The 70924-nt window shown below is 50.4% G+C and overlaps 3 protein-coding genes across 3 annotated transcripts; 2 read left to right on the forward strand and 1 right to left on the reverse strand.

Annotated features, from left to right (window-relative positions):
• Positions 1-4146: 4146 nt before the first annotated feature.
• Positions 4147-6698, forward strand: LOC311168930 (transmembrane protein 53-like; the record flags this gene model as incomplete). The annotated part of the gene is made up of 2 exons (XM_084230637.1): positions 4147-4603; positions 6334-6698. 2 exons carry the CDS (start codon positions 4147-4149, stop codon positions 6696-6698), a joined length of 822 nt encoding a protein of 273 aa, XP_084086763.1.
• Positions 6699-7325: 627 nt separating this feature from the next.
• On the reverse strand, positions 7326-23433 carry IMPDH1 (inosine monophosphate dehydrogenase 1; the record flags this gene model as incomplete). The annotated part of the gene is given in 17 exon segments (XM_084229335.1): positions 7326-7465; positions 8633-8716; positions 8834-8977; positions 9301-9445; positions 9558-9701; positions 11006-11101; positions 11324-11414; positions 12001-12200; positions 13034-13121; positions 13271-13477; positions 13692-13766; positions 13944-14045; positions 17149-17197; positions 19243-19341; positions 22864-22913; positions 22919-22940; positions 23276-23433. Coding segments are annotated over 17 exon segments (1776 nt in total). The 3' UTR covers positions 7326-7443.
• Positions 23434-60987: 37554 nt separating this feature from the next.
• On the forward strand, positions 60988-61182 carry HILPDA (hypoxia inducible lipid droplet associated; the record flags this gene model as incomplete). The annotated part of the gene is made up of 1 exon (XM_084230375.1): positions 60988-61182. One exon carries the CDS (start codon positions 60988-60990, stop codon positions 61180-61182), a length of 195 nt encoding a protein of 64 aa, XP_084086501.1.
• Positions 61183-70924: the final 9742 nt, after the last annotated feature.

Below are 70924 nucleotides of genomic sequence, written 5' to 3' on the forward strand. Positions count from 1 at the left end.
TACGCTCTACCATGGATGGGGAATACACCCAGCTTCTCTCCCCTGATAGATGCTGGGTTCCTCCGGGAATACGCCTTCCGTCTGCTTCACATTCTCAAGATCACCACACTGGTGTACAAGGCGATGAACCTGTTTCACGAATTCATTCATTCAAGTATTCATGAGTGACACGGTTTGATGATGAAGGCATACAAGGAAAACAGGGCTATCTGGGGCAAGTGGAAGGGACTGGTTTGGTGGGAGCCCTGGAGGACAGCAAGTTCTGTATGTTGGGGACAGAATAGATGTGGGGACAGGATGAAAAACAAGTTCTGACCTAGTGGGGCCTACTCATGAAGGGCCTTGTAGGCCACATAAACACTGTGGATTTTACCTTGACTGCAGGGAAGCCATGCCATGCTCTGCCTTATGTTTTAAAAGAATTGCCCTGGTGCAGTGTTGAGATGATTCTGTAGGGAGGTGACAGTGGGGGGGGGGGAAATGGCACTCATTGCTGTAACCTGGTCAAGAGAAGCCTGTAGAAGAGCCAGGGGAAAGGGGTTGGGAGCATCTATTCTGAAGGCAGTGCCAATAGGGTCAGCTGATGGATTAAAAATGAGTGTGAGGGCCTCCCTGGTGGCGCAAGGGGTTAAATCTCAGCACTATGAAGCTATCGTAGCCACTGCAGCACAAGTTCTATCCCTGGCCAGGGAGCCGACACACATGACACAGCAGAAGTCTCCTGTCTTGCCCGCTGCTCCCCTCAGCAATGTATTTCAGTAGATCCGCCTGTTCTGCTCCCTGCTGTCTCTGGTGCATCCTCTCACACCCTTCACCTCTGGCCTGCACCCTAGCTCTTCTATGCAAAATAAATAAAATGAGTGTAAGAGAAAGGAATGAAGAATGCTCCAAGGATTTTGGTTTTGTCAGCTTTATCTGAGCAACCAGAATGAGACCGCAGTCTTTTGAGAAGAGGTAGATTTAAAGAGGACCAGGCCCAGGGTCTGGTGGGACAATAACATGGTTAATTGTATATGTCAATTTGACAGGCTCACGGGGTACCCAGTTATTGGTCAAGCATTATTCTGGGCATTTCTGTGATGGTGTTTCTAGATGAGACACTGCACTGGTAGACTGAGTAAAGCAGATTGCCCTCCCCAGCGTGGGTGAGCCTCACCCAATCTGTAGAAGGTCTAAATAGAACAAAAAGACAGTGAGACAAAACTTGCTCTCTCTGCCTGCCTGTCTGAGATGGACATTGGTCTTCTCCTGCTTTTGAACTTAGACTTGGATTCTCTTGGTTCTCAGGTGTAAATAAATATTCTATCTTAATACTTGTTACATGTTGCCTATAGTGTTTTATATATATTCCATGTAATATGCAATATTTATTTCCTATTGGTTCTTTTTCACTAGAGAACCCAGGCTGATACAGGGAGAGTGTTAAGAAGCTCCACATTGGTTGTGTCCAGCATGGTCTCCTGCTGGATCCTCTGGAGGGATGTGGAGCAGGCGAGATGAAATCAGGAGTGAGAGCAGATTAGATCACTGAACTGAATTTGAATCCTCCAAATCTGTCTCTTGACCCAGTTGAAGCTGGCTTTCTCTGCACTGAAACGGGATCCCTTCCTGCTGCTTCTCCCCAAAATTGTCCTGGGCTCCAGCTTGTGCCCTGCTTGGAGCACCCTCCTGTCCTTGGATCCATAAATCCCGTGATTCTGGGGAGCCCCCTGGCAAGGCCAAAAAAGAGTTGAGCAGAAGGGGCCCTCCCAGGCTGGAAGGGGCTCTGAAGGGGGAGTTCAGGCAGGGAGGCCTCCTAACCAGAGGCACCTCTTATCAGCTGGTGCCTTAGGCAAGTCAGTTTTCCTGAGCCTCCCCCTCCCATCCATAATAAAGCTGTGTCTGCTACTGTCTTAGAACCTTCTAAGGGTTCTGAGGCTGAGATGCATCTCCCACAATGACCGGGACTTAACAGTAATGGCAGCAGAAAGCAAGTCTTTTAGACTCCTCTTCCCACAGCAGCCAGCTTCTCTCCTTTCTGAGAGATTGGGTTTTTCTCCCATGTGCCCCTCCTGTCCTTCTGAAGTCACTTTTTACTATGGACCAGGGCAACCAGGAAATGGTTGCCTAGGGCAAGCTTTCAGAAAGGCTGCTGTTGCCTAGGAAACTGCCCCACTCCAGGTTCCCTGGGGTGCCACGGGAGATGGCGTCTGGTGTCACCTGCTGGATGAGTGTCACACTGCAACTAAAGCACTCAGTCCTGGGCCTCCCTGGTGGCACATGGTGTTAAGCACCTCACTATGAAGCAAACCACAGCCTCTGCAGAACAAGTTCCATCCCTGGCAGGCCAGAGAGCAACCCACATGGCGCAGCAGACCTCTCCTGACTCGCCCGCTGCTCCCCTCAGCAGTGTATTTCAGGAGATCTGCCTGTTCTGCTCCCCACTCTGTCTCTGGTGAATCCTCTCACCTCCCGTACCGCTGGCCTATACCCCAGCTCTTGCATACATAAGTAAATCTTTAAAAAAAAATAAAGTACTCAGTCCTACATGCCCCAGCAGGAACACCCTCTGCCCCAGCTCCCCTCCTGTCCCCAACTTCTCTGCTATGAAAGGTCCACCCTCCTTTTATGTTCCTAGATTCTCCCAGTGACCAGAAGCAGTTGGAGTCACTGTGGACCATGGGGGTAGGGATGAGAGCACCATCCTTCCCGTGTGAGGTCCGAAGGAAGCCCCTTCATTTCCTGAAGCTTGGAGACCACAGCGCAGACACACATTTTGTTTCCAGCTAGTCCCTTTCCACAGGCAGGGAGCAGTGAGGAGGAAGAGGTTAAAGTTGAGGGTGGGAGAGTGATGTGTGGGGTCACAGGGAGGTCCTCACATAAGCCCCCTCCTGCTCCCTCCTCCTTCCCAGTTGCTCAGCCCCCAGTGAGCCTCTAGTCCCCACTTTCCTCTTCTCTGGGGAGAACATTTCCACCCACCTTGACAGCTTGAGAGTCCCTGGGAGCCTCAGATCATTCTGCTTCAAAGGGAGCCCTGGGGAGCAGGCAGAAGAGGGAGAAGCAGAAAGCCCTCTATGCAGAGTTGGGCTTCCGTCTGAGGCAGCCCCTGTGCACTGAAATCAGGCGAAGGGTGAAGTGGACTTGCTGATGCGTGCGTGCGTGCCGTCAAAAGACAGGAAGCTGTTGGGGTGCCTTGGAGGTATGACCTTTTCTTGGGTTAAGATCACAAGTAGAGAAACTGAGGCACATGGCAAGGGATCTCTACCTGTCTCACAAGTCTCTACCTGCCCCTTGTTATCCACAGGCCTCCTCCCCAACTCTAGCTGGGTTGGGGGTGTAGCTGACTTGGAAACCAGACACCTTGGCTCTCAGCCCAGAAACTGATGTTGTCAACAGGCTTAAAGGGGGTGGAGCGGGAGGTTGGGGACCAAGGTCCCCTGGGTCCCTGACCCCGCCCATCTTCCCTCCTGAGTTGAGGTGGAAAGAAGATAAAGGAGGAAGCTGGTGCAGGTGGCTCGCACACGCACACCCGCATTCCCGGCAGGTGAGGGCTCCTACCTGAGGATCTGTCTGAGAAGTGGAGTTTGGGGCTAGGGGTGGACATAGCAGGGGTGACATACTTTGGCCCTGCTCTCCTCTCACCAGATTCCCTGCCTCCAAACTCTGCTCAGCTGCAGGCTTCAGGCCTGTGAGAGGGGGGGTATGGTGGATAGAATTACTCCCCCAACCCCCTAAGAAGTGGGGGGCTGAGTGTGTAAAGTCCCAGGGCTGGGGGGAGGGGGAAGGGAATGGAGAGGAAATGGAGGGGGATCCCAGAGAGGCTGGGGCTGGGGTCTGACCCTCTCAAGCCTGGAGGGATCCTGGAAGAACAAAAAGCCCACGGATGGTTGGTAGAAGGAGCTGCCTCTGCACCGCCCCCTCATCGGCCAAAGTTGGTCATGCACAGCTGCTGACCCTCCTTTCCGGGCTGGCTGCCCACTTCCTGATTTGCAGAACTGCAGAAGCTGAAAGGGCCATCAGAGGGATAGTCCAGCCCTCCCAAACTACCCCGTCATGCCTTCTGAGAGCCCCTGTTCTGGGCATGCGGATGTGGAGGGAAAGGTGGGGCCAGAGTCGAGTGGAGGACCACCCACCACTCTCCACTCTGCGCCCCAGAATTCACCAGCAATGGCCCAGCTGCTGCCCTCTGACGTGAAGGTGACCCGACTCTCACACTCCATTCATCTGTACTGCCAGTCAGGCCTCCCAGGGTCCCCTGGGCCGCGCCCGCTGCTCCTGCTTCTGCCCTGGCTAGGGGCTCGTCCGGCTGCCCAAGCCAAGTACCTGCAACTCTACCTGGCCTGTGGCTTCGATGTGCTGGCTGTGGAGAGCGCCCTGAGGCACTTCCTGTGCCCGAGCCTGGGCCTGAGGCGCGCAGCCCAAGTGCTGGCCTTGCTACGGGGACCTGGGGTGCTGGCCAGCCGGCCACTGGTGGTGCATGCCCTCTCTCTGGGGGGCTATACTTTTGCACAGATGCTGCTGCTTATGAGCCGGGACCCTGGGCGCTACAGCACCGTGACCCGGCGCCTGTGGGGCCACATCTTCGACAGTCTGGTCGTGGGGAGCCTAGAACGCATGGCATTGGGTGAGTGTGAGTGGGGGGACACCTGGGTCCACAAACCAGGCTGGACTCCAGGTGGACATGGTTCTGCTGACCAAGGGGTCTGGGCTCTGCATCCCAAATGTGGCTCTTCACTGCCTCTGAACATCCACCTGGGCCTCCCCCACTGTGACTGCATTTACAGCCCAGCAGGAGCTGTTGTCTGGGTCCAGCCTGGCCTGTGTTTATCCCCTAGTCCCCATCTGTTGCTCTGGGGAAAGGGAGGAGATAAGACCTCATTTACTGAACACCTAAAAACCTAACTTACAGTCTCCAGCACAGTCCCTGCAATGAGGCCACAAGTGGGTGCTGGATCATCAGAAATGCTTTTCTCGGGGCACATGCTATGGAAAGTCTCTGAAATCGTGAGACGGGAGGCATGGATTTCCTCTGCAACAGTGATTCTCAAACTGCAGAATGTGTCAGTCTCCATGGGCTGAGTGCCCAACCAGAGGCCCAGGCCCTTGCTGCCTGGGTGCCCTGGGCCTCTGCGCTCACTTTCAGCTCTCCAGGGGATTCTGATACACACCAAAATTTGGGGAGTGCTGAGCTTTCTTATTTTTTAAAAAAGATTTATTTTTCTTTATGCACACAAGAACTGGGGTGTAGGCCATACATGTGGTGGGGGGAGTGTGTGTGAGAGGATTCACCAGAGACAGAGTGGGGAGCAGAACAGGCGGATCCACTGAAATACACTACTGAGGGGGCAGTGAGCAAGACAGGAGAGTCTGCTGCACCATGTGGGTAGCTCCCTGGCCGGGATCAAGCTCACGCTGCAGTAGCTGGCTCTAGCTTGATAGTGCTAAGATTTAACCCCTTATACCACCAGGGAGGCCCTGAACTCTTAACTTTCCTCAGAAGGGCCAGACTAATCCCAATGTACTGCACTTAATGGGAAGTTCTCTGTGACAAGGTCAGCCCTAATCAGATCTAGTTCAAAAGGAAAATCCCTCTTTGAACCACTCCCACCTTGATGCATTTGTCTAAAAACCCTTAGATTTCTCTATCTCCACGGCTGGTCAAGCTGCTTCCTTGATGGTTTTTTAAACCCACGCGCAAGACAAACCATAAAATATGGCCTCGTTGTGGTTCATCCTCATCTCTTCCCACCCTCGGAATCCGAGCATGCTCCTCCCACCCAGCTGGTGACTTTACACTCCTAAGTGCTCACCAAGGCGACAGACTCCAGGGTACAATGCCTTGGGGACTCTCAAGGACACCTTGCAACAGCTGTGGGTATACTGTTGGACCAGCCATGAGCCCACTCAACAGGCCGCTCTTCCCTCCTCATCCCTGAAGATACCACAGGGCTGGAAAATGCCCCAATGAAGGCTGGCCCCAGACCAAGTGGCTCCCATCAAGAGAGGCCTGAGAGAGGGCAGGCACCAGCAGGCTGTGCCAACAGTGAGCTATGGCAGCCCCTCCCTGGAGGTCACGGGAATGTGCCCAGTTCTTCATTGCCCACAAACTAGGCATTCTCCCTCTGCTCATTGCTGGCCCTGAGCATTCCCAGCACCTTCTTGTGCCCGCAACGGTATCTATACCTCAGTGGGACAGCTGTCTGCCCTGCCCAACTACATGAGAAGTGCAGGAGTGTCCCAAGACCCTCAGCTCAGGACGCGCAGCAGCCAGTGTCAGGAGGGACTGGAGGCTGGGAGGTGGGTCATGAGTTGCACCAGAAGGCTTGGCGCTAACCCGCTGCCTGGTACCCACAGGTGTGTCTCAACTGATGAGACCGCAGGCCCTGGGCCCTGTGATCAGGGCCACGGCCATGCTCTACTTCCACCTGTGCCCACGATGCACCGTTCAGCATTACGAGGCTGCCCTGGACACTTTCTGGCGGCCACCCGTGAAGCCCCCAACGCTTGTCTTCTACAGCTACGATGACCCCCTCTGTGACACTGCCCACCTGCAGGAGCTGTTAGCCAGCTGGCAGCAGGCGGGCATGCCCGTGTGGGCACAGGCCTGGGAGACCTCCCGCCATGCAGCCCACCTGCGCCAGCACCCCCTCGAATACCGCCATGCCCTCATCACCTTCCTGGGGAGGCTGGGCCTGGTGGCCCCCACTGCCCGTCTCTGATGAGGCTGTAGGCTCCAGCTGCCCAGAGGACAAGCAACATCAACTGGATGGCAGAGGCCTTGAGATCTCTTGATTTATTCTGATTATTTAATATACAACGACGCAACTGTGACCCCCCCAAGTGTGTAATTAAAGCCTTCAACTGTAGCTGAGAGAAGAGGGCAGGAATGGTACACCTGGGGGCAGCGGTGTCAGGAATGAATGGCAGCCTCCTCTGCAGGGACGGTGACAGGGGAGTGGCCTGAGGAACAGGGCCAGGTGCCCAGGGCCAGGGGAAGGGGGCAGAGGCCTCCCTCCGACCTAGGTCAGGAGCCCAGAGGTGCCACATGGCTGAGGGGGCAGCAGCCCGGGAAGGGGCCGGAGGCGGGGCCAGGACAGCACCATTTCCGGGGTGGGGGGTAGGGAGGTGCCCTACAGGAGAAGCCAGAAGGGGCCCCAGGGTGGGAGCCGGCCCGAGCAGGCTGCAGCAAGAAAGACCTGAGGCAGGCACAGGGCCTGAGAGCCCAGGCTGGCTGGGCTCGGGGGAACTGAAGGAGCCACCCAGGGGCTCCCGGGGCAGCTGGGCCCAGGGAGCAGTCCTGACTCGCGGGGGATGCCCCGGGAGGGCCTCCTTTCCTCTCTCCCTGGAAGGGAACTGGGGAACCCGTAGTGCAAATCTTGGACTGCTTAGCTATGGAGGGGAGCTGTGCCCAAAGGGGGAGCCTGGGAGGTGCCCCCTCCGCTGCCTCGGCCTCCACCAGTGTCCTCAGTACAGCCGCTTCTCGTAACTGTGGGGACAAGGCAAGAGGGGAACTGAGAGTGGGTGTGTGCACCCTGATTCCTTCCCAGAGCCCCTTGCCCAGGCCCCTGGGCTGCAGCAGCTCCAGAAGCAGGAGAGACAACGAGCTGCTGGAGCCCTCGGCCCTGTGGGCAGGAGGGCGTGGAAGCAAGTCCGTGCCCCTGCCCTCCTTAGGCCAAGACTCCTGGAAGACCCATGCCAGGTCCAGGGACAGCCAGGCCCCTTGTGGCCACTGCGGCAGCTGGAAGAGTGTCATCAGCACCCAGGGTGAAGAAACTCAGGAAGGCATGGCCCAGCCTCACAGAGCAAGCTCAGGTCAAGAAGCTGAACCTGCACAGCCGTGTCTCCACTCCACCCCTGCACACACAGTGGCCTAGGCCCCCGGTGGCCATCAGTCCAGTCCCAGACAGGGCAGTCTCTGCACCCCGGAAGAGGATCTTTGTTTTTGCTGGAAGGGCCATGGCTGGCTGTCCCCGCCATGGTGCTGATGCCAGGGTCCAAGTCCCATGATTATAACCCCAGCCCTGTAGCCCCCCCACCCCAGCCCAGATCCCACCCAGACTGCCCCTGCTCTACTCTACGCTTGGCCCGGGCAGCGCAGTTACTTACACGGCAGAAAGGTATAGCTATGGGAGATGGGGCGGAAAGAGACACAGGTTAGATGCCCACCTAGGCCTGGGGAGATGGGCCTCTCGACCAGGGGGGGCCGCATGCCTGCAACTACTGCTGCCAACGAGCACTGCCCCCACCCACGGTCACCCAGCGCGGGCCCTGGCATCTCTCTCTGCCCTTCTCCCGCCAGAGGGCCCGCGCCCTCAGCCTCTACCTGCCTGCCTGGTGTTGCCACCAGCAAGATCCCAGCACCGCCAGCCCCTGCCACCAGTCACCAAGCTTCTGAGCAAGCCAGTGGCCACATCTCCCGTGCCCTGCTCGGGGGAGAGGCCCGAGGGGAGGGGAGGGGCCTGCCTGCACGGGGCGGCTAATTGCCAGGGTTGAAGGGCAGGCTGGGCACTGCAGGGCAGGGTGACGGGGTCTCCCTGCAGCAGCACCCATCCTTGTGCGGTGGTCCCTGCAACCTCAGCCTGGCCTCTGAATCATGGCCACCTCTGCCTGACCCAGTGCCAGCCAGCCAGGGCAAGGAGGCCACCACACTTACGAGTGTAGGCCGTGGACACCACCCTCAATCTGAGCTGACATGGTCCGCTTCTCAAACTTGAGCTCCCCTGAGTACATCATGGACCTGCGGGCAGGTAGGCAGAGCAGTCAGGGGCACCAAAGGCAGAGAAGGGGGAGAGAAAGGAAGCAGGGGGAAGCCAGGAGCCTCCCAGGTGTCCCCACCTGACGTCATGGCACTCACCGCAGGACAGACAGGCTACGGGCACCGATATCCTGGCAGCCATGCTGGATGCCCGCTATGAGGTAGGGCACGAACTTCTGAATGGAGCCTTTGTCCTGGATGGAGCCTGAGACACCCTGTGCAATCTTCACTTTATCCCCCTCACTGTGTGGAAAGCCGGGACAGTGAGCCAAGCCAAGCCACCCTCAGTTCAGGGGGCCCCCCACCCTGCTTCTCAAGGACACTGGCAGAGAGGATACCACCCAGATGGACTCTCAAAGCAGCCACCCCCCAGGCTACAGCATAAAAAAAGCAGATTCTAAGTACGGTGGCCCAGGAACTGGCCCAGGCCTGCCACTGTGGCCTGTGCCTCAGTTTCCAGAACTCTAATATGGAGACTGGGCACCAACTGGATAAGTCAGTGATGTGAGTGGATCCTGTAGGGTTGAGGACAGAGGTGCCTGGGGCTGGGGTTCCCAGGAAGGCACCTGAAGTATCGCTTCTGGCTGCTGCTGCTCTTCTCCATAGCATCCAACGAGCCCATGCCCCGGTACTTCTTGAGCCTCACCCCATCCGAGAAGAAATACTCGCCAGGGGCCTCTGTGGTGGCAGCCAGCAGGGAGCCCATCATCACTGTGGGGGTTGAGGGGGTCAATGCCTCTGGTCCCGAGCCCCCCTACTGCCTGAGCCCAGCTCCCAGCCCCACCAGCCAGTCCAGTGACCCCTTCCAGCCACCCCCCCTCACCTGTGGAGGCTCCAAGAGCCAGAGCCTTGACCACGTGCCCCACGGTCTGGATGCCACCATCTGCTATGACCGGCACCCCAAAGCGCCGGGCATACTCAGCCACCTTGTATACAGCAGTACCCTGGGGCCGACCACAGGCCATCACTGGGGGAGCGTGCACAGAGAGATGTGTCAGCAGCAATATGGGGGGACAGGCCCCTCTCTCTTCATGCCCTGCCTCCCCTCAGGAAAATGGACAGGACTGGATGATATTTCTGGAGCACAAGATAGGTGGCTCCCCAGACTTGGACCCTCCCACCCGTCACACTGCTATGAGGGATTTTGATAGGGGGCCCACAAAGCACCCCCCAGGCTGTTGTGCTCAGCTGGTGCTCTCCAGCCTTATTTCTCCCCTGTACAAGTTCCTCCTTGAGGATTTCAGTTGCAAAGCGTGTTTCTAGGTGTGCATGGCCTCCTTTGCATATCGCTTTGCCTTTCTTTAAGTTTAATCACCCAAAGTCCTTATGTGTGAGGTTTTCACTGGGAGCCCAAGGAACCTGCACTTATCCACGGAAGGATGCAAGGCTGGATAAAGCAGAGAAGAGGCCTTTTCCAGAGGGACCTTGCATTTCTTTTGTTCCTACTGACTCCCAAGGTTTAGAACAGCACCTAGCACACAGTTGGCACTCAATTACTATTTAACTGACCAAAAAGGACTTTAAAATTTTTTAATGAAATATAAAATTTTAAAAATAACAACGAAAATATTTAAGCGACTAAGAGCCACACTTCACCACAGTAGTCAGTTAAGTGTAAAAAGCTCTGAAGGGGGATGTTTTGGAAGAGAAAACCAAAGGCGCCTTGGCATTCTGGAGAAACCACCCTCACTAGACAAGGCCAGACACATCCCCTCGGGCCAAGCCAGGCACTAGCCACAAGTCGGGCACTAGCCTCAGCAGCACCCCCTCAACCACATGGGGACAGATGTCAGGGTCTTACCCCTGCTTCATGTTAGGAACCCACCTCGAAAGATATAGGGTTTCCTGACCAAGTGGAGCCCCCACTCCTACTATCGCCGGGTGGTGATATGGGTGTATAGCCATATCCAGGGATGTGCTATCCCCACGTCTTAAGTGTCTGCCTTGTCACAAAGCTAATCCAAATCCTCAGCTGGTTCCGCAAGCATCTCAGAGAGAAGTATTCACACCAGCCTGGGGCCTCCTCGACCAGATCTGAGAAGCACACCAGCACACCCCAAAACTCACAGCATCTTCACCTTATCCCCACCTCCCCCAAATCAGGGGCCAGAGTTGAGTCTGGGTCACTCCTGAACCTATCAACCTGGGATGCGGAAGGGGCCTGGCAGGGCAAGCACTCAGTGAGCATTTGAGGAAACAGAGTGAGTCCTAGGGGATGTAGAGGGCCAGTGGGGTTCTGAGAGGGAACACTTATCTTCCTCCTGAACCCACCTTCCTGTGTGATGCAGATAGAACCACAGCCCATGCCCACACGCAGCCCATCCACACCAGCATCAATCAGGTTCTTGGCCTGAGCTGCCGTCACCACTGTGGGGAGAATAGTGTGAGGAAGGGTTGCCCCACCTGGCCCATGGCTTTCTGGGGCCCAATCTAGCCTCCACCCCCCACAGCATCCAAAGCCCACTCATTCAGCCCTCTGCCCTCCCATGCCAGGAGCGATGCCACCGCTTGGGATGCTGAAGGACAACATCCCAAGGTTGCACAGTCAGGGGGCAAGGACTGGGGGATGAGAGGAAACCCCACACTCACCATTCCCCCCAATCACCTGGAGGTGGGGGTACTTCTGCTTGATGTAGTGCACCATGGCGATCTGATACACAGAGTTCCCCTGGGATGAGTCCTGTTGTGGGGGGGAGGGAAGCTTAGCCTCGACCTCCGAAGGTCCTCACTGGGAGAAGCAGTTTTCGAGTGGACAAACTCTTGAAACCATATGAAAAATGGCATGAGAATGTTTGGAGGTTTTTTTTTTTTCCTGGGAAGACACGTGATCCTTGAAAGCTGGCACTGATGGTTCTCAGGTGAACCTCTAAGGGGCCTGCTTTCCCCAAAAGGTTAAGCCCCGGGACTGTGTGGTCTCAGAGGACAGACAAAGCCCTCTTACAACTGCTGCGAGCAGTCCTCACACCTCACTAACCAAATGCAGTGACTTAACCTCTTCGGCCTCCATTTCTTCATTGGACAACTGGGTGTGGTAATGGTACCTCGGGGGCAGCTGGGTGGGTTAATGCACCAAGACCTTATCAAGGTCTTGGGGCAGGGCCTGGCCAATGGGTGTCACAGTGAACGTGGGCTCTAAGCCTTAGGGTCAACCTATCAGAGGGACCTAGTCTGAGCTGTCCTGATTCCGGCTCCAGGCTTGTAGCTGAAACTGGGTCTTCAAATGCCTCTATTCTACCAAGTCACCCGGCTCCGGGCCAGAGCCGTACCAGCACTATGACATCGGCGCCCGCCTGGGTGAGCAGATCCAGGCGATATTTGTCATCCTCGCGGGTGCCCACAGCCGCCCCACACAGCAGCTGCTTGTGGGAATCCTTGGAGGCCAGAGGGTAGTCCCGGTTCTTCTTCAGGTCGGTGCGGGCAATGATGGCCACTAGCTCGTCACGATCATTGACAATGGGCAGCTTCCCTGCCAAGGAATGCAGAGGTGAAATGAAGGCTCTGGCCTCAGGAAGGGGAGGGAGGCACCAGAATCAGGGGGATGAAAATGGACCACAAAGGTGATTTCACTGAAGTACCCAAACAAGCCACTAGGTGACAGCACCCACCAGGAAGTGCTCCTAGGGACCTGGACCTCTTCCCAAGAAACAGGAAGCAAAGAAACCTCGAAGCCACGCAGATTCCTGGAGCTCTTCCTGCCCTGTGGCCTGGCCAGATCGGGGTGGGCAGCCCCTGAACGCTGGCAGCCTTTCACCTGCTGGGCCACAGGCCACAGTGGTAGAAAACTCCTAGCCAGGACACAAATGTGAGGCTGTCCTGCAGGGAGAAACATGTGCCATGCCCAGCGCGCCACAGAGAACAATCCTGTGTGGCCCAGGGAAGTATTTCCCAGTGTCTCCCACAGGGACTGAATGAACATTGTCAACAGGCCCAATGTCAAGGAAATTTAGCTACAGGACTTCTCAGAATCTTTAAATAAGTCAAAGTACAATTTCCTTACACAACACGGGGGACAAAGAAAGGGGTGTTTTTCAGATGGATGAGACCACACAGCTCCTTCTTTGTGATGAATATTTCACAGGACTAGTTTTTTGGGGGGTGGCAAAGATGTTCTCTTAGGGACAGGTTTTCCTAAGCCAAGAGAAGGACCTCAGGAATTTTGTTCCAGCCTGGGGTGATTCAAAACATCCCCAGGCTCTGTCTGGTTGCTAAGACAACATGCAAAGCTGTGAAGGAACAGGGGGGCTAGGGGTTAGGAAGGTAGGTTGCAAGGCCTTGAGCTTCCCGCCTACTCCCTGCTACCTTTCTTGCTGCGCTGCAGGATCTCATTTGCCTCTTTCAATGTCACACCCGCTGGAGCCACCACCAGCTCATTCCGTGGCGTCATCACCTGTGGGGCCGGGAACATTTGCCTGCAGGTTGGCAGGTGAGAGAGAAGGGAGCCAGGCCTCCCTCTGGTCCCTGGTCACAGGTACCGGCCTGGCCCCAGGGTGCAGGGTCCTCTGTCTGGCCCAGGCACCTTCCCTGCTCAGCAGGTACCTCACTGAGGAGGGTTGTGTGATCCTTCTCGGCAAGGAAGTCGATGTCCCGGGAGGTGACGATGCCCACCAGCTTGCTGCCCATGGTGCCCATCTCGGTGATGGGGATGCCAGAGAAGCCGTGCCGAATCTTGGCCTCCAGCACGTCCCCCACCGTGTGCGAGGGGCTCAGCACCACAGGGTCTGTGATGAAGCCCTGTTCAAACTTCTGTGGGCACAGACCAGGGAAGGAAAAGGCTGGAAGAAAGCCCAGTCTTGAGGCAGGTGGGGGGTGATCTGGGTAGACAGCAGACAAGACCCTACAGCAATCAGCCAGGGAAGGGAGAAGCTTGCACTGAGGGCCAGGGAAGTTGGGAGGGTCTGTCAGGTGAGGTGGAGGCCACAAAGTAGCCTCTCCTTTGCAGGGACAGGGCTGTACTTGCCTTAACTTTCCGCACCTCATTAGCCTGGAACTCTGGGGTGCAGTTGTGGTGAATGAAACCAATACCGCCCATCAGCTGGGGTGAAAGGGAAGCATGGTCAGAGGCAGGGGTAAACCTACCTTACCCCTCACCCTCCTTCACTCAGGAGACCCTGTTTCTAATTCTGATTCCTCCTGACACCCAGACCCTCAGCCCAGCCCACCTGATTTAGTTTCATCTGCCCTGGGGTCCCCATCCAGGTGCCCGACTCACAGCCATGGCAATGGCCATGTCAGCCTCTGTCACAGTGTCCATGGGGGAGGAGATAAGCGGCGTCTTCAGCGTGATTTTCCGAGTCAGGGCTGAAGTCAGGTCCTGAGGATGGAGGCACAGTCTATGAGAAGAGTTTTATCGTTCACTCAACAAACATTTACCCAGCTTCTCCATGTACACCCTGGCACCAGAACAGGATACAGCAGTGAATAAGGCAAGTGAGGTCTCTGCTATCTCTCCCAGGGTTTACATTCTACTTGGAAAGAAAGATGACCGAGCGTTCTTCCTTTGTTCAGCTTCCTTTTTCAGCTCAGTGAAAGAATAGTCAGTACACATGGCAGGGGTTTTATACTTGGTCATTCAGGGGGCTCAAGGCCTACTACACGCTGTAACAAAAGGTCTAGAGTCTCTCATTTGGACAGACTGGATTCCTCACAAACTTGCTAAGAGTTTCAGATAAAATGCTTCAGGCTTCCCCTGCAGATCATGAGAAATATGGTGGGGAGCCACAGCACCCTCACAAACTGCATATGGTTACCAGAATAAAGAGTACAAAAAGAAGTGCATGTTGGGGAAGAAGGCACAATAAAACTACTTGGATTAGAAAAAAGCACACATCCTGTGTTCAGGAGAACATCCTCTCAAATGCAAAATTGGAAGCAGGTAAACATCTGATAAGAATCAAAACCCTGGTCCTGTCAGGACAAGGCCACCCAAGCTGCAGGGGTCCCAGAAATTAGAGGCTTCTAAACCCTCTGGACCGCAAGGCAATTAAGATCTTTTTTTTTTTTTTTAAGATTTATTTTTTATGCAAACAAGAGCTGGGGTTCAGGCCGGAGGTGTGGGAGGTGAGAGGATTCACCAGAGACAGAGCGGGGAGCAGAACAGGCAGACTGACTGAAACACACTGCTGAGGGGAGCAGTGGGTGAGACAGGAAAGGTCTGCTGCACCATGTGGGTTTCTCCCTGGCCGGCTGGGGATCGAACTCGTGCTGCAGAGGCTGTGGATTGCTTCATGGTACAGTGCTTAACCCCTTGCGCCACCAGGGAGGCCCAGGGCAATTAAGTTCTAACATAAGAGCAGTTATAGATGAAAAAGCACAAATTGTTTTTTTAAATTTATTTTTATTTATTTATGTATAGAAGAACTGGGGTGTAGGCCAGAGGTGCAGAGGGTGAGAGGAATCACGAGAGACAGTGTGGGGAGCAGAACAGGCGGATCTACTGAAATACACTGCTGAGGGGAGCAGGAGAGGTCTGCTATGGACAGGAGAAGTCTGCTGTGCCATGTGTGGGTTAGCTCCCTGGCCGGGGGTCGAACTTAGGCTGCAGCCAAGATAGCATGATAGTGCTAAGACTTAACCCCTTATACCACCAGGGAGGCCTGCACAAATTATTTTTTATTTAAAAATAAAAGAAGATAACAGACGTGAAGCACACGCACATGAGATTATTTCTATGGGATGGAGATACCAAAGAAAACTATGGCGCAGTATGCATCACAAGAGGGTGAGGGGGTCAGGAGGCTGCTTTGTGGGGTGGCCTGTGGGAACTTGCTCCAGGCCAAAGGAGGCATGTGCAAACCTGCCTCTGATTCCAGTCCTGCCTGAGGTTTATTTAAGGAAAAAAAGGGTGGGTAAAGTAGGGGAAAGGGAGCGAAGCAGGGCTGCGGGAGAGAAAGGCAGGCAGGGGCCCGGCTGGGGAACCTTGAGGGCCATGAAGAAGAGTTTAAATTCAATTCTGAGCTGAGAAGCTACTGGAGGGTCTTAGGCAGAGGAGACACACCATCTGACTTCAGTTTTAAAGAGGTGGCTCAGGCTCCAAGGTGAATGATGGACACTAGGGGACAATACCTGAGAAAGGGAGACCACCAAGGAGGCCGCTGACAGGTCCAGGAGGGTGAAGGTGGTGAGTGGGAACAGGGAAGAGTAGAAAGGAGTCCACTGCATCCGAGAACGTAGGTAACTAAAGGTTTGGAGCTCAAGGGACGGGTCAGGACAGCAGAATGTGCATGTGGAAGGCATCTGACTGGGAAAGGTAGGCCCGGGCACATTATAGACCCCTCCAAGATTCAGGCCTACAGCTGTGGATCCCGAAACACTCAGGCACAGACTTGGGTTTATAATTTTTGGAGCTTTAAAGGTCCCTGAAGTCCATGCACAGAACTTTGGTCCCACAGTCTAGAAAAGTCCCCTTTTCTCTCCGTTTATGTCACAGCAGAAGAGCCATGGCCTTCCCAACAGAGGCCCAGGATTTTGACACCCATTGGCAGGGTCCTTCCATCCCTCTCTTCCTAGCATTGTGTGCACAATGCCAGGGTGCTGGGCAAACTTTGTTAAATTGAACAGCAGAACCAAGAGAGCTTCCTAGTTGCTGTCATAAGGGAGCATCCAGAATAGCACAGATTTCCCCCCCAAAATCTGTTTGGGTCAGCATTGCTACACACAGACTAGACATGAGGCCCCAAGGTATGAATGGGCAGGCATCTCCGGTCCTCTGGCCTTTCCTGAGAATCGAGCCAGAATAAAGGTCAATGACAACAGCGATAGAAAAGAAATGATTTTTTTCAATGGGTTTGGGTTCATCATAGAATAATCTAAATTTCCCCTGCAATGACTTACACTCATCCACCTTGGCTTCTCCACCTTGGCTTCTATGAGTCTATCGCATGCTAATTGTCTGAAGGCCATCATTCACTCATTTGGTTCATCGCTCAGACCCTGAGGAAAGTGAGGCCTGGTGTTTCCTGGTATTTGTCCAAAATCTACTCCTTCAAATCCTTCTACCAATTCCTGTGCATTATGGACCCACAGACATGTCTGTTCATCTCATTCAAAGTTTCCATAATTCTACCGGCTTCTATCATGTCCTTGCTCAGCATCTCAGATAAAATCCAATCTTTCCAGTCTGTGGTAATAAGGCAGCCACACCCAAACCCTTCTTGGGCCTCTCTGAACCTCATTGTAGGCTCTGTCAGTGACAGCACCCTCTGGCCCTATGCTGAGCCCACCATTAGGGAAACTCCTACATCCCCAGAGGCGTCAGGCATGACCTGTTGCCCTGTGCCAGTTTTCCTGGCAGCAATACAGGCTATATCCATTCACCACCTTCCCAAGAAAAGTCTCTTCCACACCCTGCCCTTCAGTAAGATGGGTCTTCTACACATACAGCCCCTCTCCCCCAGGACAGCAGAAAAGATACTCACCACCTCATCAGCTATGAAGTCTATGAAGCCTGGGAGAATCAGAAAATCGCTGTGAAGAGAGAAAGAAAAGTGTTACTGGATGGGGGGGTACCCCAAAGGGCCAGACCAGCCATGCCAGGGCTAGGCCACATGAGGCTGAGAGGAGAAGCAGAGCCTGAGGCCTCTCATCCCTGCTGACCCTCAGGGCTGAACCACCCTCTGCCCCCACCAGTGTCTTGCCATCTCCGGTCTGGTGAACTGGAGCCAAAGGCAACAGAAAGTCAGTTGAACCAAGGCAGTGGCCCAAAATGCCTACTGTCTTCAGGGCTGCAAGTTAGTTTATCAAGGGATCTGGGAAGTTCCCAAACACCACATACAGCAAATACAGTACCTGCCCTTGAAAACTTCTCAGCCCTGACAGGGAAGCCAGTAAGTAAACACGGAGTGATCTGAGGAATTTGGCGGAGCTCTCTGTGCATAAGCCCCACACTGCACACTACGATGAGCAGCACAGCCCAGGGCCGGGGCTGCTGAGTCACAGGACTCAGAACAGCAGAGGGACCCCAGGGGGCTGAGAATGGGCAAGTTCTGACAGAGCAGGCACTCAATAAACTTCATCTGGTTGGACTGGAGCAACCAACAGACAAGCTCTGGGATGAGATAGGAGAGGCATGGCCTTACAGGGAGGACCTAGACAAGGGGCCCAGTCAAAGAGCAGCAGCTGCCATCACTAGGATGGGTCACCGTCAAGGCAAACCCAAAGCGTTGAGTGCAGCCTGCCTGGTGATGGAAAGGTGCAGGCACTACCAATTGCCAGACTCCATCTGCCTGAAATCACAGGACCTTGATAGACACCGCCAAAAGCGAATGTCCCACACTTGAGGAATACTCCCCACTGGGTTAAGCCAAGCAGCAGGCACCCCAGCACAGAAAGGAAAAGCTACAGAGTGGACATACGGGGTAGGGTCTTGAAGCTGCCGAGGCCTAGAGAAAATTCCTAAGAATTTCCCTGAGGAGTTCCCCTAGGTGACTCCAGTGAAAAATATATCAAAGAGATACATACGCTCTCCCCACTCAGCAAAAACCATCAAAGAAATAGATTCTTAACTGCTTTCTGTACAGTGAAGAGGCCTCTGAGGGCAAAGAAATGCTAGCGTCTGGGCCCACGGGCATTCCTAAGTATCACATACACCCCTCAACCAGTCCACACCCCACTTATAGACAGGCATAGGAGACATGCTCAGACTGGGTATCCAGGAGTCCAGGAAAACTGCCTGCCAAGCAGAAGAGCTTACAGGTGAGGGCAGGGATTGTCAGGAGCCAGAGCAGGGGTGCTCTTGGCTGGCCAGTGTCCCCCACTCTGCCCCAGTCCCAGATCCTGATGCTCCTTCCTGGCATGGACACCATCCTGCAGCCAGGAGGCAGGGCTAGTGCCAGGCCTGCAACCGGCAGGACAACTGGCACGGGGCCCATGGAAAAGCAAACTAAGCCAGAGGCAACTGGGTAGGTCTGTCGTCCTCCAAAATCCCAAGTGGGGTGGGCTTATGGGGGGAAGTCACAGAATACTCACGCCCAGGGAGGCACTAGTGCTAACCTGTGGGCAGGCAGGGGCGCAAGTGGAAGGAGGCTGAACATGATGGTGGGAAAAGCAGCCATCCCAACTGCCCAGCTGGGTTCCTCCTGGGGCAGGTGCCTAAACTAACCTGCAGGGTCCCCACGTCCTCCTGGTGAGACTGGGAAAGAGGGGGTGTCCTAGATGAAGGTCTGGGGAAAGTCTCCCCATAGTCCCACCTCTCGCCTTCCCACATGCGCCAAGGCCTCTCCATGCAGCCAAGATGCCCACAAGAGGAGGAAGGCGGCGGGCGTACCCGGATCTGGCCAGAAACCGGGCATGGCACCGAGGGCCGCTGTGTCGCTGTGCCACGTCCGTCTGCTCGCGGCGCGGCCGCCCTCCTTCCGTGCCCAGCCCTCCCCACCCCCACGCCCGGGTCGCTGGAACCGGGTCGGGGACCGCGGGCGGCCCCGAGGGGGCAGCGGTGCACGTGCCGGGCCGGGGCCGCCGACCGCCGCGCGGAGGTGCGCGCGCCCAGGTGGGGCCGGGCGCCCCGCGCTTACTTGTAGGTGAGGCCGTCCGCGCTGGCGAAGAGCTGCTGCGCGGTGAGCCCGTCCTCTGGCACGTAGCCGGTGCCGCCGCTGATCAGGTAGTCCGCCATGCTGCTGGGAGACACCGAGCCCCGACATACACACCCGCGCGGGCTGCCCCGCCGCCGCCGCCGCTGCTGCTGCTGCTGCTGCTGCTGCTCCGGCTCCAGCCGCGGCTGCTGACGCCGCGGACACGCCGCCGCCGCGGGCCGGGCGGGCCGGGGGCGGGGGCTGCGGCAGCGGCGGGCGGGCCCGGGGCGCCGCCCTCTCCTCCCCCCGCCCCCCCGGGGAGGCCGCCCGCGCCGCCTCCACCCCGCGCCGCACAAAGGGCCCGCGAAGGGGGGTCCGGCCGCCGCCACGGCCGCCGTGCGCTCGCCCTGGGCTGCGCGCAGAGGCCCCGCGGCCCGGGCGGGGGAGGGCGCGGATCCAGCCGAGGGAGGGACTGAGCCTGGCCCGGACACGCCCCCTCCGCTGCTCCCCCACCTCGCCTCCTTGGCCCCCTCCAGCATCCCCAGCGCGCTAGCCCCCAAACTGGGCCACCCTGAGTCTCCCCTCGCCCAATCCCCCACCCCCGGGGTACCTCCAGTCTGGTTTGCCTTTCCCCAGACTTTGCCCAGGGCCTGCACCCCGCGCTTGCAGTTCCCCAGCCCACAGGAGTTTGAAGTTGTGCTCTCTGGCAGTGCAGCCCCTGCTCCCCAGCACCCCTCCAGCCCCAGTTCCTAGCAGGCAGGTGTTCTCAATGGCATCCCTGACCTTTGGCTGGCCTTGGAGCCCTCTCCAGTTTACACGACATTTTTCACGTTTATTCCTTAATCGAGTTTATTCCTTAGCCTATTAATTGGCCATTATTAGGTGCCCCTGCTTTACAGATGCAAAAGCTACAGTTCAGAGGGGCGTCAGTCTGAAAGCCGGATCCAAAAGCCGGGTGGATGCCAGGGGTGAGAGCCCCAGAGCAAAGTTTGCTTTTTTATTCGGGAGGGGAATGTGGTAGGAAGATGAGCAGATCCCAGACCTGGCTTAAGCAAGTAAGGATGCATACCCATTAGGACAGAGGCTAAGGAAGTTTTGGAAATTTCCCAAAGCAGAAGTTTGGTGGCCCTGGGCTTCACAGGAAGGAGGTGGGAGGGGACTTTGAGTGGGAAGGCAGGGGGCAGACTCTTATGGGATCAAAACTGTTAATGCTACGCCATCACTGAAAGCTAGAAAGAGATCCCCCACCCAGGCTTCACGGGCTTCTCCTTCTGTCTTCCTGAGGGTCCCCAAGCTCACTTCTCGGTGAGGCGAGAGGAGAAGCAGGGACACAGCCCGCTCCTGGCAAGGTGGTTGTGTGTGACACTCTCTCCTGCCCTCCCCAAGCCTGCAGGCTGGGTTTGTTTACCTCTCAGCAGAGTAGTGGCAGCCAGGCCCAGGGGAGGCTTGGCCTCCAAGTCCCAAGACTCCCTGGGCTGCCCAGCCTCCCCCAATGACGCCCCCGGGACCCTGCTAGGAAAACACAGACTGTTCCATCTGTGTGCAGAGGGGAGGGGAGGCTTCCCATGGAGCTAAGGCAATGGGGCCCATGAGGCTGAGTGCTGGAGGAGGCTCACACATGGCCACACTGTCCTCTAACTGGGGGGATGGGAACATCACAAACTGGGGAAACCCAAAGGAGGGCTTCCCATGGTGGCTTCTGGAGGCAAGGGTTCTTGCCTAGGGAAGAAGGGAGCGGCCTGCTAGGGTTCTCTGCTGAGCAGGGGCAGGGTCTGGGAAGCACTTGATTCTTCAACCACTCAGGCTCCTCAAGATAGGGCCTGGGCCCTGTCCTGAGGGGCCCAGCATTAGGACCTCCCACTGACACAGCCGGAGCAAGCACCTTGGCCAGAGCTGCCCTGGGGGACCTTTCCAGTCCCAGAAGGATGGGGCAGACACAGAGCACAGACTGCCTGCCATCTCTCTGGGTCTTTAAGAGACCTGCTCTGGGTCACTATCCCCTACAGGATGGGTCAGGAATGGCTAGGGTACTGCTCAGCGTTCCACCAGGACTGGGGCACAGGACAGCAGCTAGATCCTGCCATCTCAGGTGACCTTAATGTGACAGTTGCCCCAGCCAAGAAGTTGAACCCAGGGGAGGAGGCTGCCAGCCTGAGTTATGGGGAGGGTCACCTTCCCAGTGATGACAGGCCTCACTGCCCCTGACCCCTTCTCCTGCTGCCCACACTCCCCCCTGCTCTGACCTGTGTCAGGGCTCCTCGTTATTCTAATCCGCTGGACTCAGGCCTGGGTTAGGCTGTCCTTTTCCAGAGACTGTTAATCCACACCCCCCCTGTTCTCCTCCCTCTTCCTGATCTTCCCCAGCTGCTTCCTCCATGGGGAGGAGACACCGGGGCAACCAGTAGGCCTCCTTAGCCCAAGAAAGGGCTCTTGGTCCCCTGAGGCTCCCCACCTAGCAGCTGTAAGGACGGCAGAGCCAGAGTGGCAGCCTGGCCCCTTTCAGCCCCTACCTCAAGGCTAGTGGGTAAGAGTACCCAGTTGGGCACCAAGATCTAGTCAGGGAGCCCAGAAGTCTCTATCTGGTCTAGAATGTTTGAAGGGACAAAATTTCAAAAACATTTTTGAGGGGAGGATTTGGGCGACTGGGGGTGAGGAGGAAAGGTAGTAGCAACAAGAGCTGAACTGGGACATACCTGCCCAAGTTTAAGTCAGAGAACGGTAACACTGACCTCAAACCCAGGACTCCTCATCAAACCCAGCCCTCTTCCCACAGCTCTAAGCTTGTGATGGCAGATGGAGGTCTAGCCAGCAGGTTTTGATTCTCACCACCTGGCTGGGGCTCAGGTTTTATACAGGCGCTTGGGAGCCTGGTGGCGGAGGGGTGGCCCCTTCCTGCAGGAGCACAGCCTGGACCAGGGGATACTCATGCACCCCCAAGGTCTGAGCTCTGAATTGATACTTTGACTTTACCTGTTCTATCCAAAGCACACCCCCCACACCCACACACACTCCTCAAGCTCCCAAGTGCCCCAGCCCACTACTGCTACTTCATCTCTTGTGGACACCCCCTACCACCCTGGACCCTGAGCCCCAGTAGCTGGAGGAGAAAAGATAGGATTGCCTGGACCTGAGCAAATTCTAGAGAAGCAGCCTGCAGGGGAGAAGGGGTGTGGGCTGGGAAGGAGACCAAGTTTCACCAGGTAGCCCCTTAAACTGTTAAAGGTTCTTATATAAGCAAGAAGCTCCTCGGCAAAGCTGTAGGGATAATCCCCGCCCCCCCCCCCCAGACCAGCCTACCCCCTCAAAAAACCCAGCTTCCAGGTCACTTCCCCAAGCTGAGCACCAACAGATGGGGAAGGGAAAGAAGTCCAAATCCTCTGGACCGGAAGGATAGCGGGATTGCATTTCAAGCTGCGATACAATCCGGAGATTAGCTACTGTCTCCTTTTCAGCCAGCGCCCCTGCGGCCAAGCTCAAACCCCTACTCCCCCTCCAGCGACCCTTACAGACTCCAGCAAAGTACAAGAGCAGGAGCGGATCCAGACTCTTGGGAAACAGCCGGAGTGCGCAGCACTGGCAGCCTCATCCGACCCCCGTGAATGAAGAGGAGGGCAGTGTCCTCACCCTGCTCTGAAGACGCAATCCACTTGGACACCTACACCTGCCAGTAAAATTCTGAAGCCCGTGCAAGGAAGAAACAGCTAAGGAGGAGTAAGCGAAGTTGGACAGAGACTCCAACAAGCACTGTTTGAGCCCCAGGAGTCGGAGTCACTTGGACTGGCTGTCGTCGGATGTACAGTCGAGGTCCACCTGCTCCCCAATGCAACGCAACATCAAACCCTTTGCACAGTGCCCACCTGCAGCCCCCAGCCAGAGCCAGGTGCGTGCATCGGAGCCCGGTCTCAGAAGTTAGAGGCTGAGGCGGTAGGAAGGCAAGGGTGGTGGGGCCTGCCCTCCCCTCCCCCATAGCGCTGCCGGGTGGCCGGAGCGCCGCGCCCGCCCCGATGCGCCCCGCGCGCGCTGCCCTGGGCGTCACCTCTCGGACTCGTAGCCGGCTTGCAGCAGGCGGGCGCTGCACCGCTGCGCCGCCGTCTCGTGGCCCGGGTGCTGCCGGGCTCCCGGCTCCGGAACAGCGGCGGCTCCGCCTTCCTGCAGCGGCCGCGACCCCGCCGGCGGAGCGAGGGGCCCCTCCATGCGGGCACCGCGGCTCAGGGATGGCGGGAGCCTCTCCGCCTGGAGACTCCCCGGGCCCCCACTGGGGAGTTCGTGCAGTCCAGCGGAGGCCCGGGGGGGGCGGGGCCGCGGGGCGGGGTTCGGGGAGGGCGGGGCACATGGGAGGTGGGCGGGTGCGGGAGGCCCCTGCGCCCCGCCCCTGCGCTCCGCCCCGCCCTCGCGCCCCTCCCTGCGCCTCTGCGCCGCTGCCCAGGCTCTGCCCACGTTGTCCATACTCGGATGGACCATGGGCATTGAGCTGCAACTGCGAAGGGCCCCCGGCTTTCCCCGCCGACCGGATCTTCCAGTTTCTTCTAGTCCCAGGGACCAGAAGAGAAACCAGGAGCGCAGAGCGTCTCCAGAGGCTAGGGTTTTATTTGCTTCTCGGTGTGGTTCCTCTGCCTCCTGCAGACGATAGCATGGTGCTTTGAGCGCCTCCTACCGGTCAGCTCAGCCCTCCTCCGCGTGGGCAAGATAGGCCGGGAGACTACCCATTTTTTTTGGCGTACCCTACCCTCCCTTAGACGGAGGGAAAATAGACTTTTCTCAGCTCTTAGCCTACCACTACCTGGGTACAGATAGGCTGCAGGCTGCTTGAGATGATCTTGTCTTTCCTCTTTTGGGGCACCCCATAACCAGGGAGTTGGACTGAGTACACTGGTGCCCAAACTTGTTGGTCTACTGTCTAGAAAGGGTATCTTTTCCTCTTTCATCATTGTTATTATCAACAATACTTGAGCACTCAGTAAAGGTAGCAAAGAAAAGTTTAAGAGCCTTTGCCCTTAAGCAATATCTTTGAGAAGACAGAGGAGATAGGAAATAAACAGATCATGATGCTTTAAAAATAATAATAATAATAATATGGGGCCTCCCCTGGTGGCGCAGCGTTTGAGCGCTGGGTTGTGAAGCTGCCCGCAGCCTCTGCAGCGCCGGTTCGATCCCCGGCCACCAGTGAGGGCCCCACTTGGCGCACAGACCTCTACTGCGGCGCCCGCTGCTCCCTTCAGCAGTGTATTTCATCGGTCTGCCTGCTCTGTTCCGCGCTCTGGCTCTGGTGAATTCTCTCACCCTCCCGCGCTTATGACTGTACCCAATGCTTGTATAAATAAATAAATAAATCTTTAAAAATAATAATAATAATATGGGGCCTCCCTGTTGGCGCAGGGCATAAGACGCAACCTATGAAGCTGTCTGCAGCCACTGCAGCACGAATTCGATCCCCAGCCAGGGAGCTACCCACATGGTGCAGCAGACCTCTCCTGTCTCACCTGCTGCTCCCCTCAGCAGTGTATTTCCATCCGTCTGCCTGTTCTGTTCCCCACTCCGTCTCTGGTGAATCCTCTCACCCCCCATACCTCTGGCCTGTACCCCAGTTCTTGTATGCATAAATAACTAAATCTTTTTAAAAATATGAGCACAAAAGTGGTTAACCCTGAATAACATGGGGGTATCCACAATTATGGATCAGACTTTTCACCAACTATTTCACAAAGGAAATTGAATTTATGCAGGTAGGATCCTGGATTTTAGCCTACCTGCTACTTTCCTATACATGTACACACTCACTTTTCAGATTCAGTCATATGTGAAGTTTTGTCATAGTGGATACCATTATAAATCAGATTTTTGCTATAGACTAAAAGTTTATGTCCTCTTAAAGTCCATGTATTGAAACCTAACCCCCAAAGGTTAAGGATGGGGCCCATTGGAATAAGGATGGGGTCCTTATGAATGGGATTAGTGTCCTTATGAAAAAGACCCCCTAGAACTCCTTCATCCCTCTACTATTGACTGGCACAGAGCCTGTGAAGCAGGAACTGAGTTCTTTCCAAACATCAAATCTGCCAGTGCCTTAATGTTGGATTCCCAGCCTCCAGATTGTGAGAAATAAGTGTTTGTTGTTTAAGCTACCTAGTCTAAAGTTTTTGTTGTTGTTGTTGCTGCTGTTGTTGTTGTAGTTTAGCTCAAATGGACTAAAACAATTTTGTTTAATAAGGTCATTTCCATATCCCTGCAGCTCTCTCAAAGAGTTAACAGTAGACTGATCTAAAATATAAGATTGCTTTTCTGGTCCCTATTTCATGAGCCAAGTCATTCTATACACAAAGTGAGTCAACACACAAGTTTATTTTTTTAAAAAGATTTATTTATTTATGCATACAAGAACTGGAGTGTAGGCCAGAGGTGCAGGGGTGAGAGGATTCACCAAAGACAGAGTGGGGAGCAGAACAGGAAGATCTATAGAAATACGCTAGTTAGGGGAGCAGTGGGTGAGACAGAAGAGGTCTGCTGTGCCATGTGGGGTAGCTCCCTGACCGGCTGGGGCTCTAACTTGTGCTGCAGTGGCTGGCGATAGCTTGATAATGCTGTGTCTCTAACCCCTGAGCCACCAGAGAGACCCCAATACACAGGTTTATGGCTATAAATAGGAGAGGTGATATATCAAAGAGGACTAAGAGTGGCAATTGGGTTATCATTCCAATCGGGGGGTTCTTACATATAATCATCCAAGTCACAAGCTCTCTCTGAGCCTCAGTTTCCTCATCTCTCAAATGGGCTTAATAATATCTATCTCATAAAGTTGCTTTGCCATTAGTGAGACAAAGTTGCTCACTCTTAATAAATAGAAACAATGATTATTTTAAACTACATGAGCTGTAGCTAAGTTTTACAATGTTAATCCACTGCTGAATGAAATATATTACAATTTCTCTTACATATTCATTCCGCAAATGTACATGGGGCACCTCCCCTGTGCCACCTAGATGCTGGGAGTACAGTGATGAACAAATGGTCATCTCCACTGTGGGCAGTTATAAAGTCCACTGAGGCAGACAGCCACCCAGAATATAAGGTGAGGCAGACTGACAGGGAGGACACCTGTCCCCATAGCCCAGACTCCTGGACCACATACAGAGCAGAGTTAGATGTTCTGAGAAAGAAATCAGCCCATATCCACACATTCTGGAAGTCAGCAGAATATGACAAATGTCACATACATGCATAGTGAAGCTTGTAGCGACTGAGACCTGGTGTTCATAGCCTAGTGGCTCTGTCTTTGCTCCGTTGCTTGCCAGCTACAAATGAGATTTGCTAACAAACTATCCATTAAAATAATCGCATTTTCCTGGGATGACCTGCAGGCCTCGACATTTCATAAGAAGGGATTTTACCTGTAGTAATGTCTGGGGCCGTGGTTTTCACTGGGACATTCGGCAATGTCTGGGACATTTTTGATTGTCATGATGAAGCAGAAGGGGGCAGATTGCTGGTGTCTGGTGGGTAGGGGCCAGGGATGAAGCTAGCCATCCTACAATCCACAGGACAGTCCTTTACAGCAAAGTGTTATCCAGGCCCAAAGTCAGAAATTCCAAGCTTAAGAAACACTGGTGTAGAGGAATTATTTGAAGACACTAGGATTAAAGTAAAATTACTTAATCTTCCTAAAGTCAGCATGACAATGGCCTATTTCAGCTTTTATTTATTTATTTATTTATTTTGGTGCATGAATAAGCTATATATTCTCACTGGGGCTGTTTCCTCATCTAGGAAATTAGAGTATTGGATTAGATCATGTTGAAAGTCCTCTCCAGTTTGAAAAAATTATATAGATCAAATGTATTTGTAGGATTAAGATGCAATATACAAGGAGTTACAAGACTGGGGGGTGGTGCTCAGGTGCTAGTCTGTCTACATTCCCTCCCCTTCCAGGATTGTTGATGTCAGGCAACAGTACATCCATCACCCAGGTATGGAGTACCTATGACGGGCAAGGTGCTGTACTTAGGTGCTAGAGGGAGGCAAAAGAAATCACAACTTCTTGTCCTTGAGTTACCCACAACATAAGCAGTTGGAAAAAGCAAGGATAATTGCAAGGCTGAAACTAAGGGGAAGACCAACACTGAGTTATATGTGTTGGAGTAGACACTTTGCACACTTTTCTATTACTTCTGTTTCCTGTTACTTATGCTGTTTCTCAGTTGAGGAAATTGAGGCTCAGGCAGATGGATCACAGTCAGGGAGTGATGATAGGCAGAATCCAGGGAAGACCCTGAATCTCTTTACTCCAAACACTTGAGTCTTTACACATCTTCTCAGTAACTCTTATCTTTCCATCTGCCCAGCAGAGGGGCTAAGTCAAGTCTAGCCCATGGCAGTGCACTTCAGAGAATGGTTCAGATTATTTTAATGGATTCAGATTTTGATTGGAGTATGGCTTGAAATCAGTGAAGCTTAGCTTGGAAGTATTTCTTGTTATGGGTTATACTTATTGTAAAAAAAAATTTCTATAGTAAATAAAGCAAAAGTTTCTTGCTAACAATTGCTCCCCCCACTGCCAAAAAAAAAAAAAAAAAAAAGGAAAGAAAAAAATTGCTTCTCAGGATCTGATTGTGGAAAAAGAGCAGACTGACCTTGTAGGAACAAATACGAATATCTCCACTCCATAAAACTGTAACTAAGACCTTAAGGTAGCTATCACAATAACTTCTTGCACATGTGTTGGAAAGCATGTGTTGATGTGTTCAGCAGATAATTATGGTGCACACGGCATGTACAACCGTGTGCTGGGCGCTGCAGGGGATACATAGGTGTCTAGCCAGGAAAATTAAAAACTAAGAGCTAAATAACAATCTAGGGTGATGATTCCCAATTGGGAGCAACTTTGCCCCCCAGAGTTCTTTGGTGATGTCTGGTGGCATTTTTTGGTTGTTGCAACTGGAGGGGTGCTGCTGGCAGGTGGTGGGTGAGATGTTTAGTGAACATCCTAAAGTGCACAGGATAACCAACCTTTCAAGAGAAAGAATTGTCTAGCTCAAATTGTCAATAGCGCTGCAGTTGAGAAGCCCCAATGTGAAGCGATGCTGTGCCCTGGGGTAGCGCCAACCGCAAGTGCGTTGCGGAGGTTGAAAGAAACCTAGCGCTATCCACTGGAGTAGCTGGGAAGGTTTCACAGAGGAGAAAGGACTAGGCTGGGTCTTTGAAAGAATTAGGATTTAGGAAGGGAGGAGCCTGAGAGAGGATATTCAGAGGAGAGACTCAAGCATGGGCAGAAGTGCTGAGATGGGGTGAGCTGGGACGTTTCTGGAGCAGTGAGCAGGCTGTCCTGGCTGGAACCCATTCTCCATTCCACAGTCACCACTGGGCCCAGCAGTGGTATTATCTCCATGTGACAGATAAGACAGCTCGAGAGAGGGTCCTGTGCTTGTCCCTGAGCTGGGGCTCGGAGCCAGTGTCCTCTTGTCTGGGCCCTGAGCTTGCCCGCTGCGGTGCAGAGCTGGGGCCCCACCTGTACTGAAACCTGCACCTGGCACCTGGCATCACCCAAATGAAAGCTTTCCTCTGCCCTGATTCCAGCTGGCCTGATCTAGAACATCACTGCCTCTTTCTTTGAAAAGACACCCTGGCAACCCATGAAGCTGTCTGCAGCCACTGCAGCATTGAGTTCAATCCCCAGCCAGGGATATTCCCACATGGCTCAACAGACCTCTCCTGACTCACCTGCTGCTCCCCTCAGCAGTGTATTTCAGTCAGTCTGCCTGTTCTGCTCCCCGCTCTGTCTCTGGTGAATCTTCTCACCCCCACACCTCTGGCCTGTACCCCAGTTCTTGTATGCATAAATAAATAAATCTTTTTTTTTAAAAAAAGACACCCTGTAGAAGCTTCATGTTCACATGCTTCTTGAGTAAGAAATGCCCGGAAAAACTGGTAGTAAATGGTCTCATGTTCTAAAGAGCACAGATACTCAGCAAACTGACTGTGGGGGTAGGGAAGCTGGCTGGTGGATAGGAACAGAACAGCAGCTATTGGCATTGCGCTGTGGTCACAAGGCGGAAAGGAGCCACCATGCATAGTTCAAAGGGGGAAGGAAGAGGCTGGGCCAGGTGGGGTTTCAGTGGCCAGAGTAGGGGAACTGGGGACAAAAACCTCACCTACTTTAGGCAAAAAGAGAACCCAGAGTTCCCACTCAGACACTCATGGGGGAGGGGCCCAGGTCCAGGAACAGTCACAGCACCCCAGTTCCTGAGTTTGCTCTGACTGCTGGTGTCTCTCCCTCCACTTCCACATTCCAGACTGAGAAAGGGCCCAGAGGTATAGAAGGGAGCATCCAGAAAAGGGTGAGAAGAATAAGGAGGAGAAGGAGAAAGAGAGCAAGCAGGTATGTCAGGCTAGAGATGATGTAGGGCCTGATATTTGGCAGAAGCACTAAGTAGCTTGTCAGGGAGTACCCCTCCCCCAGGCCCCTTGCTGGCGAGAAGTCATCCACCTGTGCCCCAGCACTGAGGAGGTGGGTGCGGTCAGGTGAGAAGCACCAGCCCAGGAGATTATAGACTAGACATCCTGCAGGAAGCAGAGCCCACATCCGGGTCTCACATCGACCCCTGCCAGCCACCCCTGCCCAAGCAATAGGGATTACTGGGCAAAGTGGGACCCAGGTGCTCCATGACTGTCCTGGCTCCCTGCCCTGGCTTGCATGGCTTAAGCAGCCTGACAGTTTGACCACCATCACCCGACTATTGAGTCTCCAGTGAGGATGAGGTTGGAGCTATACAGAGTTGGTGCAGGAATGAGAGTGGGTTGGAGGTGTGAAGGTGGGGCTGCTGGGCCCCACCTGTGGTTTGTGCCCAAACCACAGTCTCATCAACACAGGATCCACCAGGAGGTGCCCTTCCCCTCACTCCTGCCATAGCTGACAGCAAGAGCCTGCCTTTGAGGACAGTCTGTCCACCCTTCCTGGCTTATATTTCCAACCATTTCCCAGCCTAGCCTAACAAGAATGTAAACAATGTGCAAGCTCTATTTTTCTCGTGCCTGGGAGGCGCTGACATTATCAGAGTCACAAAAAACCCCCGGCCTTCACCCCAACTCACTCTGGCCTCTGGTCCAGGGCTGGAAAGCAGAGGGGGCAGGGTGCTGGTACTGCAGGCGTGGGCCCAGGCTGGGGGGTGCTTTTCAGTTCCCAGGGTACCATGAGGGGAAGATGGGGAAGATGTTCTCCTCTGGGATGGGGGGGCAGTTGGGCCCCAAGTTTGGAAAGAGCCGATTCTCCCTCCCTGCTGCCTAAGCCCCAGCATCCTCCTGCCTCCTACTAGGTCATAGTGGACAAGCAGGACAGGGCATGGGTGGAGGGCTTAGATATTGAGGGGGTAGGGAGCTCTGTCACAGGAATGATAGTCCCAGCCTACTCCCTCCCCCAAGCCTCCCTCCCCCAAGCCTCCCCACCCCCAGCAAGCCTCCCCACCCCCAGGCATCGCCTCCCATTTGCCTAATCTACAGCCCTCCACAGCCTTAAGACCCTGGGGGTCCCCCCCAAACCCCCCAGGTCCTCCTGCCCCACTCTCTCCCTCCCCTGCCACAGCGAAAGGAGGCTGAGAGGAATGATCACTTCTCCAGTTCCACCCCCTCCCCAGAAGCACTCCAGGTCAGATCCCAGCCCCATTCTTGGGGTGGGTATCCAGGTTTTCCTGCTGGAGACTTGGCTTCTTGGCAGATCCCCAGGGCCCCTGCCAGGCCTCCAGCCCCACCTGGTTACCTGCTGGCAGGAACTGTATCCACAGCACCATCTTGCCCTCCCCTGGGTGAGTCTGCAGCTCAGCTTGGAGCCACTGGGGAGGCCTAAGCCACCGAAGTATCAGAAAGGGCAACCTTGGGGTAACATACAAAAGACAGCCCCTCTTCTTGGAGGTGCAGAGGGGGACCTGATGACTACAGCCAGGGTGAGCTCTCATGGGCTATTGTGCAGCCCCTATAGCTCCCCCATCCCTACCCCTCCTTGTTCCATGGTACAAGTGCCACAAAGTCACACTCTGTCCCCAGCTGAGCTGTGCAACCCTTGACACAATCCCACTCACCTGCCAGGTCAGTTGGCCTAGGATGGTGTGTGAGAGAGAGACAGAGACAGAGAAACACAGAGAAAGATGGCCTCTGGCCAAAGAAAAGACGGTATCTTATCCATAATCCCTGGGATTCTGGGATATACCACCCTGTTTAGTTTCCGAGCCAAGGAAACCGAGAACTCTTTCTAAAACAGCCAGCAGATAAGGGGGTTGCAATTATATGAGGAATATAAAAATAAAATTTAAAAAAATAATAAAATAAAATAAAACAGCCAGCAGATTTAGGAAGTGCTTTGGAAGCTTACATCACCCCCAACCTGCAATAGAGTGGGTTCCAGTGGCCCCTAGAAACCCCAGCCAGCTCGGGGAGGGGCTCTGGAGCAGGTTGAGGCTGACAAGCCCTTCCAGGGCCCAGGGACTCTGACTTCAGCTCCCTGAGTGCTGGTTGGGGAATGAGGCCTAGACCTTGGGGCACCGAGCAGGGGACACCTCAGCAGAAGTTGCTCACAGCGCCCCCCCCCCCAGGAATGTGAGCCCCACCCCTCCTTGTAGGCTTCACCTGGGCTTTCTGCTGATTCATCATTCACTTTTGAAGCTTGACTGTCATCTGAGAGGGAATCTATTAAATGCTAGGTGGGGTAGCAAATGAAGTTACTTGCAAGTGCCTTGAAAAAGCAAGAACTATATAAACACAAGTGTGTCTCCCTTAGAGGAGGAACCTGAGAGCTCAGCTGATCAAGGCTTTCGTTTTGCAGATGAGAAAAATGTGCTGGGTTTCCAAGGCCAGTTGAGTGCTTGAGCCTGAGCTGGAGTCTGGGAGGCTTCCCCTGAGCATCCAAGTGCCACACACCCTGCTCTTAGCTCACATCAAGTCCATTCCACACAACCACGGGTGAAGCAGGAAGACCAATGTTAGCCACAAGGAAACTGGCCGACAGTTTGCTTTATTTTATTTTATTTGTTTATGCATACAAGAACGGGTGTAAGCCAGAGGTACAGGGGATGAGAGGATTCACCAGAGAGAGTGTGGGGAGCAGAATAGGCAGATCTACTGAAATACACTGCTGAGGGGAGCGGAGGGTGAGACAGGAGAGGTCTGTGCACCAGCCATGAGGGTCAGATCCATGGCCCAGCTCACTGGCAGGGAATCTAACTCATGCTGCAGTGGCTGCTAAGAGCTTGATAGAGCTGAGACTTAACCCCTTGCGCCACCAGGGAGGCCCTGGCTGACAGTGTGTTTTTCAATTCATTTTTAAAAATTGGGATGTAATTAGCCTATCATAAAATTTATAAAATAACTTGATTATTTAGATAGTGCAGGGCAACCCTCAATGAAAAGGGGTTCATATGACACTGCATTGTTCTAAAGATTAGTCCCATTCAGGATTTTCAATGCCTTCTTCACAGTCACTAGAGAAACCTGGGCTGGAGACCCTGCAATTACACCGTAACTATCCTTTTTCTTGGATTCAGGAAGAGTCCACAGGTTATAAATGTGGTGTCCACTAAGGACCAGACTGAAAATTCAACCCTCTGCCCCTTACTTCACTCCTCAAATTCATAGTCTGATTACAGCTATGTCCCATTTTCTTTGTGACTATGGGCAGAGCCCTTCATTGAGGAGCAGGGGCCAACTACCCTCTGAGCCTCAAGGTCAAAAGCTTTAGGGCAGCTCATATGGGATAGAATGGGGAGCTGTGGGAAAAGAGACTGCCTCTACACAGCCCTCCTTGGGGCTGGGACTAGACTTCAGAGATTCTCCAGCCAAAGCTTGTGGGACTAGAGTAGCTGAGTCTTGTAGTGAATTACCATAGTTGGCAGACAGAAGGTCTGTCTAGAACCTTTGGATCCCCCATATCAGCTGTGTGACTGTGAGCAGAAATTCTCTTGAATTTTTTCATCTGGAAAATGAGGATGATCTGTTAACTTACTAGGAAGAGTAGTAGTATGTCAATGAAGCATCTGGCACATAGTAGTTGCTTAATAAACAGTAGCTATCATTATCATGATGCTTGGAGCTAAAAGGAAGTCCCAAGCTCTGTGTATTTTCACACAGGCTCTACTAAGAGTGAGTTCTGAAGGTCTAGGACTTGATTTCTTTTGACCTCAGGCTATGTTCAGATTGAAAGGTGAAGTGTCATTGTCAGTTGGTTAAAACTAGTGCTTTGTCACTGAAAGATTGAAATGACTATTTCACTGTTTCTGTTTTTATTACATGTGCATACCTAATTTGCATGACTAAAATATAAGGCCATATGAATATGGATGTAATCATCAAAAGTCCAAATGGTGATTAAAAAGAAATCTAGAGAAACTTTTTGCTAAGATCTACTGCCAAAGAGCCTTAAGCAAGTAAAAATTAGCTTTTCTTTCTTTTACAAGTTCTGGTTTTAATTTTTTTTTGTTAGATTTATTTATTTATGCATACAAGAGCTGGGGTTCAGGCCAGAGATGCAGGGGCTGAGAGGATTCACCAGAGACTGAGTGGGGAGCAGATCACGCAGATGTACTGAAATACGCTGTTGAGGGGAGCAGCCGGCAAAGTCAGGAGAGGTCTGCTGCACCATGTGGGTTGCTCCCTGGTGGGGGATCTAACTTGTGCTGCAGTGGCTGCAGATAGCTTCATAGATTGCGTCTTAACTCCTTGCGCCACCAGGTAGGCCCTGGTTTTAATTCTTGTTTGTAATCACTTCATGTATTATATGGTACAATGACTAATAAAAATAAATAAAATTTATAAGCATTCACTTCAACATTTTCCAAACAAATTGGCTTGGATGGTGACACAAAGGCCTATCTGGGGCTGAGACAAGGCTGCCCTCTTCTGGAATCTCTCAGTACTCATGGGCCACAGGCCTGCTTCCTTCTCAGCTGAGGCTCTGGGTCTCTCCAAGGTGCACAGGCCAGCAGAGGGCAGTGGCTCTCATACTGGAGCATTGTTACTCTGAGGAAAGCACATCTACTTCGTGTGAGCATTGGTATAGTGCTTAGAAAGGCTCCACATACATTATTTCACACGTTGTGATAACTTTGTGAATTAAGACTGAACATGTTACTAACATTTTACATGGGAGAATACACCTTAAGAAACAGCATGTGATTTATCCAGTATTACACAACCAATAAATGAATTTTTAAAAAGTCATCTGGGGCCTCCCTGGTGGTGCAGGGGTTAAAGACAGCCCTATCAAGCTATCGCCAGCCACTGCAGCATGAGTTCGATCCCCCAGCCAGCCAGGGAGCAACCCGCATGGCACAGCAGACTTCTCCTGACTTACTCACTGCTCCCCTCAGCAGCGTATTTCAGTTGATCTGCCTGTTCTGCTCCCCACTCTGTCTCTGGTGAATCCTTTCACATCCCACACCGCACCTCTGGTTTACACCCCAGTTCTTGTATTCATAAATAAATAGAACCCAGGCTTTTAGACACCTAGGTTTGTGTTCATTTTGCTTAACCATCATAAAAATATTACTTTTGTTTTTAAAATAGCCTATTTACTATGCCCTAGGTCAATGACCCTTAGCCCTGGCTGCATATTAAAATCTCCTGGGATACTTAAAAAAGTAATTTCATGGCTTGGCCCCATCCCAACTAATTATTTTTTTTTAAAAATTTGTTTATTTGTTTGTTTGTTTGTTTATACATACAAGCACTGGGTACAGTCAGAAGCACTGGAGGGTGAGAGAATTCACCAGAGCCAGAGCGGGGAGCAGAGCAGGCAGAAGGACCGAAGTACACTGCTGAGGGGAGCAGCGGGCGGCAGGAGAGGTCTGCGCGCCATGTGGGACCCTCCTCTGGTGGCCGGGGAGCAGCCGGGGATCGAACCAGCGTCGCAGAGGCTGCCGGGCAGCTTCGCAACCCAGCGCTCAACCTCTGCGCCACCGGGGAGGCCCCATCCCAGCTAATTACACCAGAACCTGGGGGGAGGGTTCCAGATATCTATAATTTTTACTAACTCTCCCAGGTGATTCTAATATAAGAACATCAAGTAACACCGTATAAGGTGCTTTATAAACACCTCATTCAAACCCTACACAATCCCATCAGTTAAATTTTATCTATTTTTTAAAAAAATGTTTATTTATTTATACATGAACCGGGGTACAGGCCAGATGCACGGGAGGGTGAGAGGATTCACCAGAGACAGAGTGGGGAACAGAACAGGCAGACTAACGAAATACACTGCTGAGGGGAGCAGCAGGAGAGACAGGAGAGGTCTGCCACGCCCCATCAGTTAAATTTTATTACCCAGTTACAGGTGAGGAAGCAAAAACCCAGAAAGAATAAATTGCCCAACTGATCGTGGGTAGTTCCTAATACCACAGCTCCCAAATTGTGTGCCAAGGTGCTCCAAGTGGCCACAAAGGGTCTCCAAAAAATATTTGAAAATTTTCAAGGAAACGATAATCGGTTACACACACACAGCCTGCGTAACTACTTGCTCAACGCAATTCACCGTACGACAGTAGATGGCGCCATGTTCATTTCAATGACGTCATACCTTTGCAAAACTGGACTTTTTCACGTGAAATCAGCGTGGAACAGGAAATGAGTGTTGCCTTCAAAGTGATTCAAAAGTTCCGGAAGTAATGCTTTGTCTAACATCACATATATCCCATTAGTTAAATTGTAATTTAATGAACGAGTTAAAATGCTTTTTCTTTCAATTTATGTGTACTGTTTTTTCAAGTGACTAGGTCTCTAGGATATAAACGTTAAGTTGTTGAGACCTAATTACTTAATAAATGGAATTTATGGCAATTTTTATAAAATTGGCACTAATGTGCTAAGGATATCACCCTACAGCCACAGTTATAAAGAGGTATTTGCAGGTTTTATTTTTTATTATTTTTTAAATAATTTGTTTTATTTATTTATGCATACAAGAGCTGGGGTGTAGGCCAGAGTTGGGGGAGGTGGGTGAGAGGATTTGCCAGAGGCAGAATGGAGGGCAGAACAGGTGGATCTGCTGAAATACACTGCTGAGGGGAGCAACGGGTAAGACAGGAGAGGTCTGCTGAGCCATGTGAATTAGCTCCCTGGCCAGGGATTGAACTCCTGCTGCAGTGACTGCTGATAGCTTCACAGTGCTGTGCTTAACCCCTTGCTCCACCAGGGGGCCCTGAATCAAACTTTGAATTCCACATTATTCTTTCTTGATCTTGATGGATTTGGCATTCTTTCAAGTGGCTGTGAGCAGAGAGCTCTTGATTGCTACAATTTTTCGAGTCATGGTTATAGGCATACAGGGCAGCTTATGGGCCGCACAGTGAGTAATGAGAAACAGGACAGAAAAGACTGGATAAATTCTTTATAAACCTTGCATATCAACCCTTCTTGGATGTGTGATGTGCAAACATCTTCTCCCATTCAGTAGGCTCTCTTTAATCTGCTGATGTTGTCTTTTGTTGTGCAAAAACTTTTTAATATGATGTAACCCTGATTCTTTATTTTTGCTTTTATGTCCCTTGCCATTGGGGTCAAATCTCCACAGCCGTCTCTACAACTGATATCATGGAATGCATGGAATGTTGTCTTCTATGTATTTTATGGCTTTGGGCCTTGCATCCAAGTTTTTCTTTTTTAAAAAGATTTATTTTTATTTATTTATGCATACAAGAGCTGGGATGCAGGCCAGAGATGCAGGGGTAGGGGGGTGATGGTGAGAGGATTCACTAGAGATAGAGCGGGGAGCAGAACAGGCAGACGGACTGAAATACACTGCTGAGGGGAGCAGCGGGCAAGACAGGAGAGGTCTGTGCCATGTGGGTTGCTCCCTGACCGGCCGGGGATCGAATTCGTGCTGCAGAGGCTGCGGATTGCTTCATAGTGTGGTGCTTAACCCCTTGAGCCACCAGGGAGGCCCCAAGTTTTTCTTTTTCATTTGTGTTTATCTTATTTGGGGTTTATTCAGTTGTTTGGCTATGTGGGTTTATGTCTTTTGCTAAATGTGGGAAGATTTTAGCTATTATTTCTAAGAATACTCCTTCAGCTCTGCTTTCTCTGTGCTCTCCCTCAGAGATTCTGATGACACAAATACTGTCTCTTATACTGCAGGTTCCTGAGTTCACTTACTTTTTTTTCTTTCTTCCCCACCACCATTCCTTATACCCCTTTGACCTTTTCTCTCTCCCCCTTACATCTAAGTCTTTAATTCATTTTAAAATTATTTTCGTGTATGGAGTTAGAGAGTGCCCAAGTTTCAGTCCTTTACATGTGGCTGTCTGGTTTTCCCAATGCCATTTGTTGAAGAGATTTTCCTTTCTCCATTGTATGATCGCAGCTCCTTTGTCATACATTAGGTAACAATGTATGTGTGCACTCATTTCTGGGCTCTTGGTTCTGTTCTGTTGATTTGTGTATCTAATTTTATTCTTTTTTAAAAAATTTATTTATTTATTATACAAGAACTGGGGTGTAAGCCAGAGGTACGGGGGTGGGGGGAGAGGACTCACCAGAGAAAGTGGGGAGCAGAACAGGCAGATCCACTGAAACATTGTGCTGAGGGGAGCAGTGGACAAGCCAGGAGAGGTCTGCTGTGCCATGTAGGTAGCTCACTGGCTGGCCAGGAATTGCACTCTAGCTGCAGTGACTGGTGACAGCTTGATAGCGCTGTCCTTAACCCCTGTACCACCAGGGAAGCCCCTCTAATTTTATTCTAAAGCCATACTGTTACTTTATAATATAATTTAAATCCAGGTACTATGATATCTCCATTTTTTCCCTCAAAATTTCTTTAGCTGTTGGAGGCCTTTTGTGGTTCCATATAAACTGTAACATTTTTGTCCTGTTTCCTTAAAAAACATCACTAGAATTTTGAAAGGGACTGCACTGAAACTGTATATTGTTTTTGGAGAATGGCGATTTTGACTATGACTTATTTGGACTTTGAGACTTTTGCAAGAGACAAATCTGTCTCACTTGGCTGGTGGATGAACCCCAGGTCAGCTTCTGGGGAGGAAGTAGAAGAAGCAGCAGTGTCCCTAACACATTCATCTCACAAATATCTTGTAAGAATCTACACAGGGTATGGACAGGAACAAGATGCAATCACCCCCCTCAAGGCTTATGGTCTAACGAGGGACACAGTATAAGAAGCAGGCAATTACAAATCCCACGTGATAAGTGCTAATACAGGAAGGAAGTATAGGCATTTTGGAAACACATAGAGATACAAAATACAGATTCAGAAGGTCAGCGAGCAAAGACTTCCTAGAAGAAGTAACATCTAGACTGAACTTAAAGGATGAGAACATTAGCCAAGTGCAGGAGGTGGGGAACATTGCAGGTAGAGAAAATAGGACAACATTGGAAAAGGTCCTGGGATGGAAAAGCACAGTGTATGAGGTTAAGAGCATCTCACAATTGTGCAAAGGGTCGGAGCATGTTTATGATCACTTTGGACTTTTTGTGCCCAAAACCTAGCCTCCAATTTTTCCTTTTGTTTTCTTTTTTTTAAAGATTTATTTATTTATGCATACAAGAGCTGGGGTACAGGCCAGAGATGCAGGGGGTGAGAGGGTTCACCAGAGACAGAGTGGGGAATAGAACAGACATACTGACTGAATTACACTGCTGAGGGGAGCAGCAGGTGAGACAGGAGAGGTCTGCCTCGCCATGTGGATTGCTCCCTGGCCGGCCGGGGATTGAACTCATGCTGCAGAGGCTGCAGATTTCTTCATAGTGCGGTGCTTAATTCCTTGTGCCACCAGGGAGGCCCTAGCCCCCAATTTTTCATTTAACAACTTTTTACAGAGTGCCTACCATGTGTAAAGACTTTACAGGTGTGGTGTGTGTGTGTAAATCTGCACACCATGTATGAGCCTGCATTGATCTTCCATCTCTTTCCACATCTACTTTCTGAAGACTGATGAGCTAAGGTGACTGTCCTAGCTAGCAGGCCTGGTTTGCATCTTGGCTGTCATGTGTCTTAGTTATCGACATGCTTTGGATTCCATCAGCTCTGATGAGAAAGTTCCAGCCATTAAGTGGGGCTTGCATTAACCCTTCAGCCTGCAGGGGCAGTGGGTCAGACATGAGGCAATGCAGCAAGGTGACATTGTACTGTTCTGAGTTAGTGAAGCCTGGAAACATCTCCTTGCTCCTATCAGTGCAGAGAAAGATAGCAAAGATGATATTTGCTTTTTAGCTGAGGGCTGGATACCAGAATTCCTACCAGAGCTAAGAAAAGATTTGGCTTATTCTATTTAAACCTTTGGAGCCCATAGACATGTGGCAGGAGGCTGGGGTGGGTGGTGCTAGAACAGCCAGTCTCAACTTGCCTGCTATCTGATGTCTATGTGGTTGGTGACTTCTGGGCCTGAAGTCAGACATGAGGCTTACGCCATCCCCAACCTGGGGCTTTGAGTTGCCTAAAACACCTGCCTTGACATTTTTATAAAATGCCAAGCTCACCCTCTTAAAAAAACAATTATTAAAAGCAAAATGAATCATGATAGAGGTTGTCCCCAAGGAGATACTGCTTCTGAGAAACCATTGAAGGCTACCAGCTGGCTGTTCTCCCTTTGACCTGCGTGTGACCAGAGTAAGACCTATGACGGTCCCAGCTTTGGGGAAAGACTCAGTCACTCCGGTCGTCCCTCCCTGCCTAACCCAGGTATGCTGATGTCATAGGTGATGGGTGGAGGCTTAAGCGGTAGGACCTTTCACCTCCTTCCTGCCCATTCGGTTCCCTGCTGCAGCCCCAGGTGCCCCCAGGGGGCAGGTAGATTCTGGCTGTGCAGAGACGCTGGCTCTTCTGCTGGGGGTGGCATGAGGGGAGAATGGGGCTGGGCTTTGCCACCAGGAGGGGCTTTAAGAGTCTGGCCCAGGCTTTGGAGGCTCCCTTGGATTGCTGGGTGGTCACCCCAAAGGAGGCAGAACAGCTTCCAGACTGAGCTCTGGGCGGGACTACGGCCTTCTGGACGCCCCTCTCCCCCAGGAGAGGCCAGGGCACCCTCAGACCCTCTGCTGAGCCCTGAGATGCGGGCTGGCTTCCGAGGAGGTCGCCTGCGGGGCGCGGCCCTCCCTCCCGCTGCCTCCAAGGCTCAGTTCAGGGTAAAGGTGAGGACAGGCCGCTTCCAGTTAGGGGCGGCCCGGCTGAGTCAGCCTCCCGGGTCAGCCGGCTCCCGCCAGGTCGGAGCCCCGCTCGCAGATAGTCCTGCCGCCCCAAGTCCTCCTGCGCGCAGGGCCGACCCCCGCGGGCCACGGATGTGCCTCCCCCGGGTAGCAGCGAGCCCTCCAGAGCGCGAGCACCGAGCACACCCGCCACGCGGTGAGACTGCGCTGGGCCCGCCCGGGGTTGTCGGACCCCAGTGCGGTGCAGCCCTGGAAGCTCTCTTGACCCCTGCAGGCCGGGCGTGGGCTTGGTCCTGGCTTAGTTTTCCCTTCCCTTCCTGCGACAAACTTAGCATCGTCCAGGGACTTGCTGGACTTGCATTAACCACTCGAATGTCCCCAGTAAACCGGTACCTGCTGCTAAGAGGAAGGATCGGAGGTCCGGATGGTCCCTTCCACCCCCGAGCACAGGGAAAGGAGGGATATACACAGGTTTAACTATGAGAGACGGTGGTTAAGGGCGTGGATTCTAGCGTCCTCGTGGGTTTGTTTCCAGATTTTGTCCATTTTTAGACCTGTTAGCCTAGGTGAGTTCCCATTGTTTCTCAAAGGCCAAGTTCTTCCTCTGTGAAATGGACAGTCGTTATTGTGCCAGTTACTTGGGATGAGAGTGAAGATGAAATGAGAGAAAACATGGAGTGCTCTTTGAATGGCACCGGACACAAAGTAGGAACTCAGTCCCTGGCTGTAAAAAATGTCTTTCACTGGAACAACATTTTGCCCCAAAGGGTGGGCATTTCACACTAAAAGGAAGGTCCATCCAGGCATGCAGGTTTTACCCTCCCGACCGCCCCCTACTCAGTAGCTACAGCATGCGTCCCCTCAACCACTTCTGCTTCCTTCCAGGATAGAACAGTCGTAATTGAAGGCCAGCTAGAAGCCAGGATGCAGTGTCTTCTGAAGGTGGCTAAAACCTGGCTTAGTCAATCCTCCCATATGTACCAACCCCCCCCCCCCAAGTTTTCTTTCCAGTCCTGAGTCACAGGTCAGGAGGCAACATGGATGACTCTGTTTGTGTCATATTGTAACAGGGTGGTCCCCAGGAAAGGGGGAGGTTCCCTGCCCCACCCAAGGGAGGGTGGAGCTGAGCAGGGAGAGGAGAAGCTGAAGAAGAGACTGAGGAAGGAAGCAGGATGGAGCCAGGAGACCTGGAGGAGGCATATGGAGCCTAGAGACACGTGAAGAAACTGCACTTGTCTTTTGGTCGTGGACTGGGTGACACAGATGTGGGTGAGACCCGTGGGGAGGTGACCATGGCAGCTTTTATCTGGATGTTGATTTTGCTCTTTTCCTTCCGGGCTTGTCTGGTTGTTTGTGACCCTTTTCTGTGGGTCCCCACTGGAAGATGCTTTAGACTTGTAGCAGGCTTTGGGGCCTTGTTCTGGGCCGATCCCATTTGGATGGAGTTTTACCCACGAGGGGACGGGTAACTTTGGGTGCTTCATTTAGAAACTAGACTCTTTGCCTTACCTGTATTGTTTCCTAGTTTTATTAAAGATCCTTCCCATTAAAGTCTCATATGTTTTGTGTTGATGCGGCGGATGGCAGAACCCATTTAGAATAGGCAGGTTTGCGGGGTTTGGACTGCCCCTCTCCCTGTCCTATAACAATATCATCAAAGTCTGTTGATTTTTTTAATCATTTGGATCCTTTCCTTCCTCTTTGTCCTTGTTACCTTTGTCCAAACTAGAGTCACATTCTGGAGGTGCCGGAATCTCAGCTGAACCTGAAAAGACAGTAAGAATTTGCCAGATAAGGAAAGAATAGATCAATTTAAGTGTTGAGAAAACCACAGGCAAGCTCAGAGTCTTCGCAGAGCATGTTCTGTGCAGTAATATTCAGCAATGTGGAGGAAGCCAGGCACCCCCCCACGCCCCCCACCCCCAGGCACTGTGGGTAACAGCTTCACACACCAACTCAGGGGCTACCCTGCCTGGGTGTGAACTCCAGCTCCCATCACTTTTCAGCAAGTCACTTAGTTTCCCTGTTTAATCATAGGATCTTTATTATGCCACAGCCGATGGTTCTTGGAAGGTTCTTAAATAAATTGACATGTGGAAAGAACTAAGAATTAGTAAGTGTTCCATAAATGTTAGATATTACTGTTGGGGTTCAGATGGTGGGGTTCCTCTGAGAAAGAATTCAGCAGATGTTTCCATTCATCAGCACACAGCAAGTTTACCGAGGAAAGAGGGAAAAATGGAGAGATGCCTGCATAGATACAGGAGGGCAGTTTTAAAAGACAAGAACTGCACTTTGCCAGGACAAGGCATGTTCTTTTATAATGTTCTTTGATAGAATTATTGTGGACATTATCACCTTGGAATTAGCTTGGGTTGGTCATCTAAGATCTTCTCACCCCCACCTCTGGCTGATAATCTTTTCTGTCCCCACCTCAGATTCCTGGAAACTTCCCTAGCCAGTTTAGTTTAAGATTAATTAATCATCCCTCCCCGATCTCTGGTGTTTGTCCTTGTAAGACCTTCCATCCTAAATTTTTCTACTTTAAGATTCTATCCTCCCTAAGCCTTCCCTAAGGTAAGGTGACTCTGCTTGAAACATTCTCTCATCTCACACTCTTTTTTCAAGATTTTTATAGTCAGATAAAATCCTTTCTTCAAAGTCCTACTCTGGAGAAGAAGGTGGAAAATGACTGAAGGATTTCAGAACGACCAATCTAGCCTCTAATCTCTCCCCTGCTGAGTAGAAATCTTTAGCACCGACTTTATGCCTTCAAACCCCTCTTAAGGATGGTGCACTTTGGCTGGATCAGTGTTCTAAGTTACCCAGCCAGACCATCCACTAGAGAGCTAACAACAGTATGAATTTCATTATCTGCTTAATTAATTAATCTTCTGGAACAAATGGACCCTAACGCTTCACTGAGGCTGCATTCTAGACATTTCATGTTTGAGGATATCCCCCCCCCCCCCAGGAAGTTGTATTTCAGGCAACGCTAGAACTCAACAATGGAGGGTGTCTTCTCATTACAAAACACATAAACTGGGCCTCTCTGGTGGCGCAGCAGGCTGGGCGCAGTGCTGTGAAGCTGTCTGCAGTCTCTGCAGTGTGGGTTTGATTCCTGGCTGGCCAGGGAGATACCCACATGGCAGGGCAGACCGCTCTTGTCTCACCCCCTGCTCCCCTCAGCAGTGTTTTTGGTCTGTCTGCCTGTTCTTCTCCCCGCTCTGTCTCTGGTGAATTGTCTCGCCCTCAGCACCTCTGGCCTGCACCCCAGTTCTTGTATAAATAAATAAATCTTTTTTAAAAAGCAAACACATAAACCAAGTAACATTCTTTTAAATGCTCAAACAGCACTTAAAGGAAAAAAGAAAGGGGAAAGATAAACCTGCAAGGCAAAAAACAAAGAAGTCTGAAATCCTACCCCGAAACTGGCTGCCCTGAGGGTGTGGCTAACTTTGATGGAGCAAAACCTGGGTGGAGCAGGGACCCTCCAGGCTCTACTCTCTAGGAAGAGTGGGCCAGGAGAAATCCAGAGTAGGGGGCAGAGGTTCTCTGCAGTGAGTGTGGTTCTCTGCCTGCATTCAAGACTTGGAAAAACCATTTCACTGAGAATTTGCTATCTTGGACTTCAGATGAATTTGAGAACAGAAGGTGTACTGGTGTACTATGCGTGGCCTGGCAAGACACAGAAGAAACATTAGCTTTTAGGAAGGTTGGGGGAAAGCACAGGAACTCTGCTACAAGGAAAAGAGATAAGGGGATTAGGTCTTCCTGGAATAGAGCCTTACAGAGAAGTGTAGATGCAAACAGCAAAAGTGTTAGGGGGAAAGGATGTCCTGAGTAAACTCTATACAGATTTTGTGGACTCCACCCCTACTCCAGACCTAAGCCATCAAGACACTGGAAATAACAAATCCCATCATCACCAAAGGGAGGGTTGCTGGGACCTGAGGGTGGAGTTAAACTGCCAGGTTTGGTGTAAAGCCAGACATGTGGGCCTTGGGTTGGTCTCTTGGCCTCACGGCTCTTGGCTCTTCGCCAGCTCTCAGCTTGCCATTTGGGATTCCAGGTCAGCTGAACAGGTAGGATACATTCATGAGGTTATCTCCCTCTTTTTTTCCCTGAGTTATTCATTTCTTCATTTTCCCTTTCTTTCGTAAATAGACCTTTTATTAACCTTTTGTGTGCGCCTGCAGTGAGTATTAATAAGTTCCTTTTAAGTGTGCTGGTAAGGACCCACAGCCAGGCAACCCATTTTGTATAGGGGTTGCCCTGTAACAAAAGCAGCCACTACCCAGCCGTTGGAGTCCCTCCCTGAAATAGGACTTTTGCCCAAAAAACCCACCACATTTTGGGATGGCAGATTTTTGCTGTACTGGAGAGATGTCACTCCTGGAACTTAGCATTTCATTTTGCAAGAGGTCACTGGGGAACATATGAGGTGGGCCTCAGGTATGTGAGAAGGGAAAATACAAAGTGCTAAGGAGCAGAACTGGCTTAGACTTTTTTTCAGACAAGTCAGAAGGTAGAAGACAGGTTGCTCTGTAGCTTGACAGGATGATCAGAGTCCCAAGATGCGGAAAACTCATAAAAATCAGGAGCAAATGCTGATGAGTTTCTTGTCTTGAGCAGGAATGTGCTTTATAGGAAGAGGTTGGAGGGTGAGCCCACCCACTGAGGAGGAAATCCAACACTGACAGGCTTATCGCAGATCTGGTGGGGCCTATGAGAGGGGCAGGGCCTCCACAGCTTTGTTCTATATCTTCACAGCCTTAGAAGCAGGGTGAGCTGCAGTCTGGGCCCTGATGACAGCAGCAACTTCAGTCCTGTCTGGCATGCATAAGAGTCATGGTCCACCAGACTTGTGACACCAGGGCTTACAATCGCAGGGTTGCTTCCTGAGCTTGGTGACAGGCCTTGTCTCCTATCCAGATGGTGAAATGACTTGACTTTATGCCCTCCCCACAAGGTGCCTCATGAATGTGGCCTCATCCTCAGGAAAGTAGCCACTCATGGTGCATCATTTTTGTGTCAAAGGGCTATTCAGGTGTGCTGGCCTCTTGGTGCTGAGGGGAAGGAGGGTGGACCTCCCTCCTTTTCTGGCTTAGAAGTAAGGCAGCTGTGGGCAGTCCATATCCACTATTTTTTAAAAAAGATTTATTTATTTATGCATGCAAGAGCTGGGGTGTAGGCCAGAGGTAGGGGGGGTAAGAGGATTCACCAAAGACAGAGTGGGGAGCAGAACAGGCAGACCAATGGAAATACACTGCTGTGGGGAGCAGCAGGTGAGACAGGAGAGATCTGCTGTGCCATGTGGGTTCGCTCCCTGGCCAGGGATTGAACTCCTGCTGCAGTGGCTGTGGATAGCTTCCTAGCCCTGAGACTTAACCCTTTGTGCCACCAGGGGGGTCCCCATATCCTGTATTTACTGATGATTCACTCATCTACCAAAGAAGCTGAACGTCCTGCAGTGATGAGCCCAGCACACAGTTTCAGGTACACAAAAATACCAACAATCACACGCCCTTTGAATAAGTAACCTGCACCAGGACATTGTGAAAGCCATATGCCCTGGCACTCCAGGGCACCAGGAGTCACAGTGACAGGGGGGCTCAGAGCCACTGACACACACACACCTACTTTGATTAATGAACACCTGCTCAAATGTACCCACCCTGCCCCGAAGCACACACACCTGCCCAATACACACGCTCAGAACCTCCTCTTCTCTCCCGTTACATACCAGCTTGTTCTTCAGGGAACTCTTCAGCAAACCTGCTGGTGACTTTGCTGTGAAAGGAAATTCTCCACTTCCTTCTCTTCTTCCTTTTCCTGACTTCTCCCACTTCTTCAGGGAAAAGAGAAGCAGGGACCAACTATGAGTTGATTCCAGAAGCCTGGGGATCTAAGTCTGCAAGGACCCCGTTAAAGCACTGAGGTATAGGAGCCGACCAGTTATAGGAGCCGACCAGTTATAGGAGCCGACCAGGGATCACTAGAGCACAAGTTAGGTCAGTTTGCCTTAGTGGTGAGGCCCCTGTGCTGGAGAGGCCATTGCTCTGAGCTTGGTGATGCAGATGGTCAGAGAGGTGCTGGTTCAGTCTAGCCAAAGGGACTAGTGAGCTCAAGGGGCTTTACTGATCTTCAGTGCTTTGAGAAGCAAGATTATCAGGGAAGGCCTGCCTGGTGGCACAAGGGTAGTTAAGCATAGCACTGTGAAGCTGTCCGCAGCCACTGCAGCATGAGTTCGAATCTCTGGCCAGCCAGGGAACTACCCATACGGCGCAGCAGACCTCTCCTGACTGCTGCTCCCCTCAGCAGTGTATTTCAGTCAATCTGCCTGTTCTGCTCCCCACTCTGTGTCTGGTGAGTCCTCTCACCCCTGCACTGCTGGCCTGTACCCCAGTTCTTGTTTGCATAAATAAAAAAAAAAATCTTAAAAAGACAAACAAACATGGGTCTCCCTGGTGGTGCAAGGAGTTAAGCACCTCACTATGGGGCAATCCACAGCCAGGGCAGCATGAGTTCAATCCCCAGCCAGCCAGGGAGCACATGGCACAGCAGACCTCTCCTGACTTGCCCGCTGCTCCCTTTAGCAGTATATTTCAGTCAGTCTGCCTGTTCTGTTCCCTATTCTGTCTCTGGTGAACCCCTGCATCTCTGGCCTGTACCCCAGCTCTTGTATGCATAAATAAATAAATCTTTAAAACAAACAAACAAAAGGGCCTCCCCTGGTGGCTCAGCGGTTGAGCACTGGGCTGCGAAGATGCCTGCAGCCTCTGCAGCACCGGTTCAATCCCTGGCCACCGGGTGAGGGTCCACATGGTGTGCAGACCTCTCCTGCCGCCCACTGCTCCCCTCAGCAGTGTACTTCATCAGTCTGCCTGTTCTGCTCTCCGCTCTGGCTCTGGTGAATTCTCTCACCCTCCCGCGCTTCTGACTGTACCCAGTGCTTGTATAAATAAATAAATAAAATTTTAAAAAAATAAAACAAACAAACAAAAAAGATTAGCAGGTAACATTGAGCAATCTGGTGTATACAAGGCACAGACTAAGGAGATCATATATTTTGTAATCTTAAAATAAGCCTAGCAAAAACAATGGAAAAAAAGACAAAGAAAAAAATAGCTGAAAATAATTCTTTCTCTCAGGGTAATTATAATCTGATAGTGGAGATACATAAGGAAGATGTTATAACCTTAGGGAACAGCACAAGAATTTCTCTAGACAAAACATGTTTATCAATTGACAAATAGAAACACCAAAGCAAGGAAACCAGGAAGTGATACTTCAATATGCAAAAGAACCAGGGCTGGAGAACTGAGGAGGTCTCCAGGGCTAAAAGAGAGAACTGGGAGGCGGAGATACAGAGTTTAGCTGCTTTTCAGGTTCTGTTGGGCTTGGGGTCAATGGGAAAAGGGTTCAGGAGGGTCTGAACACCACTATTGAGGGGCGGGATGACTCAGACTGGACAACCTTTCCCTTCCATCCTTTATGTATAGTCAGAGCAGGAGGGGTCACTTGGGAGGAAGAGAAAAGGGTGGGGGTTCCCTCTAAGACTGATTGTCACCTGGCCTTCCTCACCCCCTTTCCTGACAGTAGCTTCTGGCATTCTTGGCTGGGATGAGAAGCAGCAGGGCAACCCCCTGCCCTCCATTAGCCAACTTGGAGCAGAGCCGAGATGCTTGTCGGCTGGCAACAGAAATGTCTGGGCTTCTGCGTCTGGGGGAAAGGTGCTTGCCAGCCAGGAAGAAGGAGAATGTGCCCATGTGTCTAGATAGATTGTGAATATAGGCAGGTGTGTGTAGCTACACACAGGAGAGGGGAAGCTGGAGTTGTAATTATGAATAAAAGCAGCATAGAAATCAGGAGAACCCCATTTCCTCCAACCCCTCTACCCAACCTCCACTCCAGTACGACACCTGCCTCTTCCCATAGTTCCCACAGCTACTTGCCAAAGAGCACGAAGTTCACCCAGGCCGCAGCTGACCTAGGGGCCTCCTTTCTCTGAGAGCCCACTGTGATCCCCGGGGCAAAAGGACGGAGAAGGGGAGACTTCCTCTAGGTCTGAACATTGAATGACTTATGATTCTGTGAAGGACAGAGAGCGCAGACATGGATTTATTCTAAATTTTTGGATAGATATAATTTGGCACATAGCAGAGAGAAAAACTCTCTTAAATACATTTTTCATGACATTCACTTGCATTTCTTATTAACACCAAAGACAGATCCTGCCTTTACTGGGGAAACAGGGTTTCTTTATCCCAAATCTTTCCTGAACTCATTGATTTTCATCGTTCTTATAATAGATGCTCATAGAAGAAAATTGGAGACTACAGGAAACTATAAAATGAATCCATAAATTACCAACCACCCTCTTTAAGAACTTTCACAGACCCTACAAACGCCCACCATAGGATGCCTCTATCACGTTAAACTACACCCATATTCCACACTAAAAGTTATGAAGTGGAGGGCCTCCCCGGTGGCGCAGCAGTTGAGCGCTGGGTTGCTAAACTGCCCGTGGCCTCTGCAGCGCCGGTTCGATCCCCGGCTGCTCCCCGGCCACGGGAGGAGGGTCCCGCATGGCGCGCAGACCTCTCCTGCCGCCCGCTACTCCCCTCAGCTGTGTACTTCGGACCTTCTGCCTGCTCTGCTCCCTGCTCTGGCTCTGGTGAATTCTCTCACCCTCCCGCACTTCTGACTGGACCCAGTGCATGAACAAACAAACAAACAAATAAATAAATAAACATGCCTCTTAAAATAAATAAATAAATAAAATATAGAAAAAAAATTAAAAAATAAAAAAAAAGTTATGAAGTGGAGCTGAAATTGTCAAATTGACATAATACCACATTTTGGAGACCTTTAATTAAATATTTACTCACTTAAATTTTGCCTTTAAACGAATTTTGAATTCAATGTATCTTGCTTTCCATATCTTAAATATTTGGGGGCGGTCTTGAAAGTCTATTGGCCCCAGACACCGTGACTAAAGAAACAAGATGGCCCCACCAAGGGAGAAAGGATAATATTAACGTCGATATGTAAGAATACATCCTGTCAGTCTCTCTATATTTGTCATGGCTAACTTCACAGCCCACACAGTTTTGAATATAATTTTTCTATTCTGCATTGTTCATTTGGAAATGGAGCTTGGGGGTGGAAGTCTATTATGTCTTTGAGATCCTCCCCCTCACCATGCAGAAGGTTCTAGAACCACACAGCTGTGAGGTGGGAAGGCTTAGAGACAGCTCATCCTTCTGTCCCGAGGTTCACAGGTGAGGACAATGAGCCTCAAGAAATAACCTTTTCCCAGGTAGGTGGTTACTTAGTGCCAGAACCAGACTTAGCATTGAGGCCTCTGCCTCAAGTAGGGGTGAGGAAACTACGATTTACCTGTTCCCTGCCCATCTTTCAGGGCTGGCCTTACCTGCCACGGGCACTTTCTGCTGGGGCTGTGCTCTGCCATAGCTCTCCCACTCCATTCCCACCTCCCACATCCCTCAAACTGCTCTTCACCCAGTTTCCCCATCCAAACTGACTTGGCTGTCTTCCCTTCGTTGCATATCTGTTGTCTCAACGTTGCACAAGCTATTAATTTTTAAAAATTGTTAGTAAATATTCACGGAAGAAAATCTGGGGGAGAAAAAAGAAGAGAAAGAAGCTCATATTTGTATCACCCTGAGATGATCGATCATTGTTTAATGTTATTGCACAACAATTAAAAATAAATAGAGCCAATCATTGAGCAGATGTTCTTTTGCTTAAAAAATAGAAAATATCTCAGATATAAAAAGAATGATTCATTCACTCAAAAAAAATTTTTTTTACAACCTCCAATATGCCAGGTACTGCTCTGGATCTAGGTAGAGAGTAACTGACACAAATGTCCAAGCCATTGTCCTAGAGGTGCTTAACACATAAATACAAAACATACAAAAATATAACATAGGTTTGGTGGTATTGAGTACTATAAAGAAAAAATAGAGAGTAAGGGAGGTAGAGGGGGCAGGTGTTATATAGGAAGTCCTCTGTGAGAAATGACATTTGATCATGATGCAGAAGGAAGTGAGAGAGTGAGCCATCTGTTCATTCAACAAATATTTACTGAATGTGTTTCAGACATGAAGGACACAGCAGAGAATAAAAGAAACATTTTACCCTAGGCCACTGTCTAGGCCTCACTGGAGACACCTGCTCTGTTCTACCAACAGCACAAAGACTGAGTTGTTCAGGAAGAGAAGGACTAGGAAGAGCTTCCCTTACCATTTTTATTTTATTTTATTTTATTATTTTTCAAGATTTATTTATTTATGCATGCAAGAACAGGGGTACAGGCCAGAGGTGCGGGGTGGGGGCGGTGAAAGGATTCACCAGAGACAGAGTGGGAAGCAGAACAGGCGGACTGACTGAAATACACTGTTGAGGAGAGCAGCGGGTGAGTCAGGAGAGGTCTGCTGCACCATGTGGTTAGCTCCCTGGCCGGGTGTCAAACTCGTGCTGCAGTGACTGCAGTTTGCTTCATAGGTTGTGTCTTAACCCCTTGAGCCACCAGGGAGGCCCAGATTTATCTATTTTTATGTGAGAACTGGGGTACAGGTCAGAGGCACGGGTGGGTGAGGGAACCCACCAGAGACACAGCGGGGAGCAGAACAGGCAGATTGACCGAAATACACCGCTGAGGGGAGGAGCGAGTAAGACAGGAGAGGTCTGCCACGCCATGTGGGCATCTCCCTGGCCGGCGGGGAATTGAACCCATGCTGCAGAGGCCACAGACAGCTTCAGAGCGCTGCGCCCAAACCGCTGTACCAGTGGGGAGGCCCTATCCTTAACATTTTAAAATGGGGCCTCCCCAGTGGTGCAGAGGTTAAGTCTCAGTGCTATCAAGCTATCAGCAGCCACTGTAGCATGTGTTGGATCCCCAGCCAGCGAGGTGATGAGATGGCACAGCAGACCTCTCCTATCTCGCCAGCTGCTCCCCTCAGCAGTGTATTTCAGTAGATCTGCTGTTCTGCTCCCCACTCTGTCTCTGGTGAATCCTCTTACCCTCCCCACACCTCTGGCCTACACCCCAGTTCTTATATGCATAAATAAATAAATCTTTAAAAAAAAAAAAACCTTAAAATGTCCAAAAATTAATCAATATCTACCTTCCTCTCAAATAAAAAGACTAATTCAACTTTCTGTGCTCACCACTCCCAACTTAAATGTTTACCAATTATTAGTGCATTTTGTTATTTTCACTTTACCAAAACAATCATTATTATTAAAAATAGTTTGGGGGCATCCCTGGTGGCACAGGCAGTTGAGTGCCACACTGTGGGGCAGTCCGCAGCCTCTGCAGCACGGGTTCGATCCCGGCCAGCCGGTGAGAATCCCACATAGCCAAGCAGACCTCTCCTGTCTCACCCGCTGCTCCCCTCAGCGGTGTATTTCTTCGGTCTGCCTGTTCTGCTCCCCACTCTATCTCCGGTGAATCCTCTCACCCTCCCATGCATCTAGCCTATACCCCGGTTCTTGTATAAAAATAAATATTAAAAAAATAGTTTTGAGAAGTCACTTTGTTTAGATTTATTGCTGTGTCTTCTAAATGGGTAATTTGTATCTCATTATTTCCTTCTAGATTCAGTTTCTTCTTAAGCATATGCTTCAAAAGTTTTGTTAGTAAGGGCCCATAGAGGCTAGCTTTTTTTTCTATGTCATCTGATTTAATTTGCCCTCCTTTTTTAGAATACTGGCTTTATTCAGATATGTCACATACCAGAATTCATCCTTACAAAGTGCACAGTTCAGTGGCTTAAAGTATATTTACCGAGTTGTGCAACCATCACCACTGTCTAATTTTAGAACATTTTCATCATCCCCAAAGAAACCCGTTGCCCATTAGCTGTCACTGCCCACTCCCCTCTCCCTCCAGCCCCTGGCAACCACTAAGCTACTTTCTATCTCTATGCATTTGCCTGTTCTGGACTTGTCACATAAAGGGAATCATACAGTATGTGTCTTTTTGTGTCTGACTTCTTTCACATAGCATGTTTTCAAGGTTCATGTGCATTGTAGCATGTGTAAGTGTGCCATTCTTCAAAGGCTACTTACTATTCCATAGTACCACATTTTGTTTATCCATGAGTTGATGTACATTTGGGTCATTTCTACTTTTTTGGTGATAACGAATGACGCTATGAACATTTGTGTACAAGTTTTTGTGTACATATTTTCTACTCTTGAGTATATTCTTAGGGGTAGAATTGCTGGGTCCTATGGTAACTGTGTTTAAATTTTTTTTTAAAGATTTATTTATTTATTTATTCAAGAACTGGAGTACAGGCCAATGCGCTGGAGGATGAGAGAATCTGTTACAGGGCAGGAAGAGGGGCACTCCAAGACCCTGCAAACCTGCCTGCTCTAAATGGGTTCTGCCATCCGCCGCATCAACACAAAACAAATGAGATTTTAATGGGAAGGAACTTTAATACCATTAGGAAACAATACAGGAAAGGCAAAGAATATAGTTTCTAAATCAAGCACCCAGAGTTACCCGTCCCCTCGTGGGCAAAAGTCCACCCAAGCAGCATTGGCCCAGAACAAGTCCCCAAAGCCCTGCCACAAGTCTAAAACATCTTCCAGTGGGGACCCACAGAAAAGGATCAGAAACAACCAGACAAGTCTGGAAGGAAAAGAGCAAAATCAAGACAAAAACCGCTATTGTCACCACCCCACAGGTCTCTCACCCACATCTGTGTCACCCAGTCCACGACTAAAAGGCAAGCGCAGTTTCTGCACATGTCTCTCAGCTCCATGTGCCTCCTCCAGGTCTCCTTCTGGCTCCATTCTGCTTCCGTCTTTCCTCAGTCTCCTCTGCAGCTTCTTCTCTCCCTGCTCAGCTCTACCCTCCTTTTGGGTGGGGCAGGAAACCTGGAAACTTCCCCTTTCCTGGGGACCACCCTGTTACAGATTCACCAGAGACAGAGTGAGAAACAGAACAGGCAGACTGACTGAAATACACTGCTGAGGGGAGCAGCAGGTGAGACAGGAGAGGTCTGCTGCACCATGTGGGACCTTCACCGGCTGGCGGGGATCTAACCAGCGCTGCAGAGGCTGCAGACAGCTTCACAGCGCTGCGCTCAACAGCCTGCGCCACCAGGGGAGGCCCACTCTGTGTTGAAATTTTTTCTTAAAGATTTATTTATGCGTACAAGAATGGGTGTAGGCCAGAGGTATGGGGGTGGGGATGAGAGGATTCAACAGAGACACAGTGGGGAGCAGAAAAGGCGGACTGACTGAAATACACCGCTGAGGGGAGCCAAGAGGAGAGGTCTGCTGGGCCTTGTGGGTCAGCTCGCTGGCAGGGCATCTAACTCAGGCCTCAGGGGCTGGCTATAGGTTGATAGTGTTGAGATTAACCCCTGCCCCACCAGGGAGACCCTATGTTTATATTTTTGAGGAACAAACTGTTTTTCACAGCAACTGCACCCTTTTACATTCCCAATAGCAATGTATAAGGGTTCCATTTTCTCCACATCCTCGCCCACACTGATGCATTTGTTTTTTTGAAATAGGTATATATAATCTTCCTAGTGGGTCGGAGATGTCTCATTTTGTACATCCTATCTCGTGAGGTTGTTTTAACACAGGTTGTAGCATCCACTACACTATACACTCATTTTTTCCACTTAACAATGTGTCATGGAAGTCATGACCATACGTACAAAGTTTTTTTGTTTTAGCTCCATTTCTGGTAACCACTGTGTGTGAATGTGCAGTCACAGTCAGTACTGGTAACTTACTTAACCAGTAATCCCCCACCAATAGGCTGTTCTGTTTATCCCCCCCAATCTTTTGTTATGATAAATGATGCTGCAATGACTCTCTCTCCGTGCTGCATTGTCTGCATGCAGGAATTTGTCCCCAGTGATTACTAGAAGTGGAATTCCATTGTTTTGCTTGCTCTTGCTCTACATAGCTGTTGGACACTTGTGTTAAGTTTGAAGGACTAATGAAGTACATGCTTGATTCTATGCCATTACTGAAAATGTCTTTTTTTTTTTTTTTTGGTAAATGGCAGTTTTCAGCTTGGCTTTCGCAATCTAGACATGGGTCATTTCTGTTCAAAAGAATTCAAAAAAGGAATTGCAGAATTTTAGTGAAAAATTAAAAAAAAAACATTAAATTAAAAAAAAGGGCACAAACGGTCTTTTATTTCTACTGATTTATTTATTTATCAACTTGAACTAAACATTTATTTTACAGATATTGCCGAATGATTTCCATAGAGAGTACAGCAACTTATGTTGGAGAGCAGTGTAGAGACATGTTTAATAGCCCCTGAATCATAAGATTGAATCTGTGAAGACACTGTATGTGAGTATGGTACTCCTGTTTGGAATCGCTTCTCTTAAAGAACCTCAATATTTAAGGAAAGCTTACTAAGCGGTGTTAAGTGCTCTTGATACCGGAATTATCAGGCCTAGTCTCCCATCCAGGAACGGATGCCAGGCTGCAGGGCAGCGCTGAGTCCCAGCCACTAGACCCCCACGGGTTGGTGTCTCACGAAGCCGCAGCAGGAACTTCGCAGACGCTCAGGCAAGCAAGCGAGAAGAGGCAGATTTGTTTAGAGAAAGAAAAAGTTTATTGAGGAGAAAAAGAGCAGAAATAAAGTGAGACTCCCAGGCCAGGGAACCAGGCCTGGGAGGGGCAAGGAAGCCAAAGTGGAGTCGTGTCTCAGGGATTATAGACCTTTTTTCCCTCATTATTCTAAAGCTCCACCAGTCTCTCTGTGATTGGTTAGTTCTCGGCTGTTTCACTTAATTTGCTACTGAGTGGGGGATCTTCACATTCCTTATCTAACAGCTTTCTCTTTCCCCATTTGTTGCATCTTTATCTTTATGGCCCAGTCCTCTGGATGGGCATCCCTGCATTGAAGTTAAACAGCTGCCCTTCTAAGTTGTCCATAAATTAAACCACTCTCCATTTCGCCAATCTCCGCCTTCCTTTACCACCTGAAGGAAACCAGGACCAGATTTAACAATGTTGTCCTTGGTCCTGATATGTTTGTTTTTCCTAGTGGAATTGGTTACATTCCCTTGGTTCTCCTTATCTCTGAAGCCTCCCTAAATTCTTCAGAGGTCCCCTCCTGTACTGTCCCTAAAACTGCATAATTCCTAGCTTGTCCTGTGTCTCACTCTGATGGAATAAAAACACAATCACACTAGCTACTCCTTTCATTGATGTTCTCAGGCTTTTGAGGGGAAGCTGACATTAATACAACCAAGGGAGAAATAACAAACAATGAGGGAGACAAATAGCACACCTCTGGAGTCTGTTGCCAGGGCCTGAGGGTGGGCAAATGGTTCCCAGAGGAAACATGCCTGAATTGAGATATAAAGAATGAATAAGACTAGTGATGGGAAGACTCTTTTTCCATTGTGGAAAAGTGTGGTTAACAAATAAAGAAGGTGGGCCTCCGTGGTGGCACAAGGGGTTAAGACGCAACCAAGCTATCTGCAGCCACTGCAGCAGGAGTTTGATCCCCAGCCAGGGAGCTACCCACATAGGACAGCACACCTCTCCTGTCTTGCCTGCTGCTCTCCTCAACAGTGTATTTCAGTCAGTCTGCCTGTTCTGTTCCCTACTCTGTCTCTGGTGAATCCTCTCAACCCCCCATCCCCAACATCTCTGGCCTGTACCCCAGTTCTTGTATGTGTAAATAAATAAAAAAAATTTTTTTTTTAAGATTTATGTATTTATTTATACAAGCACTGGGTACAGTCAGAAGCACGGGAGAGTGAGAGAATTCACCAGAGCCAGGGCGGGGAACAGAACAGGCAGACCCACGAAGTACACTGTTGAGGGGAGCAGCGGGTGGCAGGAAAGGTCTGCGTGCCATGTGGGACCCTCGCCCGGCAGCCGGGGATCGAACTGGCGCTGCAGAGGCTGTGGGCAGCTTCACAACCCAGCACTCAACCGCTGTGCAACCAGGAAGGCCCTAAAAATAAATCTTAAAAAAAAAAGAAGGGAGATAATGATGCCTACCTCACAGCATTATGAGAATTAAATAATATATACAATGCATTTAGCACAGTGCTTGGCATGTGTCAGTTACTTAGTGAATGTTTAATTTCCACTCTTCCATCCATTTCTGGAGTCCCAAGCACTGTAGTGCATTTATCATAAGCCTAACTTTAGGGGCTAATTAGATTAATATCTGTCATCCATTTTGACCTTCAAATTTTAAGCATTTTACATTCACAATTTAATGAATCTTCATAAAAATCTTAGTGGGGAAGTACTATTATTACTCCCATTATATAAATGAAGAAACTGAGGCAAAAAGAAACCAGAACAATAGCTAACAAATTGCAGAATAGGATTCAAACTCAAGTTTGACTAATTTTTACCCACTACCCCTATAGTGTCTTGCATTGCCAGTTACCTCTTGCAGGTTTTGTTTACCAAACCAAATGACAGGCTAATTTAGGACAAGAACCTGATTTTATACATTTGTTGTAAAACAATAGTTACATTTTATTGAGCATTTACTATGTGACACCTAGTTTTTTTGCATTATTTCTAATCCTCATAACAGATTTATATGTTATGTATTATTTTCCCCATTTTACAGATTAGGAAAATAAAAGGGGTTAATTAACTTGGCCAAGGGAGTGGAGACAGGACAAGAATCCTGACATAGGTAAGCCTGATACTTACCAAGATGATGGTCAATAACATTTGTGTTTGTTTTGTTTTGTTTTTTAAAATGTTACTTAAGCATCCAAGAACTGGAGTATAGGCCAGAGGTGGAGGAAGGGCCTAGAGGATTCACCAGAGACAGAGTGAGGAGCATGACAGGCGGATCTACTGAAATACTCTGCTGAGGGGAACAGCAGGTGAGATAGGACAGGTCTGCTGCACCATGTGGGTTAGCTCCTGGCCAGGGATAGAGCTCTTGCTACAGTGGCTGCCGATGGCCTGATAGTGCTGAGACTTAACCCCCTGTGCCACCAAGGGGGCCCTAATATTTGTGTTTGATAGGTGGGAATGCACAGGGCTATATTCACCCAATCCCTGGATGTCTCCCTCTGGCATGACATTAGACAATAGCAGTGAATTTGGAGGAGAGGCAATTGTTGGAGAGGTATCCATCTCTTCCAAATGTGTGGAAATAAAAATTTAGAGTTCACAATATAAGGAGTCAAAAAGGTTACTGTGAAATCTCTGTGTTCACTCACTGAACATAGGCCACTATGAGCAAATTCCTTCTGGGGAGTTTTGTAGTGGATGGACAGATAATGTTAACCCAGAAGGGATGTATTCTATGTGCCAAGCACTGTTGTCAATGCTTAATATGGATTAACTCATATAATTTCCAAGTAAGGACTGTCATCATCCCATATAACTGCTGAGGAAAAGAAAGTACAGAAAGGTTAAAGGGTTCGGGCCTCCCTGGTGTCACAAGGGGTTAAGCACCGCACTATGAAGCAATCGGCAGCACGAGTTCGATCCTCAGCCGGCCAGGGAGCTACCCACATGGCGCGGCAGACCTCTCCTGTCTCACCCGCTGCTCCCCTTGGCAATGTAATTCAGTTGGTCTCCTGTTCTGCTCCCCACTCTGTCTCTGGTGAATCCTCTCATCCCCCCATCTCTGGCCTGTACCCCAGCTCTTGTATGCATAAATAAATAAATCTGGGGAAAAAAAAAAAGGTTAAAGGATTCATCCCAGAACTCCAAGTGGTGGCGTTTGGGACACCTGGCAGTGATTTCAGACCTTGCGAGTCTCCAAGTAACTGTCAGAGATGGAAGCACAAAAGCCGGGGAACACTAGCAGGACGCAGGGCCGACGCTTCCGGGGCAGAAAAGTTACCAAAGTGCCCGCTGCCCGCCTGCCTGCCGGCGAGCACGTCTCCACCCCCAGCTCTCCCCGTTCCGGGACTCCCCGCCCCCCTTCCCGCCCCGCCACAGACGCCCAGAAAGTAGGGCAAGGGTCGAGGCGGGCTAGGCCCCTCCCCGGCCGCGGGTCGGGCCCTTTTCCGCGGAGCCCCCGGGGCGTGGGAACTTCCGGATCGGGCCGGCCCCGCCCCCCGCGCGGAGCTCAGCGCCCCGCCCTGGGTGTCCCGGCGCCGAGCTCTGCCCGCTGCCCCCTCCTCCAGGGGAGGACGCGAGTGGAGCCACCGCGGCTGCCCCTTCCACGGTGCGGGGTTCCTCTCCGAGTCTCCCCGGACTCTTCTTTCCAAGCTCCGCCATTGGGTCCTGTTAGGACAGAAGGTCCACACTTCTTTGATTGGGGGGTACGGGGTGCCTAGAAAGGCTTCCCAGCCCCCAAATCTGGGCATGAGGTTGGATCGTGACCTGCCCGCCCATCAGTTCAATCTGAAAGCATCCTTAAAAGCCATCTGGGCTACATTTTAGAAGAGGGAACAGGATCAGTGAGCGCAGGGACTTGTCCCTGGGAAGCCAGGCGCAGATACAGGGCCAGGGCTTATTTATTTATTTTTTTATTTTGGCCTTAATATGTTGGCTACAACTTTTTTTTTTTTTTTTTTTACAATATTTGATTTCTCCCCTCAGGTGTGGTCACCCACCACCAAAGCACCCATAGTCCATCACCCTATTCCCATGGGCTCCCCCCTGTTTTCAACCCCCCATGTCCAACCTCTGCCCCACTCCCCGCCCCATTTCATATTTTGTTAAACGACGTGACAGACTCATAGAAAACAGAATTTAGCATGATGTAATAGGGCCGCACCATGTTCAGATATAGATGGCAAATTCAACCCGGGACTCGGAATGGAGAGGTGATTTCTGGAATGTCAGTGCCTCTAAGATATGAGACAATGGCTGCCAGTGCAATGGGGTGTCTGGAGCCCGCTGACAAAGGGCTTTGTTGGTCTAGCGGATGAAGCCATTCCCTGCTGCCCGGGCCTCATGCGATCGGAGGGTCCGGTGGCGCACCTGAGGGCTGGGTGGGGCACCTGGGGGTCCGGTGGGGCACCTGAGGGTCCGATGGGGCACCTGAGGGTCCGGTGGGGCACCTGAGGACTAGGTGGGGCACCTGAGGGCTGGGTGGGACACCTGAGGCCTGGATGGCGCACCTGAGGGTCCGGTAGGGCACCTGAGGGCTGGATGGCGCACCTGAAGGTCCGGTGGGGCACCTGAGGACTAGGTGGGGCACCTGAGGGCTGGGTGGGGCACCTGAGGGCTGGATGGCGCACCTGAGGGTCCGGTGGGGCACCTGAGGGCTGGGTGGGCGCCCCCGGGGTGTTCCCCCCCGCCATGGAACGGGGGGTGTGCTCCCTGCTGCCTTCTAAAGTTTCGTGCGGCAGGAGCGGGCAGGGAAGTCAACCGCACGCCTCTCCCCGCGGCGCGACCTCGGTGACTCACGGCCGCAGGTGTGTTTTATTTTTTTTTATTTATTTATTTTTTTTTTTTCTGCAGTCAGGAGATTGAGTACGCAGGTGTGTTTTAACTCTCGTCGCTGTGACGCGTGATCACTGCGCGCGGACCCCGGCCGCCCCCACCGGGGGCGGGGCCGCGAGCGCGCCGGGCGAGGACGTGCGGGCCGCAGCGCGCGTGCGCGGGGCGGGCGCGCCTATAAGACGGGGGTGCGGGCGCGCGGCCGTGCCACAGCTGCCCGAGTGGACGCCTCGCGGCGCGCCTGCACCGCCTCTCCCGACTGCGGCTCGACGCGCGGTTACAGCCAGCCGGCCACCCCAGCCCTTCCCCCCGGAGGTAAGCGGCTCTGTGCTCCCCCTGCCCCCCCCCCCCGCCCCTCGGCCTCCACCCCGGTCCCCACCCCTCAGGCTGAGCCACGGGTTCCCGGACTGAGGCGGCGCCCCCGGGGGGGCTCCCCTCCCCCTCGCCCCGTCGCTGTCTGGGCCCCCAGTTAGCCGCCCTGCCCTGCTTTGTCCAGGGGTGGCTCTGACTAGGGTCCTCGCCTTGGATCTGTGATTTAGGCGCCCTACCATGCCCCCCCCAAAGCAGCCTAGTACCTCCCCATCACAGCGCTTGGCCTGTGTGTGCGTGGCAACCGCGTGTTTTTTCCTTGCCTGTCTCCCTGGACTGTCTCCCTGGCAGGCTTCACCGCCTCGCGAGGCCCTAGTACCCTGTAGTGCCTAGTACGTTGTGGGTGTTCAGAGTGTATTTGTTAAATAAGTGAAATTGGTAGAGTCGCTCCTCTTAATTATTTTGTCTTTGAAAAGCTTTGTGACTAATTTGAAGCTGTGAACGCCACGAAAGGACTCGATCTTTAGTTCAGGAAGGTTGGCATTCTCCAGGCTGTGGCGCAGGGATCATGCATCACAGAGGAAGTAAATTTTTACTTTGAGAGAAAAAAAAAAATTTAAGGAGCATTCCGACAAGACTGCCTCCTCAGCCGTGGAGTTTACAGTCTGCAGATACTTGAACATTCTGCTTCAAAGAACAAGCCGCTGGGCCCTGTCTCCCTGGCTGGCTGAATCGCTCCTTTTAGCTCCACGAAGGGTGAAGGCCAAAGGCATACAAATCCCAAAAGACAGGAGATTAACCTCGAGCCTCTCTTTCCTCAGGATCCAGAGGCCTTTCAGAAGTAGAAGGCGACTTGACTCTACTGCCCTGCAAAGGAGTGGAATTCTTTCAGCCATGAAGCACGTGTTAAGATTCTACCTCCTGGGCGTGGGGCTCACGGTGCTCTCCATCTTTGTGAGGTTGATGGAGTCACTGGAGGGCTTACTGGAGATCCCATTGCCTGAGAGTTTTTCAACCACCAGAGGTCACCTGGCCAGCACGCAGCCCCCCAAGGGTCTTCCAGACCACCCATCCAGAGGGGTGCAGTAAGACCTCCCCTGACTGCAGTAACTTTAGAACACTGGCCTAAACTCTTCCAGCCAGGTGTCCTCAGGTATAGACTTAGTGGCAGTGTTAGCAGGAAACTGTTTTGAGGCCCAAGAAGAGCCTCCCCGTCTGGATGTGCCATGACCTGGAGAAACCTGTTTAATACCCAGTGTGAGGGGGTTGTCTATGACTGAGGTGGAGTGACCTCGTTCCTCTCCCCAGGGGTGCTGGACACCCTGCTGTCTTCTGCAGCATAGCCCTGGTGTGGCAACATCTGCCAATGTTTTCGCTTCTACTTCCCAGACGTCTGCTGAAGGTTTCTTTGGATCTGGGTGTCTTGGGATCTGACTTCCATGAGAGCTCCCGTGTGGATGACAGTGGGGGCTGTGGGGACTGACTCTAGGGAAGGGGACAGCAAAGCTCAGTGTCTAGTACTCATTGTTTCACATTTTTCAACACCTTCCTTCAGTGTGTCTGAAGGGGGCAAGGAGACACCAAAGCCTGCTCAGGATGTGAGCATATCGTGGCCACTGCGTGGCCTAAGTGAATTTTTCCAGTGAAATAAAGTTGAGTGTATATCTCCTTTCTGTGTCATTAGCTTCTGTCGTTGAAATTGGTGCTAGATCTTTCTAGAGCTGAAGTTTAATATGTGAAAAGTTTGGAGTAGGAATGAGCTTAAAACACTTTGTTGAAAACAAAAAGAAAGTGAGGGCCTCCCCGGTGGCGCAGCGGTTGAGCACTGGGTTGCAAAGCTACCCGCAGCCTCTGCGGCGCCGGTTCGATCCCCAGCTGCTCCCCGGCCACCGGAGGAGGGTCCCGCAAGGCGCGCAGACCTCTCCTGCCGCCCACTGCTCCCCTCAGCAGTGTACTTTGGTCCTTCTGCCTGCTCTGCTCCCCGCTCTGGCTCTGGTGAATTCTCTCACCCTCCCGTGCTTCTGACTGTACCCAGTGCTTATATAAATAAATAAACAAATAAATAAATAAATCTTTAAAAAAAAAAGTGAATTTGGGGCAGGGGACAGTAGAGTCTGCCCTGTGTCAACCAGGCTTGTCTGAGCTTTGGCCAAGACTATGACAGTCCTCCCTTGACTTTATAAAGAAAAAGAAAAGAAAAAGAAATGATCATTCCAACCCCCTCAGCTTCAGACTGGGGTGAAGAGCCCGATCAGCCTGGGAAGTCATAGCTTCTGCACACCCAGCCCTTCGAGTAGTCAAGGTCAGCTGTTTAGCTAAGGTCAGTTGTTTAGATCTTCCAGATCTAAACACCTTGGCTTTTACTCAAAAACATGGGCTTTCGGTTTCTGTGTCCTCCAGTCCTCACCCCCATCCCATGCTCAAGCATATCCACTTTTCACTCACAAGTGCTATGTCTCCACATTCTCATCTTGCTGTGGGCATCATTTCATGTTTGTTGGGCTTGATTTCTTTTTGCCAAAGAGCAAGAAATGGAGCATGGTGTGTTCTAATCCAGCTTTGCTTCCTGAGTGTTAAACTTAGATGTTAAACAACTGCCCTAGAAGCCAGTTGTTTGGGAATAACTTATTTATTGCAGACATCAGTGTTGTCTAGCTTGGTGCCTTCAGGGGGAGTGGTGACATTGTACCCCTTGTCCTTTGTGCTTGGTTGGGCTTATATGACTTGTCTTTTGGTAGCTTGGTGCTTACAAAAATACAGTTGGCTTTTTATCTCTATTTCAGGCAGTTTCATGTGCCTGTAGCCTTGCTTTTCTAGATATATTTCTAAAATTCAATGTATTCTCCCCCATCCAAGTACTAACCAGGCCCAACCCTGTGTAGCTTCTGAGGTCAGATGAGATCAGGCACATTCAGGGTGATATGGCTATAATTTATTTTCTCATTCTACCTCTTAGACTAATTTGGGGTGTTCTGAACTTTCAATTGGAAAACCACACTTTAAGTCTCTTTTCGAGCCTTTAGTTTGATTGAAATGGTTTCCTGGGTCTCACAATGTTTACAGCATCTTTGTTCTAACAATTCAACCACAGATATGATGACCATACTATTATTTCAATCTTTCCTATGACTAGGGTGATCAACTGCCCCTCTTCTCCTTGGCATCCTCCTGGGATGCAGGAATTGCAGTGCTAAGATTGCGCAAACCAGGACATTTGTTTAGAAACAAAGCTGAGTTTGAGCTGGCTTTTTTCACACTAACATTTCTCAATTTATCTTCTACCAGTTAAGGAGGAGAGGCAGTGGCTGCCGTGAACCCTGTAAGCCCACAGACTTCTTTAGTCTCTGGAGATGGATCCTGTGCGCCTACTTGCTAGCTGGCATTCCTCACTGGGTCATCTTGTGATCCTTTGTCAGTGGCAACAAACAGTATCCAATTTGAGACAGGGCAAGCTAGGGTTATTAGGCAGTTTTTACCTTTAACATTTTAGACTTTAAAATCAGAAAAACACAGGGACATAGAATTTTTTCCCTAGCATGAATCAAAACAGTTTTTTTTTTTTTTTAAGGTGGACAAAGGGAGAGTCTAGTTCCCCCACAACTGGAAGGCAGCAGAGACATACCAATAATCTCAACACTGGAAAAATAATCCAGGCAGCTGCTTGTTGAGAGCAAAGGTAGTTTTTTTTTACCAGCCAGCTGTAGTGGACCCCTTTAATTATTAGTCCCCAGCATTTTGCCTTTTTGTCTTGACCATGACCAAGGAGGGTTAGCTGGAGAAGATGTCATTTAGGGCCAAATTGGGCTAGTTTTTTTTAAGAATGTGGCTTAAGGGCATGTCCCATGGAATTGAGATAGAGTATTTTATGGTCTCTGTAGCAATAAAAGAAAGGTACCCGCAATGGCAGCACAGAGACAAAGCAGGGACATTTCTACAGTTAAGTCAGAGGTCGTCCCATCCGACCAGGACCATATATCATGGTCTCTCGACTGGCTCTCAACTCTAGGAGGCCAGGAGAGTTGTCGAGACTTGGGTCTAAGTGACTGACTAAGAGAAGCAACAGGTGAGATAGGAGACAATTACTCCTGAAAATTGGTCTCAATTCTAAGATGCAGGAGAGATGCGTGCCTCCTTTGCAAGGCTGACGAGGAGGCTCCCATCTGCAAAAAAGGAATGAAAGCAGGTATCCAACATCTGCTTCTTTCCCCAAAGGCGGAGAAAACCTATAGACAGGTCAAATTATGGATTTAGGGTCAAATGGAACCCAATTCTCAATCCACTTCTCCCTTGCCTTTTTACCGGAGGCGTCCCTCCATTTAAACCCGGAGCTCTAACTGTGAGTGATTAACAGTTTCCTCGCATAGGGTCTACTGGACTTAATCACTCCCTTACCAGCGTGACTGATTTGATCTTGGCACTGTCTGTCTTCCACCGAACAGACAGGCGTGGGGTACCGGACTTTGTGGGATCCTACCGGCGTCCCCTATCCAGTCCTTGTACAAAGGGCACCTATTCCAAGCTTCTAGTGAGCTTATAGTAAGTCATTCTCCTCATCTGATGAAAGAGACCCTGAAAACACCTGAACAGTAGAGACTTAACACAAGCCACAGACCGAGTCCTATGACTTAACTTTTAATGATGTCCATTTGTCAGACAACAAAACTGATTCCTTTTTTCTTAAGCCATAGCCCTTAAAGCGGCAGTAGCCCAGAACCTGATATTTACTTGTCTTAAACTCCCTTTTGAAAAACTGCCATGAAACAAATTTATAATACCAAAAGTATAATTAATTAGCTGGACCTAGGATTTGAGGCAAAACTGTACATACATTCCTGTCATAATATGAAACTCAGCCTCTCCTGCCTGTGCCAACCAGCAGGATTAAAACCTACACCAGGGAAAAGGCTCCCAGAGGTGCCCCAAGATTCTTATAAGACCATTTTGTAACTTATATTTATAAGTTGCCTTGATAGAAGCTGAAAGAAGTCCATCCTATAGGGGAGGGATCAAGAAGGTGAAAGTCCCTTTTTTTGTTTGTTTGTTTGTTTGGCCTCCGTGACTCTCGCCTAGGTGCCGTCCTAGCAGAACGCCTTGTCTGAGCCATCGGATCTCCTGGGTGTCCAGTTCCAAGGGTCACAGCTTGGCCGTTCTGAGCACCCTCGGAGTCCACGGATGATAGAGGAAAGTAGGAATCAGTGACAAGAGAGTCCCGACATTCCCACTCAGCAAGTGGGGGATCAGGAAGCCTTGCCAGCTGAGAAACCTGTCACCCGAGACTTTAAGAATGGCGGCCTCACGCTAGTCGCTTTTACCGGGCCGACGGGTGCCCATTAATTTTTTGCAATCAAATATAGGACAGAGAAAAAGTTTTTGAAATATCTACTGCCTGTCTGAAGCCCACAGGTAACAGAGAAGCAAATCAGTTGCATTGCAAGAGAAGGAAGAATGGAAAGGGAGAGAGAGAGCAGAAAAAGATAAAAGGAGCCATTCTAACAATCCTAACAGGGATCTGAGGCCAGGGAAGGGTTCTGTGTCGGATCCTGTGTGGTGCTTAGTGAGGAATGACTTTCCCAATTGTCACATTGGGACCATTCATCCTCCACTGTGTCTCGGCAGCTCCCCCTTTGCTGAAGGCAAGGGAGGATGGCCCGAGCTGCTGGGAGATCAGCCCCTTATGTGCAGCTCCCGGACGGCCTCTACATGACGTATGTGCCTAGCTCTTCGGAGACCGGAGTCCCTCATACGACGACACCAGACTTTTATTCTTTACTGGCAGATGGGCTAGTCCCCTTACCTGGTCTGGTCACCAGTTTATCCTTTCACAGGAGTCTTTAAGGCAGTCGCCCTTTGGCATTTACTGACTGTCCTGTGTCCTTTTTATGGCCTCTTTGATGGCTCCAAGAGAAAGAAAATGTTTAGCAAGAGAAGTTTAGGACAAGCTGAAGATAGAAACAATTTGTGCCTCTCGGCTGACTTACCCAAAATCTTGTGAGATCCCGGACGAGCCCCCAAAATGATACCGGAATTGTCAGGCCTAGTCTCCCAGCCAGGAACGGATCTCAGGCTGCAGGGGCAGCACTGAGCCCCAGCCACTAGACCCCCACGGGTTGGTGTCTCATAAAGCCGCAGCAGGGACTTCGCAGACGCTCAGGCAAGCAAGCAAGAAGAGGCAGGTCAGGTTTGTTTAGAAGAAAAAGTTTATTGAGGAGGAAAAGAGCAGAAATAAAGTGGGACTCCCAGGCCAGGGAACCAGGCCTGGGAGGGGCAAGGAAGCCAAAGTAGAGTCGTGTCTTAGGGAATATATACCTTTTTCCCCTCATTATTCTAAAGCTGCCCCAGTCTCTTTGTGATTGGTCAGTTCTCGGCTGTCTCACTCAATTTGCTACTGAGTGGGGGATCTTCACATTCCTTATCTAACAGCTTTCTCTTTCCCCATTAGTTGCATCTTTAAATTTATGGCCCAGTCTTCTGGATGGGCATCCCTGCATTGAAGTTAAACAGCTGCCCTTTTAATGTGACCATAAATTAAACCACTCTCCATTTCTCCAATCTCCGCCTCCCTTTACCACCTGAAGGAAACCAGGACCAGCATTAACAATGTTGTCCTTGGTCCTGGCATGTTTGTTTTTCCTAATGGAATTGGTTATATTTCTTTGGTTGTCCTTATCTCTGAAGCCTCCCTAAATTCTTCAGAGGTCCCCTCCTGCACTGTCCCTAAAAACTGCCTAATAACCCTAGCTTGCCCTGTCTCAAATTCATGCTGCTAAAATTCTGTGCTCTGACTCTTACTCCTCCCTTATTAAATTAGAAGATATATTTTTTAAATTACTGCAGCCAAATTTACCAAATACTTTGCTACTATGTGTGTTGCCATCCTTGCAGCCTTTTTTTTTTTTAATTAATTTATTTATTTATACAAGCACTGGGTACAGTCAGAAGTGCGGAAGGATGAGAGAATTCACCAGAGTCAGAGCAGGGAACAGAATAGGCAGACTGATGAAGTACACTGCTGGGGGGAGCAGCAGGCGGCAGGAGAGGTCTGCGCGCCATGTGGGACCCTCGCCGGTGGCCGGGGATCGAACCAGCGCTGCAGAGGCCATGGGCAGCTTCACAGCCCAACGCTCAACTGCTGCGCCACCAGGGGAGGCCCTTTTAATTTTTTAAAAAAGCTTTATTTATTTATACAAGCACCGGGTATAGTCATATGTGCGGGAGGGTGAGAGAATTCACCAGAGCCAGAGCGGGGAGCAGAGCAGGCAGAAGGACCGAAGTACACTGCTGAGGGGAGCAGCGGGGCGGCAGGAGAGGTCTGTGGTGGAAGGAGAGGTCTGTGCGCCATGGGGGACCCTCCTCCGGTGGCCGGGGAGGAGCCAGGGATCCAACTGGCACTGCAGAGGCTGCGGGCAGCTTCACAACCCAGCGCTCAACCGCTGCGCCACCAGGGAGGCTCTTTGCAGCCTTTCTTAAGAGCTCTTATCCTCCAAGTAAATTAATGTGATAGATATTGTATTTATTTTAAACTATTTAAACTTGTATTTATTTTAAAAATACACAATATCCCCCTTTAGATTCCCATCTCCATATCATCCAAGGAAATGCCAGGTTTGCTGCAATAACAGCTGTAAAATCTCTCAGGAGCATAAAACAGGGCAATTGCCTCAGGATCTCCTCCCAGGAGGCAGAATTGGGCCCTAATCAAAGACTCTTCTCTTCCTCCAGGGTAAGGGCTATCATCACATCTGCTTAGTGGAGTATCAGGATCACCAGCCTACTGTGTCTCCTGTTCCTCCTTTCTCCTTAATGCATGTGTCCTACTCCACCCTAGTATATTGGGTGCACGGAGCACATGGCCTGTCTTTTTACTTCAGAGAGTTCCATCTCAAGTCACATGTGAAACCAGAATATAAACAATTGTGCTTTCTCAGATTCTTGATTTTGAACTTGATGTTATGGGTGAGTGGAATTCTTGGGTTGTGCCCTTAGCGAGGAGGTATAGTAAATGTATTACATGGCCGTTAGACTAGCAGGGTTGTTAGTGGTAGTCATGAATGTTCTGCAAATATTTATGACCTTGCCTTGTAGGCACATGATAGAATTGCATGTCCTGACTAGCTGGATGGGGCCAGGCGATTATGGCCAATGAGTTGTAAATAGAGGGGCCTCCCTGGTGCCTCAAGGGGTTAAGCACCGCACTATGAAGCAGTCTGCAGCCTCTGCAGCAGGAGTTCAATCCCCAGCTGGCCAGGGAGCAGCCCACATGGCGCAGCAGACCTCTCCTGTCTCGCCCACTGCTCCCCTCAGCAGTGTATTTCAGTCAGTCTGCCTGTTCTGTTCCCCACTCTATCTCTTGGTGGATCCTCTTACACATACCCCCTCCCCCGCTGCATCTCTGGCCTGTACCCCAGCTCTTGTATGCATAAATAAATCTTTTTTTAAAAAAAGGAGTTGTAAATAGCAATAGAAATGGTTTGTGTCCATTCTAGACTGGAACAGATTTTTTTTTTTACATTTAGAAGTTTGATGTTTTTGAGTCTTCAATGAAAAACTATTGTTCTAATAAGCAGCTTTTTGAGAGCAAAAACACAAAATTCCTTTAAGATATTTTTACAGTCCCTGTATAATTTTTTTCCCCTCCAGCAAACCACCCTTCCTCATCTCCCATCTGCCTCCCTCTGCCATCCCCTCCACCTTTTTCCCTAGTCCTCTTCTAACCGTTATCTTCTGTTTGCCAAGTTCAAGTTGTATTCCTTCTATTCTTTGCGTATAAATGGCTTTTTGGTACTTATATTCCAGAAATGAATGAAACCATCTGATATCCATCTTTCACTTTTATTTATTTTTTTTATTTTTTTTTAAGATTTGTTTATTTATTTACACAAGCACTGGGTACAGTCAGAAGCGCAGGAAGGTGAGAGAATTCACCAGAGCCAGAGGGGGGAGCAGAGCAGGCAGAAGGACCAAGGTACACTGCTGAGGGGAGCAGCAGGCGGCAGGAGAAATCTGCGCGCCATGTGGGACCCTCCTCCGGTGACCTGGGAGCAGCCGGGGATTGAACCGGCGCCGCAGAGGCTGCGGGTAGCTTCGCAACCCAGCGCTCAACCGCTGCGCCACCAGGGAGGCTCCATCTTTCACTTTTTGACTGATTCACTCAACATAATCACCTCAAGGTCCATCCATTGTGTCCCAAATGCCTTGGTTTCATCTTTCTCCAGAGCTGTGGAGGTTGGAGCACTTAAGCACTGCTTCAAACCCCCAAGGCCTCTTTCTTTCCTCCCCAGTAACCAGCAATGCTCCAGATGGGACTATTTTATTAGTTTAGGACCTCCCATGAAGATAGCATGGAACAGAACCCCCAACAGATCCCTGATGAACACAGAATAGAAATGAGAAGTAAACCTTTATTGTGTTAAGTTACTGAGGTTTTGTAGGGGGGAGAGGGGATTTCACTCTAGCATAACTTGACCTGTTCACAGCACCTACTGGGTGCCAGGCATCAATTAAGGTGTCATCAATACCTATCTCAAATTACATATACAAGACAGTAGAGGGAAAACACGTAAACAGTGTTTCATGACTGTTCCATACAAATATGTGTATAGGACACAGGGTCCATAAAGTTACTTGCTGGGTGGAGGCAGATATCAGGGAAAACTTTAGAGGATCTGAATTAAAAAAATGAATAGGTGGTCATATTAGGAAAAAGTTTTCCCATAGAACAGTGTGAGGGCCTCCCTGGTGGCGCAAGGGGTTAAGCACCGCACTATGAAGCAATCCACAGCCTCTGCAGCATGAGTTCGATCCCCGGCCAGCTAGGGAGAAACCCACATGGCGAGGCAGACCTCTCCTGTCTTGCTCACCACTCCCCTCAGCAGTGTATTTCAGTCAGTCTGCCTGTTCTGTTCCCCACTCTGTCTCTGGTGGATCCTCTCACCCCCCTGCATCTCTGGCCTGTACCCCAGCTCTTGTATGCATAAATAAATAAATCTTAAAAAACAAACTAAGTAACAAAAAAAAGAACTGTGAGCAAGGACATGGAGATTAACCTAAGCAAGTCTACAAATACGGATTGTAAATCACCGTTATTAGTGTGAGACCTTAACTCTAGTGCCATCTAGTGGGAACTAGAAAGGAAGGAAATATTTTATGTTCTGTTACGCTTTCTGAATTTGAAAGGCTGTGCAGGTAAAGCTTACGATATCAAAAATGTTATAGTTCAGTAAAGTGGCAGGATACAAAATCAACACGCAAAAGTCAGTAGCCTTCCTATACACAAACAATAAATCTGAAGAAGAAGAAATCAAAAAGACCATCCCTTTTGTTATTGAAACAAAAAAAATCAAATATTTGGGAATAAATCTAACAAAAGAGGTAAAGGACCTATACAAAGAAAACTATAAAACACTGTTAAAAGAAATAGAAGAAGACACAAAGAAATGGAGAGACATCCCCTGCTCATGGATTGGAAGAATAAACATTATTAAAATGGCCATCCTTCCAAAAGCAATATACAGATTCAATGCTATTCCAATCAAAATTTCAATGTCATTCTTCAAAGAAATAGAACAATTATTGATGAAATTCATATGGAATCACAAAAAACCCCGAATAGCCAAAGCTCTCCTGAAAAAAAAAGAAGGGAATGGAGGCATCAGACTCCCAGACTTCAAACTATACTACAAAGCCATAATCATCAAAACTGCATGGTATTGGAACAAGAACAGACATACAGACCAATGGAATCGAATAGAAAATCCAGAAATAAACCCACAGATTTATGGTCAACTAATCTTTGACAAAGGAGCAAAGAATATGCATTGGAGCAAAGAAAGTT

This window comes from Talpa europaea (assembly GCF_964194135.1).
Source record: "Talpa europaea genome assembly, chromosome: 3".
NCBI lineage: Eukaryota > Metazoa > Chordata > Mammalia > Eulipotyphla > Talpidae > Talpa > Talpa europaea.